Genomic DNA, 72089 nt, shown 5'->3' with positions numbered 1-72089 from the left:
GTTATTCAGATAATTTGCAAATGCTGAATCTACAGAAACAATTACTGTCTTCCCAATAAGGCAAGGCAGCAATGGGGCCACATTCAAAGTGTAAGGAGTGTCCTCATCAACATTTGTCACTGGCTACATTTTAGGCAACAGCTGGACACAGAGGATTTTTCAGGGCATTTATATTAGTGGAATATAGTGTTTTCGTTACTAACCAAGAACAATTCACAAGAGCAGGGCAGGTGTTGAAGAGAAAGCATTGTGCAGAAACTCAAAGTTACCCCAGATGTTGTTGACATGTCCTCCTTCTTTCAAACATATTTTCCTGTAGATTATATATCATTAGGAGTGACTTCCTTCTCATTGACATTGTCCAGAGAAGCAAGAAGTATCTGGGCACAAGAGCAGCCAGAAATTGTCTATTCACAGCAACGTTCACAATAGCTTCCATTTTCAACGGAAGCTACTCTGCAGTTAAGGAGACATTGGAGTAGCAACACCTGGGACTCGGCAAGAAGAAACTGGAACCTACACTGGCCCCAGAGAAGATACATCTGGAGAGATATTCACAAAGTGATCCCCAAACATTAAAGAGCCCCAGAATGTCTATTGGACTACTTCTGCTGTGTATGGGTGCTGTGGTCTCTCCCTTGACAAGAAGAAATAAGGAAATTCTTCAGTGAGGGAGCGCTCCCTCCAATTCTCCAGTCACTTCCCTATCACTGATACAGAACAAGAACAATCAGAGACTCAGAGAACATAATAAAAAGCTAGAGCAAGAAGCAGTGTGCCTAAAGAGGGTAGTAAGGTGGCTGTCTCTGCATCCCACCACAACTACTCCAATGTAGACCTGCCAAGTTATGCACTATACACCCAGAAGCATCACATCCAGGGCATTAAGCCTTGGAAGCTATGTTCTTCCACCCCCCCCCTAGCAAGCAGCACTGAGGCACAGTATGGGAACAGCAATGGAGAGAACTAAAATGACACAGCGCGTCAGTGCTGGGAGGTGTGTCCAGGGCAGGAGCCCTTTAAACTTTCAACAGCGCTCCAGCCGCCGCGGGAAGCGCGTCAGTGCTGGGAGGTGTGTCCAGGGCAGGAGCCCTTTAAACTTTTAACAGCGCTCCTGCCGCCGCGGGAAGCACTTTAGTGCTGGGAGGTGTGTCCAGGGCAGGAGCCCTTTAAACTTTCAACAGCGCTCCCGCTGCGCGAAGTCCGGGCCAAGGGTGGGCCCGTCCTTGCCCGTCATTGCCAGGAAGAAGCAGGGCAGGGCCACCCCCCTGACATCCATTTAAAGACGTTCGGATTAGGCAGCTCATATGTATATGGCTGCCTGAAGGTACTGTGCCGACAACTACTCCTAAAAAAGGTCTTTTTATAGAGGGCCTTAGGACTGAAGTCTCCCTTTATTGCTGTAGCGCTTTCATCATTATCTGTTAGATTTTGGAGTGGGGCTGGGCCGGGTCTCTCCCTCCTCATTTTCTGCAAGAGGTCTGCTTGTATTTAAGAGGGCAAAATTTATATTTAATGTTTGCCATACGAGAAGTTAATATTTATTATTTAGGTTTACCCCCACTAGACCTTCTTTTAATCTCTTTTATAAATACATATTGTGGACTGGTTCCATTAGAGCCGAAGCATTATATAGGTGGCTCAAGATATGGGAAAACGTAAGGCATCAGAACCCCCAAGGGGGAAGGAGAAATCTATAAAAAAACTTAGGAATGCGGGCGAGAACTGTACTATAGCTGAAATTGATGATCTTATCGAGGAGGTAGAGTCACTACTATGTAATAGGGCCACTATCCGGGAAGGTCCTGATAAAAAGATTACCTCCTATTACACGAAGAAAGTCGAATTAGAGGAAGATAAACTGATAGAGATTGTTAGCCAGCAAGAGGGGGAGGTACCGACCGATATTAGGACAGGCAGCCCTAAGGATGCTACAACTCGAACTATACACCCATGCACTATAGATAGTATTAGGAAGAAGGGTCATAGGCAGGAGTGTGAAGATGTGTGCTTCAATAAATACGCAGTCTTGGCAGAACTCGATAGTAATAAAGTACAGAATGTACAAGAGGGGGAATCTGTGGATGAGCTATACCCAACTATCCCAATTGTACAGTTAGCTAGAGAGAGGACATCTCCACCCAATCTAGAACCAGTGAATCATTTAAAACATAAAACAAGAACTCTAGCAGATCTTTATGACCTACTCTCTGGATTAATCCAGGAAGTTAGGGAATTGAAACTTGAAGTAAGAACCTTATCAGATATTGTGGAAAAGGAGGGGGGTAGGGGAACCCATAGAGCTCAGAGCGGAAAGGAGACCCCCCTTACATCATTTCATCCACAAGGTAGATCTACACGTCCTCAAAGTTTGAATATTGACCCCAATCCTATCCCAGCTATAGCTAAGATTTTACATCAACCACAGGGATGTATGAGAGGGGTAAATGAGGAAAATATTGGATTACGTAACTATCCTAGAAGTAATGCTAGTGTTCTACGCCAAGAAACAGGGAATCCTCGAAGAGAACCCTGCTTGGTAACAGGGCTACAAAAAGGAAATGTGGAACCTACTCTGAACCCTTATCCCCAAGCATTTAATGATCGTATCCGTTGCACCACATGGAATCGTCATTCTGAGGGGGATAGGTATCCTATTAGGACCAATGTTGTTTACCTGTTAAATGTTCCAAAACTGTCCCTAAATAGCAGAGAAGACGAGGATTCCTTAAAGAATAAGCTTATACACTGGATCAGGGCCAAAAGACACTGTCTATCCATAATTCGTTCAGATATTAGGGGGGCAGAAAGAATGCCAGGAGAGACGGGGCAACAGGACGTTATTGCACTAACACTTAAGGATGGAAGATTAATCAGAGGCCTGATTGACATGGAACAGAGAACCCCGCCCCCAAAATTAATGCTATGAGGTTTAGTCTGGATCCATTCATTATCAAACCCCTAGTCTAGAGGCCTAAGTATAATAATAATGGGGGACTGCAAAAGAGAAATGGAGATTCCAATCTTGAAAGAGTAGATTGACTAACCCAGCTAGATCAGGCACAAGTGGGACCAAATGGGGACCCAACAGTAGGTGAGCCCCATGAAGGGAATGATCTTCATGCTACAGGGGCAGGGAGTGCAGTGGAGTCTTCGCCCCGTAGGAAAGAATCAACAGCATACCTGAGCCCTACTTCTAATATCACGACCCTAAATGGAAGGGGATTAATCACTATGATCTCCTGGAACGTAGCAGGCTTAAAAAATAAGCTTATAGACCCTGAATGGCAGGACTATATTGATCAATATCATGTCTGTCTCTTTCAAGAGACTTGGCTTAAGGATCCGCCGTATAAATTAGGATATAAAACCTTTTTTATTAGTGCAACCTCAGCTGCCAGAGGGAGGCCGTCCGGGGGGTTGGTTGCATGGGTGAAAATTTCATTAAATGTCGAGATACGTATGCAAGTCACAAAGTCAGAGGATATTTTATGGTTGACATTGGGGAAAAAAAATAAGATAACATCCCACTTGTTCAATGTATACGTAAGGCCTAGAAGGACAAATTTGGAGTCTCCTGAAATAACTCTATTAGACGACCTGCTTAAAAAGATCCCAGTAGGAGAGTCAATTATGATAGGGGGTGACCTTAATTGTAATTATGAACCTATAATTGGATTAGAACATCTAGTAGAAGAAGAAGATCGAATGGGAGCAATTCCTTATCTAACAATAGAAAAAACTGTCCCGGGCACAGTGGCCGCCCTGCAACTTATGGGCCTTACATTAAAGCACGGACTGAGGGCGTGTAATGGCAGAGTGGGTGAAGGAGGCCTTAATTTGGATACCTTCCAGAGAGGCAACTCAACCTCGAAAATAGACTACATTTTGCATAGTGTAAGTACATGGGGAAGATTAGTGACTTTTAAAATAGATGAAAGAAGGGAAAGCGATCACTTCCCACTAATAATTGAACTCAGGGCCCACCTCCTGGATTTGGATTTGGAATATATAGAACATGATAAGGTTGAGTTACAACCCACCCTCAGCAACAATAGAAGGGTTGTAAAACGGCCAGCAATACTAGGCAATTTAGACACTATGACAAATATTTACAATACATTTTCTGATCTTTTGGAGCCTTATGCTAAAAATTAACCTATTGATATCCCTATTACGGCCATCCATCAGTCAATGAGTACTGCACTAAGACCCTTCCTGACCAAACAGTTACAGCATAAGCATAAAAAGGAGAAGGTGCAAACCACCCCAAGTAGTCCATGGTATACTATCAAATGCAGGGAGAGGAAAATAGTACTGATAGAGGCTTTAAAGCAAAAAAATCAACTAGTTGAACAACAGGCAAGGGCCAGTTACAAGAAAACACTGGCAACTGCCCAAAGCAACTGGGAGGATCACAAATGGCAAGATCTGCTGGAAGCAGCAAAAAGTAATGACGCTAGGATCTTCTGGAAAATAGTTACCCACGGCAGCAAAGTGGGGATATTTAATACAGATCATCATATAGACCCCAAAACATGGGTTAACTATTTTACATACCTTTACTCTGATCCCCCCAGCCTTGACTTCTATCCCTCCAAGCATAAAATGCTAGCTACTTGGGGCATCTTACCCAAGATACAATTTAGTCTGGAGGAGACGGTGAATGCCATTAAAGCAATCAAGCCAGGAAAAGCCCCCGGTTTGGATAAGATCCCGGGGGATATGTTTAAACATAGTATAGAAATTTGGGCACCTTATATAAATCTCATAAGTAACGCTATAGCAAGGGGAGGTCTAGTGCCTGAGACATGGAAAGGGGCAGAAATAATCCCAGTCTACAAAAAAGGATCCAGGGAAGACCCTGGGAACTATAGACCAATCAGCCTCATAGATGTCACGCAAAAAATTTATGCTAGACAGTTGCTGAATAGAATTAGTAGCTGGATAGAAGAAAACAGCATATTGACTATATATCAAGCAGGCTTTAGACAGCAGACGAGTACAGTCGATCAGGCCTTTAGGCTATTGACAATAATGTGGAAATATACTAGACTAAGGAAGGGTCACCTCTATATCGCGTTTGTGGATCTGCGTGCAGCCTTTGATTTGGTGCCAAGAGACTCCTTATGGGCAGCACTAGGGAAACAGGGCATGCCGGGGAACCTCCTGTGCCAGCTCGAGAGGTTACATGAAAATACATTTGCAAAGGATCGGTGGGGTCCAAAGGGAGAGTTGACAGACCCAATACCTATCAAGAGGGGGGTGAGACAGGGTTGTGTGCTTGCCCCAACCCTTTTCTCATTATATATTAATGACCTGGTTAAACATTTGAAACAAAGTAATCATGACTCGCCAAGATTGAACGGTGATCCAGTTCCTGCCCTCCTTTTTGCAGACGATACCATCTTATTATCTCAAACTCCCATGGGCTTGCAAACCCTATTAGATAAATTCAGTGAGTACTGCAGTTTGAAGGGACTAGAAATAAACACAATCAAGACCAAATACCTGACTGTTAATCCCCATAAAGCACTTAAGAGAAACATTCGGATTAGAGGGCAGGTATTGGAACGAGTAAAAAACTTCAACTATCTAGGGATACTGCTTGATGCCAAGTTGTCATGGGCACCGCACGTCAATAAAGCTGCTATCTCCTTAGTTCATAGTTCCATGGCGATTAGTAAAAATTACAAATGTTCAAGATCTAGCATTGTTTCACCAGTATTTGAGATTTATAGGTGCAAAGCACAGGCTGCTGCTTTATATGGTGCCGAACTCTGGGGATTTACAAATCTAACCCCACTGGTTACCCAGGAAAATAATTTTATGAGGGGGGTACTGGGTCTCCCTCCATCTACTCCACTGAATCCTCTAACCTATGATATTAATATGAAACAAATAGGTAAATTGGCAGCCCTGAGGCCCTTGCTTTACTGGTGTAGACTTTGGACAACCCCTGAATTGATTCAATATAGGCAAGCACTAATCGAGATCATGGACTTGGACAAGGCCATCTCCCTTCCGTGGCTCCACTACATAAGGCAATGCTTTCACAATCTAGGGCTGACATTTTATTTGGAAGAACCGCATACACTCACAACACAATCTAAGATTCGACTAAAACAAGTATTTTGGGACTTCACTCTAAACAGCCCTCTCTACAGCAAGGATCTAGGTAGACTAACCTTAAGTTTCCTGGATATCAAACCATTACCGAGAGCTGAGGAATGGATAGATACTATCCAACCTAGGCGAGCAAAAGTTTTATTTATGAAGTTCCAATATGGGACTCTTCAGGTTAGGGCTTTTACTTCTAAATGGGGCCCCTTGAGTGGGAGAAGACATGAGGCGACTTGTGGGCTGTGTAATATGGAGACTTCTGAAACGACGGATAATGTACTTTTAACCTGCAAAGCTTATGATAAACCAAGGAGGAAATGGATTCGACCTATTTGCAGGAACGTAGGAATCAGGAATTATAATGAAGCAGCTAGATTCTTGAGATCTAGTACTATACCATATGTTGTTTTTGGTTTAAGCCGTTTTTTACTAGCAATTTCATTTATCAGAGACAAGGCGGGCCTGAGGCTCTAGGCGCTTTAACTCAGACAAAACCCCCACAGTTAATTTACGGTGCCCAAAATGATAAATGGGAGCTGTCTTCTGTAATCCAATGGACTCTGGTTATACATTTAGCTAAGAATAGATTTAGCCCAGGGGATATTGATAATGCTTGGGAAGAACATGAATTATAAAATTATTTTGCCCCTTAGCACAAGGACCGTAGTTATCGGGAGGATTTTAAAGTTTTTTAGAATTGCCATTTGACACTTATGGAACTAGCTTTTAGATCCAGTTATTTATTTATTTTTTACTTAATTGATTAAATAGTCCTCCCCTAGTTAAGCAAATAAGTGCCTGATGGTACGGGAGGCAAATTTTAAGGGTTTTATAAAAATGTAATACTGTAATTGATTGTTATTTATTGCTTTTAGGACTAACATTGGCCATTATCTAGACAGTCTGATTTTAGTATTTAAGTGAATATTAATTGTTGCTGGAATAATGTGCTTTTTGTATTGCTTGATTGTATTTCCCTTTTATGGCTTTTAGCCGAATAAAGGCGTGTGTGGACTATAAAATGACACAGAGAAGAAAGAAGATGGCAGAACAATCAGTAGTAGTGCAATCATTGGTAGTGCAATGCATAGTGCGTAGGCCTGTTCCCTGTGTGTGAGGGTGCTGTGTATGCCAACGGTGGTGTGGGTGCAGTCATTGACCCAGTGTATCCTTTGTCTCTCTCCCCCCTTTCTTGTTTTGTCATCCTGTCCTTATGTGCATTAGCATCATCTGGCGGAGGAGCAGAGGCACCGCCAACAGAGGGAGCTGCATCCCACGGGACCCTGGAGGCAGAGTCCACCGACGCTAAAGGAACCTGTGGGATGGAGGGTTAGGTAAAGGCCACGGCGGAAACTGGAGGGGACAACACAGAATGTGATACCTCCTCTGATGGGAGCTCCCTAGTGGTGGTGGAAACTTCTGTGACCACCCCAGCTGCAGGTACAGCTGCCACCCCTGTACCAGCACCGCCCTCCCAGTAGCTCCTCAGCGAGTTGACCCTGCCCACTCACCCAGGAGGGTGGGCATCTCCTTTGCCCCAGGCACCTCAGGGGCTGCCCCTGAGTGAGGATGCTATTGACCTCCTGAGATTCATCTCTGTAGGACAATCAACCATTGTGAATGCCATCCAGGGGCTGGCAGGCCATATGCACCAATGCAATGCATTCCTGGAGGGCTTTCATGGTGGATTGGTGCCCCAATAGAGATAGATTCAGGATCTGGCCTCCTCTCTGATAGCAGCCACTGTCCCTGTTTCAACCGTCCCCCCTCCAACTTCCACTTCCCAGTCCCATTCTCCTCAATCCCAACCCATCCCAAGCACACAAACGGACAAGCATGCACACAAGACAAAACACAAGAGTGGCACAGGCAAACACAAGCACCACAATTCATCCCACAGGCACTCACACAAACACCATTCAGTTGCAGACACAACAACATCCACTGTATCCATTGTCTCCCCCTCCTCCTCCACCTCCCACCCAGTTACATCCACACTCACACCTGCATGCACTACATCAATATCTACTACCAGCATCATCACAACACCAAGCAGAACACACACCTCACTGGCAGACACCTCCACAACATCCGTGCACGTGACCCCTGTATCCTCTCCCACCGTGTCTGTCCGACCGCCTAAAGGACACAAATCCAAGCACTCAGACACCCAACAGCCATCCACCTCACAACAGCATCCAGCCCATGCACCTGCACCCAAATCCAGCAGACATATACCTCTGACGATCACTCCCTCATCCTCCACTCCCATTACTCTTCCCTCTTCCCGCCTGACAAACCTAAACAGCTTTTCCTTTCAACAATTGACCTCTTCCCTTCCCCTCCCCCCGTCCTGCACGTATGGGCAGGGTAGCAAGGACACATCCCAGCACTTCAGCCAAACAGTCCACAGGGACAGTGGTAGAATCACCTACACATGGTTGTAGGGTTACCAGACCAACAACACTGAAGGGGAAGGAGCCAGCACAACCTGGGATGAAAGGGAAGAGTCCTGCACCAGCTGTGAGGAAGTGAAAGGAGCCTGTACCAGCTGGGAAGAATGGGAAGGAGCCTGCATCAGCTGGGAAGAAGAGGAAAGAGCCTACACCAGCTGGGAAGAAGGAGAAGGAGCCTGCAACACCAGGCAGAGGGGGGAAGAGCCCATCCACCCCTGCCAGGAAGGGTAAAGGATCCCCAACCCATGACCAGGAGGAGAGGACACACTCTACGCCAGCAGAAGCTGTCAGCAAGCACTGCCACCACCAGCAGCTGTCACTCGGCCCCCACCACCAGCCGTGGATGTGCTGCCATCACAGAGAGCAGGGGCTGTCCAGGAGCCTCCCCCAATCACCACCAGCATGCAGCCATCACAGAGTGCAGAGGCTGTCCAGGAGCCTCCCCCAACCACCACCAACATGCAGCCTTGGCCGCCGGCGGACGCCATGTAGTCCACTCTCCAGGGGCTAGTGTGCGGGCTGCCCCCTCCAAAACCAGTGGGCAAGACACCCACTCCAGAGACTGGCTGAGCTGCCGCCTGAGGTGCCTGCCTATTTAACAACTGATGCCCCTGCATTGTTCAATTCAGATTTGGGCAGGATTCGAGTTGGGCCTTCGACTGTGCCCTGTGGCCATGTGGGCCCTTTGAGCAATGGACTGAGCAGTGTCCATTTTTTATACAAGTGTACATATCTGTTTCATGGCCAAATCGGATTATTAATTTTGTTGTTGAACTGATTACAATCACTTTCATCAATTCATGTTGTCCTTGCATTATTCTGCAGATTTTTTGGGTCAAATGTAATGAAGCTGGTTGTGTGAATGGTTTGTGTGTGTTGGGTGTGTGTTGTGCGTGTGTTTGTGTCACTCTCTTTTTCATCCCACCCTCCCTAGTGTGCTAGGCAGCTGTACTCACCATCGTCATCTTCGCTGGCGTTGGTGTTCCAGGTGGAGTATAATGTAGAAGATCATCGGGAACACTTGCAGTTCAGGTACCATGGCGGCGTGGTTCTTCCCTGTGTCATAATTTGGGGGTAATTACTGCCAGCCTGTTGGCGGTATTACCACCACTTTATCACCAACCGCCAGGGTCGTGATGAGGTCCTATGTCTCGATGTTTTAGGTTTAGTTTTAGAATTGTGTATCTTCTGTAACCCAAATAAAATAAGAACACTTGCTCACCTGCAGATCTGTATACAGTTTGGTATTCTTTGATTTATGTGTTGATACTTATTTCTATGCTAGTGTTGTCCTGCTCTCAGTACCACACCCACGTGTGAGAACTGTGGGTAAACCTGGTTGTGGGATACAATAAAAAAAAAAATATTTTCCTTTTCTACTTTGTTTTATGAATCAAAGAGAATTGATTTATGTTGACTGGAAATATTTACTGGTTGCTTGTTTTCTTTTATGGATTTATACCTGACAGATTGCGTATGGTCTAGATAAAAAAAATCCTTATTGATTCTGTGCAGAACTTTCTGCTTAACTGTATATATATTACAAACGAGTATCCACGTGAACAGGTGTTTTTCTACTGCAGTATGTATACCCATGCTCACGTGAACATTTGGATTGCTCTTGTTCTTGAGTAATTTAAATTCTGACACCCCAATTCTCATGCCAGGCATTAATGCATTAAGGCCCTGATTTATACTTTTATTTCGCCTCATTAGCGTCATTTTGTGACACAAAAGCGGCGCAAACTTACAAAATACAATTGTATTTTGTAAGTTTGCGCCGCTTTTGCGTCAAAAAATAATGCTAACGCAGAGCAAAAAAAGTATAAATCAGGGCCTAAATATGATTCATACCACATTGTCTTACTCCTTCAAAAACCTGGCAAAGGCTTCACAAATTACAGGCCTTCAATGTGCTAGTCAGAGGTGACAGGAGCACGCCTATTAAATATTTTGCATATCTGACCAGACTTAAATTAGTACACACCGTAGAACAAAAATGATTACTTCTCCATGCAGGTCTCCTCCTCATGACGTTGAGCATATTACTCCATCATTTCCTTTTCCATAACCTTTGACCTCACGTTTTAAAACAATGTCATTTAAATGTGTATTATACAATCAAAAGGCTAATTGAAAGAATGGGGAGTAAAATATGGAATAATATATTTTAACATCTGAAATAACATGTTTCGAGCCATTACGCTTAATTTCCGGAACATTTCTTTTCATAGGGTTTCATGATGACAGGACAGGAATTAGTAAATTAAATTGTGCCTTTAATTAATGCACTCTCTTTGTCTTTTCATCAAATGATGGAGCGGAAGCTGGAGTCAATTAAAGTGGACCTTTTTAGTGAGTTTCAGAAAGCTGCACATTTCTAATAGGGGTTTAGAACTTTTAAATAATTAGATAGATAGGACACTGCCACCAAATTTGTACTTTGATTTCAGTGGTAAAAATCGGAATCGAAGATCAGGAACGGTTGTGTTTCCAAGATATTTTAATTATTCATATATTGTGTTTCATAAATGCCAAGATGAAGAGCTCAGATTTCTGTCACTATTTGCGTGCTTTAGTTTTGTATTAAGTCTCGAAAAAAATAGGTATCAGGTATGGCAATTTATGTTTATATTGTGGATACTGAAAACAACATTTACAGTACTATTGCTAAACCTCGCTATTAGTAAAATTGTAATATTTGATAGAGTTTATTTTTGAGCATTAGAGTCAGTCAAGCAGAATTACATTGCCCTTATTAGGCAAAATGCACGGGTAAGAGTGTACTTTTTAATGACACTGATCAGTGTGGTGTCTACCTGCGATAGAGACCTCTTTTTTCAATCCCTTGGTCACATCACAGAAGATGGACTCACTTGGTTTGATAAAATGACTATAGGCTAACTTTATAAAGAATTCAAACTTGTTACAATGAAAGAGTTCACTTGCATGTTTTTGCATGTAATTTATGAATGAGGTTTTCACTCCTTTATCTATTGCCCTGAGAGAGTTAAACATCTTCCACACTGAGTGCAATACTCATTGACAAGTTCCAGTAGTGTGTCTAAGGATGAAAAGTCTTGTGAAGTCTCCGCAGTTAACTGTCCTCCGTGATAATGTAGATGCAGAGATCTGGCTCCACTGAGGGGGAGTGGAGCAACAGTGGCACAATTATGAAATATACAGACCACAAAATTCAAATAGCAGTTATTTAAATCAATCACATAGGAAATTGTAAAAAAGATGGGAGGATTAGTTCATAAATGGATTATTTTGAGTCAGAAGAACAACACATTCTGACCAGCAACATAGCGTAAAGTCTTCCAAGTGAACTGATTTATCGGTTTGAGCTTATTAGAATTTGGAGAGTGCACAATTATCATGCTGCTCTAAAGTATTGTAACTTACAAGAAAAACATAAAATGCATACAAGTGGACAATGGCCTGGTTGTATGAGGAAATTTGGGGCCATATTTATACTTTTTGACGGCGCAAACCACAGGTGCAAGTCATTTTTTTTCATGCACACCGCAGCATCACGTCGTAAAGGAAAACTATGTTAACGCTGCGGAAATGACTGTGAGCCGATTTACGACACTGCAAACTGAATATGCGGCTTTTTTTCACCACAATAGCGTCAAAATTCCCCGCAAACACAGCCATTTAAGCCGAGGAGAGCCAAAATGGATCCCAGATGCCTGAACAGACCCCAGGAAGATGACAACAGACCAGGAACCAGCCAGGAGGACCCACACAAGAACCAGGACAGGGAGAAGAAGAAAGTGTCGCTTCAGTGCAGAGGAGCAGGAAATTATGGTAAAAGAGGTGACGGAACACCAGCACCAACTGTTTGTTACCTCAAAGTTGCCAATCAGTAGGAGAGAGGCAATATGGCAACAAATTGTTGACAAGATCAACAGTGTGGCAGAAGTACGCAGAACAGTCATCGATTGCAAGAAATGCTGGCATGACTGCAAGCGCAGGACCAAGGAAAAGATGGCCAGGAACAGGAAGGCAGCACTGCAGACTGGAGGTGGGAGTCCAGCACACCAGGAGCCCCTGGACCACATGGAGGAGATGGTCGCAGCCGTCATCCCTGAGGAGATTGTCACAGGGATTCAAGGACAGGACAGCGCAGACTACCAGGAGACACACACATGCAGGGTAAGTCGCATGGGAAACTAAAATGCACGAATGTTAGCTGCAACCGGGGGGGGGGGATACCTACTACACAATGCATTTAAGTCATCATATACATGGAGTGGCATGGGTAAAGGGGTACGGCACGGGGGCATGGCCCGTACAGAGAAAAGCTGGGGCACACCATAACACAACACCAACAACCTTTCCATGGGGGTATGGTGCCATGCCAACGATGTTGCAAAGGTAAAGCCACGCCAGGAGGGAAGGGCACAATGTCAAAATGACATCCCATCACACATCAGCCACTATACCCCCTACATTAACTAAGGCCCAATCAACAACCTCTAGCCATACCAACAACTGAAATGTAACATTCACAACAGTTGCCACTACCACCTCCGCTGTGTGTGCTGGTCAAGTAGCCAATGACACAGCACTAATGTCATACCCATGCTGCATATGTCATGGTCCACCCTTTGCCTGGGTCACAGTGCAACATCCCAAATGTCATACTGCTCAGACAACAGCATTGAGGGGGAGGACACATGTAACCGGTCACTGAAATATACATGCACAGTCAGAGGAGGAAATAGGACACTTCTACGACAAGCAGGGCAATCCAATGTACCACACATTCCCCAACATCAGCTGTACACATTACCAATGCTGACATCCATATCGTGCCATAACAATGCTATGCATAGTATACGCTACATTTCAACTGCATATAAGTGGATGTGAAAGATCAGAGACTGGGGCAGGTCCAGATTGTTAAGTTTGCTGCTAGTGCCATCAGAGCACCCACAGCCAGTGAAAGGTCTCACCATGAGAATGGAAGTAGGGGGAGGTTTGAGTAGGACAAGAAGGTGGCAATTTACTATTTGGCCAAAACCAACACCTAGAGGATGGGATGCTGACAAGTCCACTAACTAACCACAATACATATGACATGCAGGTGGGGCATAGGCCTGGGAGAATGCCCATCTGAAAGACTGGATCAATGAACAGGAACCAAGATCACAATGTGAAATCATCACAAGGCAGGCATGTCACATCACAAATGCCACAACACAGACACACTAATTGTACCCTATTTCATTGCAGAGGACGATGGATCTCCTGCGGATATGCCTGTCCAGGACTACCCTGATGACATGGATGACGAGCTGACAAACATCAGTCAGAAGACCCTCCAAGAAGTCCTTGGAACCCTCCAGACCCCACCTTCAGTCACAAGGAGGAGCACAGAACAATCAGCCATCGCAGAGGATCCACCCACCACCCCAATTGTACAACCTGCCAGCTCCAATACAGCTGAGGACTCTGACGACACAGGCACCAGCTTTGAGAGAACTGTAGTGGGAGTAGAGCGGGAGCTGGCCAAGGAGGTGCGGGTGGGGATGCAAAATATGGCAGCCAGCCTTGAGGGGATGCGTTCGTGCATGATGTCATCTGCAGAACAGGCAGCAGCCATGCAAGCGCTAACATCCATCCTGCAAGGACTACAACAAACTGTCAAGAAATTCACCACTGCAGTAAGGGAGTTGCCACAACACCTCGCACCCCAAACCTTCCACTGCATGCATGAATGCAATCATGACCTCCTCAGGGCCGACCTGGCTGCATGCCATCGTGATGTGGCTGCTATTCTTAAGAACCAGCAGATCCTCCTTGCAGCAGTATTGCCCTTAAGACCCCCACAGGTAGCAGCTAGCGGGATGTCTGACTCCAGGTCTACACACACTGAGGTGTGTGTTGCCCCTTCACAACCACCACCACCAAGGGTAGAGGAGGCAACACACACATCCGAAGATGAAGACCAGGAACAGCTCACCTTCACACGTAAAAGTACCCGAAAGCACTAGTCCCTGCCACATGGCCACCTATTACCAAGGTCCTGCGCTTCGTAACATGCCAGTCTTGCAACAACTGTACTCAAGCACTGTTCTGCAAACCACTGTCTATCTTGTCAGCCTGCCCTGTGATTGTCTCTCACTAACTCATTGGCAAATCCTGTCTCTCTGCACTGTCTGACACTTCACCCCAGTATGTTCAATGAAATGTCCTTTTGCACTTGTGTAGGATCACAATGGAAGATGTCACTATAATGGACTCACAATCATGGACAATGTACATATAACACTACAGCACTTTTCAATAAATAGCACTTACACAACCACTTTGCCTCTGTGTAATGTGACACAGCAACCGTGCAGTAGATCACTGAATTTTGCCTCCTGTCAAATATCACAGCTTGTCAATACAACTGTCCTGAAATAATGTAGGCTGATACCTATGCACAGTGGCCTGGATTCTACCGTACTCTGCCCTTCCTGAGGGTAATAGCTGAGGAAAAGAGAAACTATACACCATAATGCTGTGTTGGACAGAATAATGCTTCCTCAAGGGATATCTAAACCATAAAATAGTGCCTTCAAAATGTTGCTTCAATGCAAAACTAACACATGTAACATTGCCCACAAATATAAGTGAACAGTCACCAAACTGATGAATGGAGGTGTATGAGTTTACATCCAAATAAGTAATCATGCTGAACAGCGTAACAAATGATCTATGTGAGTTATGTACACTATACTTCAAGAGAGCTTACTACCACTCACCTTATAAGGATTTCCTTGGACATGAGACTGCAGTCAGACATAACACAGTGTCCCCAATCATAAATCTCGAAGCACTGTATGACATTGAAAACATACATTATGAAAAAAACACGTTGGGATCCATAGTAACTGTGATTGGTGGTTGCAATGAATGGTCTAATCTTTGCAAGGTAGCTCTGGGGTAGCTGCCAATGCTACAGCTCAGGTGGGATTTGTTAGCAGCATTGGACACAAAATGTAATACAAAAGAAACACTGTACACTCATGCCAAGGCCCTGATCTACAAGTATGTCACACATACTGTATAGGGTTAACTACATATTTATTAAACAGTCAAAACAGAAGTGAAAACTCAGGGAAAAGCCTTACCTACCCTAATCTACTCTAACTACTCATTACCCACAACTGTCCCTAACCTAAGCTAAACTTACTTATCACAGTTAATGAAACGTTCTAAACATCAACACCCCACCCCCCTTATGAGACAGGACACATGGAGGACAACAGATACTAACCTAAACACATACTATCCTATACTAAACAAATATATATATATATATATATATATATATATATATATATATATATATATATATATATTTTTTTTAAACACACAAGAAACCCAACATTGCCCCCCCACCCACACACTTAAAAATAAACAGTAGAAATATTCAGGACCCCCCACCCACTAACACTAACAAAACTAACATCCTATACTAACCTAACCCTAAGCCCCCGAAACCCACAAAGTATGAGAACCAGGAAAGAGGAGGGAGGGGAGGGAATCATGTCCGTCTAATCTGCTACAGGTTGGCCCTCTGAAGGGTCCTCTCGATTGACCGGACCCGCCGGTTGACATGTCGCACCACCTGCTGCAGTCGACTCATCTTCCGCAGGACACGGTCCAATTTACGCTGCATATGTCCAAAAGCAGCAGGGTCAATGGCTGCAGCTTGGGTGGTCTGGGTGCCAGCAGAGGAAGTGTGGGGCCGTGTAGTGTCCATGGCTGTGGGCTGCCCTGCAGGTGGTGTGTGCTTGGACCTGGAGCACTTGCTGAGGATGTTGCCGCAATGGTCCCAGCTGCTGGTGGTGCCACCTGGATGGTAGTGGTGGTGGTGCTGGTGGCGGCTGTGGTGAGCAAAGAAGGGCCGCCTTGTGGAAATGTCCTCCAGGCTCCGGAGGCCCATTCATGCCGGTATCTGCGGGCCATTTTTCGGTACCCAGACTCAACTTGAAGTATGGGCTGATACCTCATTGCCTGCCGTTGAAACTCCCTGACCTGGATGGGTGTCGTATTTGCAGCTGTGAAGACAAATAGAAAATCTAACATTAGGTACTGCATTGTGTGGAATGGCACAAGAAGTAAATCAGACAACACATCAATTGTACTTGTAACAGCTCATATCATCATACAGATCATTGATTGTCCCTGAGGAAGTACATGGCAAGCCAGCCTACAAAGGTTCTATCACACATAGCACATCCAAACCCTACAAGATGGGTAACAACTGGAATGATTTTGGCATCTATGTTCTGCCAGTTGTCAGATAACAATCATGCTGCACATCCCCCGCCATTGCCAGAGCTACAAATGTCATTGTACGGGATGGAAATCTAGGGCACATGATCTGCAAGTAGTAAATGGACTTGTTAGGATAGTACTCATGTGCGCAACATATGTGTGTATACTAGGTTCAGACTAAAGATACACTGATTTACATGTCTGTGTACCAAACTTGTATCATCAGTCCTAGGTACACTATTCACAAACCCATGCCCAAACCCACACCAACTAACAATTTCAAACAACAAGGACACCCAGGTAGCTTAGGAAAGCTGGACATGTGTTTGGCTCAACACACACACCACAGGTAAGGAGTATCTCCAAATAGGAGACAGCAAACCCTTGACCAATCCCAGCACCACTCATGTTTGGAAATGCAGACCTTTGTCCACATCATATACTACCAGTAAGCCATGACTTACAACAAACACAGAGATGCAAGAACACCCCTGGCCATGAGATGCATGCACACCTAGGCCATTGCACTCAAGTGCCACATACACGTAGTACCACATGTGGAGCTACATGCTGCTGGGAATTCAACCTACAGTTTAATAAGTACATTAGTGAATTGGGAAGCATAAGTCTGTGGGTAAGCATTTGGCAGCCCCATTCTGGGAGAATATGGGTCTGACTGGCTGACTAAATCACAAATTAGGTCCAGTGTGACTCTTTCTGATTTAAGTGTTATCCACATGACTCATCCCTGTTCACATTGCGGGGCCTACACGACTGACCTAGAATCCCTAAATAAGACAATAGGATAAGGATTGGCCAACTCAGAGATGGTGATAAAATGATATTCCACTCATGGAACAAAACAAAAGATTGGCCAGCGCATCACACCTTGCTATGTGTCAAACACACAGGAGTCCATCACACATCACCAGCAAACACAACACATAACAAACATATCAACACTTACTGGAGTTGTCTGGGTCCTCGAATCGAGCCACCTCGCCAACAGTGTAGGGTGCCGGTCCACCTGTAAGGCATGGAAGGGAGAAATGTTCTCAATGTCTGTGCACTGTACAACAATTCCAAAGACAAATACTATGTGTAAGATTATATAAGTAAGTAAAGCCACTCAGACATGATGATACTGCATCCGATATAGCACGGCTAACATGTACATACCATGGGTCTCCAGTGAGTGTTACACACATATTTGCACACATGCAGTGGTCCTAACTATCATGTGGTGGCAAACATGCTCCTTCATTAGTGAGCAGACATAATAATGGAGTGTATTCGTCTCATCATGTGTATCCAAGAGAGACATCCAAAGATACTTTCCGTGAGGACGGCATTACCAGTCAACCAGCCATTGTGACCATGACAAATTTATGACACACAGGTACAGAGGGCCAGGGACAGTTGTTAGCCCTCATGTTGTTACAGTTTCTTCATTTGATGTGGCCCAGCTATGATGAGTTGCACAAACCATAGAGATATGAACCCATGTGCATACCTTTGGCCAGCCATCCCTAAACTAATTGCAGCACTATAATCTCCAAATACCAGTCTACGATGTTAGCTGGGCGCAGCTAGAACTTGTTCCCTATGTTTCCAAATCCAGATCTGCCATGTATCAGAAATGAAGGAGGGGCACAATAATCCCTAAGATTTCTGGAATTTCTGTGATCAGTTCCCTCACACACTCACCAAACACACATGAGACATATGTTTGGGCCACATTGCTATCATCAATTGACGTGAAGCCTGCACTCATTTTCAGCTTCATGTAGTGTTTCAAAAGTCAGTCTAGCTGTTGCGTCAACAAATGTTGGTAATTATTTGGAAATTTCCATACCTCACAGGCAACTGTGACATATATTTATACATAATTGGCTCCTGATTTGTGTTGCTGTTTGACACAAAGGCGGCACTAACTTACATAATGCAAAAGTATTCAGTAAGTTTGCGGAGCTCTTGCTTCCTAACAGCTAGCAATTGTGGTCCTTAACAAAGTAGATGTATGACCCTGTATGATAAAAGTAGCATTCCACACACTCAACAACATTACCGGCAGATATTGTAAAAATCATCTGATGTCACTACAGAGCATTTAATCGTGCACATTTACATGATTTATACTCACCAACAGGGCCACCAATAACAGTCCCCAGGTGGTCCAGCAGATCTTGCTCCCTAGAGATAAGGTCAGCCCAGCGGTGCTTCAGCTGGTGGTTGTTCCTTGGTGTCTGATAAATCTGTTGCAGGTAATGCAAGACCTTTGCCCACCGGAGCCTCCGTGCCTCAGTGTGATAGCCCTGTATCACCCACCCACCTGCCTCAACCATTAGGGGTAGGAAATGGCACACCAGCCATATAAAACCATCCAGCTCCTCCTCACCCATCTTGTCAAGACGAGGCCTACCCAACATCTTTGCAACAACAGATAAATAGGAGATAAAGGGGAACAAAGGAGAATAGGGGGAAAGTAGAATAGGAAATACTTAAACTAAACAACTAACACACCCCAACTATACCCAAACTAACACTACCCACAACAGACTCCCAACAAAACAAAGACAATACTTTACATCACAAATGTACACAAAAAAACACTCAGACAGGATACAACAACAAGTTTTTATTCATAAAAAGACAATAAATAGACCACACAGGAGACAAAAGCACAATTTGACCAGACAAAACTCTGAACACAGCCACACAGTCAGGAAGTATCACAGACTGCGAAGTGAAAGTGAAAGTACACCCACTGTACATAATCTGTAAACAGGATATCCTATTACATTACTTCCTGACTAAAATGGCGGGCTTTTTTATCGTTATGCATCAAAAAAAATTGACGCATACAGTTTGCGCGTCATTTTTTTCGACGCACAGGAGTAGAAATGAGCCCGCACCCATATGTTTCGAAATAGTTTTACACTTAACCAATTTTCTGAGGTACAGTGTGGAAGATACTGCTCAGGGGCAATGGTTTTTTCAGGCCATTATGCGTTGTTTATCAGGCATAAGCGTCATTTTTTTACGCTTGTGCGTAATTTTTTGATGCGTATGCATCAAATTTTCAGGCATTAACAGGGTTTGTGTCATTTTACCATTTCAATGTTATATAACATTTGTGACAAAACTGAGATAGGCCGACTGCACCCACTTTGGTCATGACGGTGTATGGGCACATGTGAGACATCATACTACAGCGGACCATGATCCGCTACTTCATTTATAGGATTTTCACTCTTGACTGACACACTAGATGACCAAACGTGTGGCCTACATATCTGTATTACACAAATTGGGCATGTTTGGCGTCAGGAGAGGATAGCAATGTGACACACTTAAGTACAATACCTCAATGCCTATGGCTCAATGTGTGTGCATTGGCTACTAATGTAGTTGTTGACCCACTGTGTGTGCATCACAAGATGCATCATTGCAAATATGCTTGTATGAATGTGAAGTCAATGTGTCCAACCCTCAGATGCAAGTCAGTGTGGAAATGAGAGAGGACATGTGTTAGTCATACATGTAGCAACATCTGTTGTGTGCATTTCCTAGTTTTTGGGTAACGTAAACACCACAAATGACAAAGCATGCTGATAGATGGCAGACGCAATGGTCCAAACCTTGCCCATCACATGTCCTGAAAATTTGGATACTGCTTCCTAGGCACTTGTTGGTGAACCCACCGTGAGTCAGGCACATGTACAGACTAAGTGGGTACCATGTTATTGACACGGAAAGCCAAAAGTGAACCACAAATGTAATATCACGTCACAGTTGTGGTCATATGACTGAGCCACAACTCTCCTGTGGCAGTAGTGGACCAGCAGGCGAAGCAGCATGTGGCCACATATTTCCAGTGATCAATTGCACAGAGGTGTCTGGTTCATGTGTGTGGTCCAATGTTGATACTGTATATTTTTAGGGGTCTATGTTATCACAGTTACATCCAGGTCTCATCATGAGTCAGTGGTGGCTATTCCTGTATCTACTGAGTATCCTTCGGAGATCAATGGAAGTAAAGCCAATGAGGACATAAGAACCTACATGGGGATGGTCCCACCCTGTCACTGCAGACGTGTTATGCAACTGTCAACAGGGCAACCTTGGTGTGCTGGGTGAGATCATATATCAGGAGTCTTGTTCCGGCAGGTGTCATTACAACATTTGTACACAGGTTGGCCTGTAATGTTCCCACTGCATCTGGGAACATCATAGCCTCTGTGTTGATTAATCTTGCAGCTATTCAGCACGCACAGCCCATCAATATGTTGTGAGCAATGTGATTCAGTGTGTGAACTGTCAGGGTCCTAACATGTGTGGACTTTTCATGAACATTATCTGACGTTTCTGGTTCTGCTGGAGGCACCATACCCAATCCCTGCATACGGCCATGGTACACTGACACACTTTGTCGCTCATGCATACATGAGACCCAGACAAGGGATAGGCCATGATTTGGGTATTTGGAGACAAGTTCCCAATTATGGTACGATAAATAAGCAGATATACAATGTATTTGAGTATGCATTGAAGAACCACCTGACAAAATACCCCAGGAGGAATGTGAGGGTTGGGAAAGCAAGTATGATACATATGTAGCCACAAGGAACCTTTAGGGTAACGCACAGACAGGTGCGAGTTAGGTTGACATGATGCAGGGTCAATCAGGATCCAGCAATTTCACAAGGCACATACTCAGTGGTCTGACTAAGACAGGTCGGAGGAAGAACAAGACAGTTGACATGGAAAACTGTGTTTGTCCTGTGTTTTGGAAGGTGACACATAAACCCAAGGGCTGTGTCACACAGCTTAATTTTTCTAGCAATGCATAACAGTGTAATCGACAAAATGGCAGCTTCTATGCTGTTCCAACCATCTGAAGGGCAGTGCATGTTCAAATGGCTGGTCTGTATGGAGGTGCTCACAGGTGTGTGCTGCATCAGTTTCTCACAAGTCCTGTAGGTGAGATTTGAGTTCCAATGGCCAACAGTACCTTTCACATGGGAAAAAAATACAGGTGATAACAGGGCTTAGAGACTACAAGCCAGTACATAATTTAACCTGACGTCCATGCAGACAGATGTACAATGACTATGGCATACAATACTAAAGGGTGAAGCACACTGGATTACTATTGTTAGTCTGTCTGTGTGTAGAGGAGGGAATATCTGGGTACACATATTACCATTCCAGGGACCTCTTAAGACAGGTGGGGTGAGACCAGGAGCATGGGGGTGTCAGGACTTAGGACATGGGCTGACATGTACATGGAATGTCATGTGTGCAATGCTTGTCATAGGTGTGGCACTTGTGCTTCTATGTTCTGCTTATATGGAATTCTAGTCACAGATAGTCCTTGCAAAGATAGGTGCTGTACGACTTACTGCTGTCAAGGGTCTGGTCATACATTCCTGTTACCAATGCAATAGCACATCCACTGCCTCATGTATGAGGCTTTTTTTTCTTCCCTTATTGAATGATGGTGTCTTACTTGTGTGCCATATGCTGTGATGAATCATGTTGCCAACATGTATGTGTGAAATATGTGTTCCTCTGCTATTGGCCTTCAAAGGTGAAATGTACAGGATATATGTCATTTACAGTGTGTGTGAATGTGACTGTTGTAAAATACGCATCACAATTGCTTTGGAAATTTCTGTGTCCTGATCGGTATGTCAGCAATGCTCCATGAGGCTACACTCTTATTCTGATAGTTAGAGATAAAGCAAAAATGATTACCCAGACCATGACATGGTGATTATTATAGGTGTTTATTTACATATGTTGATACAGTGGTGATGATGAGTTGTTTCAAAAGAAATTGTTGACAATATGTTGGTCCTATGCAATCCAGCAGCTGTGTTTTGTTGGCCCCCCTCATGTTGCAGGCCAGCAGCCTCCTCTTCCTCCTCTTCAGGCATATGTGGCTCTGGTTCTAATAGGGGAATGCTCCTTTGTACACAAATGTTGTGCAGGATGGCACATGTTATCTTGCAGACCATTTCTGGTGAGTATAGGAGGCTGCCACCAGTGATGTCAAGGCACCTGAATCTCGACTTGAGGATGCCAAAGGTCCTCTCAACTATGGTGCGTGTCCTCCTATGTGCCTCATTGTAGGCACGCTCTGCTGCAGGGCTTGGGTTGCCAAATGGTGTCATAATCCATGGCTGGATCCCATACCCCTGATCAGCTGAAAGAGAAAATGATTGGGATCATGTTGATGTAGCTTGCCCCATTAATATCACCTTGCATGGCAGTAGTTGTCTTGTGTTGTCTGTGACTCTTTTGTGCTATTGTGTTGATTCCTAGGCTTCTAGGATGTACCATCTGCATTGGGTTGTTTCCTTGGCTGAACGAGTGTTTGCCTGCTGACCAGTTGTCCGCAGTATGTTTTGGGATTTGCAGTACAGTGTGTACTCCCTAGCATTGTGACTTGTGATACAGGTGTTCCTGTGTCTTCACTGGGGGTGAGATGATAGTTCCATACTGTAAGGAAATGGCTCCCTGTTGCAGTTGCCCCCCACTTTTTGCCTGATACTGATGCTGACTTGGCTGAGAAGTGTGCTGAGACCCTGCTAACCAGGCCCCAGCACCAGTGTTCTTTCACCTACAATTTACACAATTGGCACACCCCGGCACACAGATAAGTCCCTTGTAAAAGGTACCAGTGGTACCAAGGGCCCTGTGACCAGGGAAGGTCTCTAAAGGCTGCAGCATATGTTGTGCCACCGTAAGGGACCCCCCTCAGGATGGCATGCACACAAAATGCTGCCTATGGCATAGGTAAGTCACCCCTCTAGCAGGCCTTACAGCCCTAAGGCAGGATGCACTATACCACAGGTGAGGGCATAGCTGCATGAGCAATATGCCCCTACAGTGTCTAAGTCTATTCTTAGACATTGTAAGTACAGTTGTGGTCATATTAAGTATATGGTCTGGGAGTTTGTCAAAAACGAACTCCACAGCTCCATAATGGCTACACTGAATACTGAGAAGTTTGGTATCAAACTTCTCAGAATAATAAACCCAAACTGATGCCAGTGTTGGATTTATTAACAAATGCACACAGAGGGCATCTTGGAGATGCCCCCTGTATTTTACCCAATTGTTCAGTGCAGGACTGACTGGTCTGTGCCAGCCTGCTGTTGAGAGACGAGTTTCTGACCCCCTGGGGTGAGAGCCTTTGTGCTCTCTGAGGCCAGAAACAAAGCCTGCACTGGGTGGAGATGCTTAACACCTCCCCCTGCAGGAACTGTAACACCTAGCAGTGAGCCTCAAAGGCTCAAGCTTCATGTTACGATGCTCCAGGGCACTCCAGCTAGTGGAGATCCCCGCATCCTGGACACAGCCCCCACTTTTGGCGGCAAGTCCATGGGAGATAATGAGAAAAACAAGGAGGAGTCACCCACCAGTCCGGACAGCCCCTAAGGTGTCCTGAGCTGAGGTGACCCCTGCCTTTAGAAATCCTCCATATTGGTTTTGGAGGATTAGGGATGTGCCCCACATCTCACAAGGAGGAGGCACAAAGAGGGTGTAGCCACCCTCAAGGACAGTAGCCATTGGCTACTGCCCTCCCAGACCTAAAACACCCCTATATTCAGTATTTAGGGGCACCCCAGAACCTAGGAAACCAGATTCCTGCAACCTAAAGAAGAAGAAGGACTGCTGGCCTGAAGCCCTGCAGTGAAGACAGAGACGACAACTGACTTGGCCCCAGTCCCAGCCTCACCGGCCTGTCTCCCTACTTCGAAGAAAACTGCAACAGCGAGGCATCCAACAGGCTCCAGCGACCTTTGAAGCCTCAGAGGACTAACCTGTATCTGAAGGACCAAGAAGCTCCCGAGAACAGCGGCCCTTTTCAAGAAACTGCAACTTTCTGCAACAAAGAATGCAATTTTTAAAGACCACACGTTTCCCGCCGGAAGCGTGAGACTTTCCACTCTGCACCCGACACCCCCGGCTCGACCTGCGGAAAACTAACACTACAGGGAGGACTCCCTAGTGACTGCGAGCCCGTGAGTAGCCAGAGTTGACCACCCTGAACCCCCACAGGGACGCCTGCAGAGGAAATCCAGAGGCTCCCCCTGACCACGACTGCCTGCTACAAGGAACCCGACGCCTAGAACCAGCACTGCACCTGCAGCCCCCAGGACCTGAAGGAACCGAACTCCAGGGCAGGAGCGACCCCCAGGCGACCCTCTGCCTAGCCCAGGTGGTGGCTACCCCGAGGAGCCTCCCGTGCCTGCCTGCATCGTTGAAGAGACCCCCGGGTTTCCCCATTGATTCCCATCAGAAACCCGATGCCTGTTTGCACTCTGCACCCGGCCGCCCCTCTGCCGCTGAGAGTGTACTTTCTGTGCCTGCTTGTGACCCCCCCAGTGCCCTACAAAACCCCCCTGGTCTGCCCTCCGAGGACACGGGTACTTAGCTACTGGCAGACTGGAACCGGGGCACCCCTATTTCCATTGTAGCCTACGTGTTTTGAGCACCACTTTGACCTATGCACCTGACCGGCCCTGAGCTGCTGGTGTGGTAACTTTGGGGTTTTCTTGAACCCCCAACGGTGGGCTACCTTGGACCAAACTTGTAACCCTGTAAGTGTTTTACTTACCTGTGAACTTAACATTTACTTACCTCCCCCAGGAACTGTTGATTTTTGCCCTGTGTCCACTTTTAAAATAGCTTATTGCCTTTTTGTCAAAAATGTACATGCTATTGTGATTATTCAAAGTTCCAAGAATACCTGAGTGAAATACATTTCATTTAAAGTATTGTTTGTAAATCTTGAACCTGTGGTTCTTAAAATAAACTAAGAAAATATATGTTTCAATATAAAAACCTAATGGCCTGGAATTTGTCTTTGAGTATGTGTTCCTCATTTATTGCCTGTGTGTGTACAACAAATGCTTAATACTACCCTCTAATAAGCCTGCTGCTCGACCACACCACCAAAAAATAGAGCATTAGAATTATCTCTTTTTGCCACTATCTTACCGCTAAGGGGAACCCTTGGACTCTGTGCACACTATTCCTTACTTTGAAATAGTATATACAGAGCCAACTTCCTACACATACACAAATTCAATTTGACAGTGGTGGTAACACGTTAGCATCTATGTACCCTGGACATCTCATACTTTTAGACATATGCAATGGATTAATTTAAACATGAGTGAGACGCTTACATTTTGCAAGGTGACAATTAGCCAAACCTCTCCATATGTTGTGAACATTGATGTCTTAACATTTGACTGTACACTAATTTCAGATGTGTGACAGGTTCACTGCAGACCTATCAAACATGCCTAGCAGTGTCACGACTTCAGCGTGTTCCTGTTCACATGTTGCTGTCGTGGTGTATGTATTGTTTGTCCTAGAGGGTTGCGGTGCAGTGTGTATATAAGTAGGTTTCTGTACTTACCAACAAGTAGTCCATTGCCATATTGTCCATCCTGGAAGTGTTGATTGATGGTACAGTGACGGAAGATGAATGAGTCATGGACACTCCCAGGATACTTTGCCACGATGTTCAATCCTTGGTGATCCACAATGGCCTGCACATTGATGGAGTGTGTGTGCTTCCTGTTGCGGTATAGGTGTTCAGTTGCAGCAGGTGGCACAAGGCGTACATGTGTGCAGTCAATGGCACCAAGGACGTGTGGGGATCCATTAATGAGGTAAAACCCCTGTTTTGTCTCCTGCTGCTTCTGCTGTGTGTTTGGGAAGCAGATGTGGTGAGGTGTGAGTCTGATGATGGCATCCAGTACCTTGGGCAGGAAGGCGGAGAATGATGGCGGTGAATGATGGGTGTCAGCAAGCTGGGTGCCAACAGTGGCTCAATGTTGCGCAGCAGCTGCTGAATGGCTTGCCAGTTCAACCTGTACCTCTGGATGATGTCATGTTCCCTGAGGCCATGAAGGGTTGTCCTGGTGCGGAACATCCTCTCCTGCCTTCTGCATTGCCTTTGGGGTCCTTGCTGGTGTTGTGGTAGCTGCTCTTGTTGTTGCTGTTCTCTGCGTCTGCGTGCACGCTGAATGAGAAGCCCCTCCATGTCTTCCTTTTGCTGCTCTGCTGTTGCTTCTGTGTGTTCTGATTAAATACAGGTATGTTTGACGCATTTTAATGCCTGCCCTGACCCACGCGTTAATTTTTGACGTAAATCGGCCTGTGCGTCATTTTCCTACTCCACCTCCCGGCCGTGCAGTAGCATAAATACGACACACAGGCTTTTAAGTAAGTTTTTGGACGGGTACGCCTACCTTGCATATGATTAATGCAAGGCGGTTTCCCGCATCCAGAAAATGACGCACACAGCGGAATTTGACGTCCGTGGGCTTGGCGTCAAAGTTTAAATATGGGGCAAGGTTTGCGCCGAATGTGCGTCAAAATTTTTGACGCACATTCGGCGCAGACAGAGTATAAAAATGCCCCTTGGTCTCTTAGGGCATTCCTGAAATGTATTACTGGGACTGCATGATTTGTACTCACCAAATATATGGATATGTCCATTGTCTTTTATGTATCATACTGCTGCAACTCACGTGTCCTATAGGCAGTGTAAGAAAGCATGTTGTTCCATGTACTAATGGATGATAAGGTTGCAGGTGGTTTACTCTGTACTTAAACAATTGGTTAATGTGTGAGAGGACCAGAGAAGTACTCCAAATATGTTGCATAATGCTTGACATAGGTTTAAACATAGCAAGGGGAAAGAGATACCAACCATGGAAAGTCAGGCACAGTGGAGAAAATCATAATTCATAGGAGGGGACTGTGGAGGTTGGTGTACATGGAGATGCTTTGTCAGAGGGCCGTAGATGGTCTTTGATTTTTGCACATAGGTGGAAAATTGTATTATAATATATGACAATACTGAAATCAGATGGCAGTTTTAATGATCCTAGTGACTTGCAGAGAGTTGATATTATGTAAAAATTGTAATGAGGCCATGACTGACAAGAATCAGAGGAAGGGAGTACATGAGTGCTTAGGAGACGATGGTGAGCGGGATTGAAGAAGGTGATGTAACATTATGGTGGTACTGCTTTATCTTTTTTTAAACTTACAAAGCTGGTTAGATGGTCCAGGAAGTGAGGAATGCAGAATTGGGTACAAGAGTGAAAGAAGCACGGATCGGGTGCACAACTGGTAGGAGTCATGTCTTATCTAAATCCCTTCACTGATACATTTTGAAACTGAGGTTGGCTGTAGAGGAGACAAACATATATAACTAACACTGCATGAGATCTTGCTGTGACAAACAAAAGTATTCATCAGTGGCACATAGTTCTGAGTGGGAGTATGTGAATAAATGTCTCATTTGATACTAAAACAGACATCATAATGGCCATGAGATATTAAGAGGATTCAGAAGGCTGAATGTTTGTCACAGTGACATGACCCAGGTAGCCTATCTTCAACTTGGCTAAAGGGGCAAAGGAGTAAAAACTTGCATTTTCGGCAGGTACAGCAGTGAACCAGCCTACAAACCCTGAAACAACATATTAAATATTGGGAGGTGCATTGAAGCAGAGTTCTAGTGGCACAAACAGGAGGAAGCAGCCTAATGAGAATTGCTGCAATTGCTCTTGAACAAGGGGAAAGACAGATAGAGAGAATGGGAAAGGGTTAAAGGGGTATTTATGAACAGGCAGGGCTGCTACAGATCCTATCTTGAGAATGGTGCAAGAAGATAGGTAGAATGTCCCATTGTGAAAGTGGAATCTCTGAACAAGTAGTTTCATTTCAGGCCAAAGATGTGGCAAGTAAAATAAAACAATGGCCCCTGGGAAGTGGAAGCTGTGCACAAACAGGAACACCAGAGGAAGTGAACAGGAAAAAATAGGGACAGCAGTACAAGGAGGTAGTAAAGCCTTTGAATTAGTAGGCCTTCATGGGCTTTGGATGGGAAAAACAAAGGTGGGGAAAGGGAAATGTTTGCCTGATATAAGGATAGGAAAAAATATGACCACAGTGCTTTGGAACAATTATGGCTATTTAGAGGACAAACTATTGATAAGGTATATTACAGGTATTGGAAAGGGCGCCAGAAAGAATCAGAGAAAAGAGCCAAGTGGAAGTGAGTAGAAGAAAGGTGAAGGTTTTAATACATAGGACCTCTATGGGCCTTGGAAAAATGACAGAAGAACAAAACAAGGAGGAAGTGGAACCTTTGCACAAGCAAGCCAAGCCTCGAGCTTAAACACAGCATGAAAAAGAGAGGTAATGTCCAAGAAGAAAAGGTAACCTCTGAGGAAATTAGCAGGTCCTCAAAGGCACACCAAAACAAATGGAAGATGAAAGTTCACCTGCTGCACAAGACAAGGAAACTGAGCCTGAGTGGTCAGAGAGAGGAGTGCTATTCAGGTGATAACTATCTGTCAGGTCCCTTTACCCACGTATCATCCTCAGGTGGTGTAGGAAGCTTGCTATTTATATGATATAGCAAAATGGGATATTTGTGCGAAGAGTCCAGGGGTTCCCTTGCTAGTGGACAGGGACTTGCTCCACCAATCCCAAGGTGCTCTTTTTAGGGGGTAGTGTGGTAAAGCATCCTTAGGCTTATCAGAGAGGTGTGTTAGACAGCTGCAAATACACACACATAGTCAATGAATGAAACACATGGCTCGAGAAAGAGATCCACACCAATTTACAAAAATAACGAGTATCATTATATATGTTTTTGGCACCAGAATCAATACGGTAAATACATTTTTAAGAGAAATCTTTACAGTTTTGAAAAGTCAACACAGTGTAATTTTTGGAAGCTGCTATGTTATCCTATGGAGGAAAAACATATATGGCACAATGACTTACGGGACCAATCTCCTGGTTTTAAGGTGCGTAATGGGAAAGAGTCAGGACCACACAAATAGGTTCACACCGAGCGGCACTCAGGCGGCAGGGTGCAGAGGCATAGTACGGCCCCAATGTTACTGTATAGAGATTGGTCCGGACGCAAAGATGCTGCAGGTGAAGAATGAGGATCAAGTTGGGAGGAACCAACATGTGGGTTCCAATCTTGAGATGTCCGGGGACGAGGAGACACCTTCGGTACTCTTCTCCATGGGCCAAGGGCGACAGTTGCAGAGGTGTCCGGAGGTGTCAGGTTTTTCTCCACTGGACACTTGGGATTGATGGGGCCTGTGTGCAGAGGCTGCAGGCGGCATCACTGAGCCCACCATGGGCAAGTACAAGGTGGGCTTTGTCTCTGGAGGGCTGGAGTACCACGTTGGTACCTTTGGCCCACTTCAACTTGGACTAGGTGGCACAAGTGAAGTGGTGCTTTCTGGTGCCTGGTTTTCTGTGGTCCAGAGTCCTCATGGATGTCTTGGCGTGCCTGCAAGATGCAGGGGAGTAGCTCCGCTGCTCCATGGGACTTCCTGGGTCTTTGTTGAAGGCAGGCCTCCCAGGCTTTTCGAGGCACAGCAGCTTTCAGGGTGAGTCGCCTTTGGTGCAAATCGGTGGGAACAGCAGGCAGGCCAGCAGGGCTGGGGCAAAGTCAGGTGCTTCTTCCTCGGGCTTTGCTTTTGTGGCACTTGGGTGTCATTCTTCTTCGTAGGTCAGCAGGAATCTTATTTCCTTGTGCCAGGTGCTCCTATAAATACTGCAGGGCATTTAAGGGCATTTCATGGAGTGTAGGGTAGCAACCAATGGGCTACTTACCACTGGGGTTGCTACACCCCATACATGACCACTTCCTGTTGGAAGTGGGTATAGCCCAGTTCCAGAGATCCTAAATCTGCCAACACAAAGATGGTAGATTTCTAAACATAGTGTCCGGCAGTACACCTTAGGAGTGGGACTGACCTGAGGGATGGACACACTTCTCCTGGTGCCAAATCGGCCCTTAGACAGGGGGGTTGGCATCTCTCCTGTAAGTGAAGCCAGATCACCATACCAAGGTCTTCTTTGAAGCCCCTGGCCTTGGAAAGCAGAGTCACATGTCATCCTGATGGGAGTGGTGTGAAAGCTCTTCTCCGAGTGGAGGCTTGGCTTATGACCACCAGAGAGTAAAGGTTTTCTCCCTTGGGGTTAGACCCATGTCTGGTGCTGGCAGGCTGGCTGGCTGAAACTGGTAAATCCGCACAAAGGTAGATGGTATGTTTTCAGGGGACACCTCTAAGGTACCCTTTGGGTTCATGTATTAATAAATATATCACTGTCAACAGTGGTGATTTATTAACATGCGATGTTGATACCAAACATCCCTATTTTCAGCTAAGCCATCATGTAGTTGGGGAACTCATAGTTACCAATGTCCAGCATATGGACTTAAAGTGGTTTCCCTGTTCACTCACTATGTCTAAGAACCGACAGAGACATAGCAGGGGCATATCTGCTCTTACAGATCTGTCCTCACATGTAATATAATAAACCCTGCCTTAGGGCTGTAAGGCCTGCGGTAGGGGTGACATATATGTTGCATGCAGTGCTAGGGAACAAGGTACTCAGGCTGTGTGTCATGTTTTCACTTTTAGCCGCACCAAGACACAAGCCTGCAAAGGCAGTCTGCATGTGCTAGGTGAAGGCTCCCTGAGAGTGGCAGAATACACGATGCAGCCCTCGGGGTCCCTCCTTGGTACCCCCACCCTAGGTACCAAGGGTACCATTTACTAGGGACTTACATGGGTAGGAAAGGTTTTGCCAATTGGGGGACCATTGCACAGTTTTAGGGAATTAGAGATTTGTCATTTCTATTTCTATGGTAAGCATTCAGTGAAGAGGGAAATGGAGCATTTATCAAACAGCAAAACACATCTGAACCGAATGCTTCATGCTGCTACGTTTACCACAGCCTTTACCAGGTGGCACCTTTACCACACATACACACTCAGCAGCAGTTTTGCATAGTCAAGGAAAACGATGTAATACACTGTGTTGTAAAAGTCAAAGTAAAGTTTTACATGCATTGTAAAGTACCATGTGGTAAAGGCAGCGTGGCAATGACTGTTAACCGGATGTCACCATTGAACTTTAACTACTAAACTACCATTGTGATGCTAATTTGCATCATGATGTCACTTAGCATCACACACGTAGAGTGTAAAGTTTTGGTTTTGTTTTCTTCATTTACATGTACAAATTATGAACTCTGAGTTCTAGTTCTGAAAATTGCACTGAATGCTAAAAAAAAATGCAACATTTCAAATGATTAAAATGCAATATTTTGCGAAATTGCAGTAGGATGTACAGGAACTCCACATGGATATTTCGTGTGAACTAGCTATTGGAACTTTTAGCAAATACTAGATTTGCTTTGACTCTTTCAGTTATGAAATGAGCGTATATTTTAGAATAGATATTCTATACATGTAGGTGCCATGCCGTGTTGCTTATTCATCTATTATATGGCTCTGTAAAGCGCTCCCTAAAAACTAATAACATTAACAAATTGCTTCTTTTATGATGTAATCGTTTCTATTAAAATGATCTCACGATCATCCTGATTGCGCGAATACTTACTAAGCATTGCCTTATGGGAAGTGGTGGAAAATGTGTTTTTTCATTTTGCATGTTACAGTAAATGCATTTCAAACAATCTAATTGTCGTATGATGACAACCCTATATCGATTCACAATACTTTTTCATTTTTAACAAATTACTTCTGAAATAATAACATATAAAGGACTGAAAAGAGGCATTTAAAACAACATGGAATGTATTGTTTAATTATCTGAATATTTTCTATGAACATGTTTTATCTGAGAAACGTTTGGGACATGATTTAATAAAATAATTGACGTGTACAGCCTGATGCCAAACTGTTTGTCACGCCATGCTCTTTCAAATAATGCAGTGTACTACAATGTATAATTATATGATTTTTTAAATTGTGATCTTTTATCAATTTGTTTGCCTCAGTAAATCCTTAGGTTCATTGTGTTCATCACGTTATTAGTAAGACGATTAATTCACGAATAATCATAAGTGGTTGAGGGTGCTGGGAATGGTTTATGTATGAAATGATTTCTTACTGTAATACAGTTTGATTTAATGAAACTGTACAAGAGCCCTTATATTCCTGCTATGAATAAAAAACAGTATTCTCCGGTTGTCGACCAAAGAGTTCATGCTTTACTAAGAGTTGTTTTTATTTCGCTGTTGTTTCGGCTACTGTTCTTGCCTGGAGATCAATTTCACTTGATCCTACTGAGTACAAGTGCCCATGCAACACCTCATTTCACAAAACGATGTAGAGAACAACGAAGGTTTGATTAAGAACGGGAAATCAAACGCTCAATAGATGTGCTCCCCTCGAAAGCGAAAATAAAGGAAATACACATTGATGAAAGAGTGGGCTCACAATTTCCTGAGCTAGTCTGTGGTGATCGGAATGTTGGATAGCTACAATGGGATTAGAATGTGGGGATGAAATATTCGGGCATGGAGAATGTTGTGGGCTGCAGTTGCTGCGGGACGGTTGATGAAGAATGTTGAGTTGGCTTTGCTCCCTTACGACGAACCTTGTTTTATTAAATTGAATTGGAAACAAATTCGTCTTGGTGGTGATGTAGAGAACAATGAAGGTTTGATTTGGAAATGGAAATCAAACGCTCAATAGACGTTCTCCCCTGGAAAGCTATAATAAAGGAAATACACATTGATGAAAGAGTGGGTTCACAATTTTGAGCTAGTCTTTGATTCTATGATGAGTGTAGCGAGGGGAGCCCCCCAAAATAGAAAAAGTACTTAGAATAGTTTCAGTGCTTCATCAATATTTTTGCTGTGAGTCCGCGGGACAAGAACAAATTGAAAAAAACCATCCACATCTCCAGTCAAAGCTTGGACCTTGGAAGTGAGTAGCAGAAAGTTTTGGTGTATGAATCCTATCAGAATTCTTGCCAGTGTGGTCAGCATTAAATCACAGTTCACGCTGTACTTATTCCAAGGCTGGATAATGTTGTATTTCATATATACTATTCAATGAGCAGGAAATTCAGAGGATAAGACTGTTTGTGTAAATTACTGAAAGAAGCGCTCTGCTGTATCTCATCTTTTAACATATTTTAGCAAATTTGTAATAGGTGCTGCAATGGATGCTTGTCAGTTCATTTCTGTCTTCTGCTTTGTCAATATTAGGCCTAAGCCTTAAATTTTAATTGCCCACAGTAATCTCAGTAATTTTGTGTTATTCTTGTAATGCAAAATTACTTACAATTACAGATTGCATCTGCTTGTGCCTAACGCAAGAGCACAGGAACAGAGCACGAGTGGCTGCTGACTGCTACTGTTCACGTTCTATCGCTTATAGCACTATATTCTTTGAGTAAAAATTATCTTCTGGTTTAGATGCAAAGGTGCAGTTTGAGCTAAGAACATAGCACTAGATGCAATTCTGAGCAATCTCAGATAATTTTGCAGTAATTATGCTACAGTAAACTATGCATGTTACGCCCACTTCTAGTTATTAACAGGACCAGACATCTACATGTACCATTCAGTGAGGAAAAGGGATGGAAATTTAGCCTATCACAAAGTTGTATTCAACTGAACGTTGTAAAGTGAATTCTCAAAGAGCTTCATTATTAATGATATATGAATGAAACAAACAGATGCAATATACATTTATAGATTCCTCAGAGACCTTCCTTGTTGCAGTGCAAGTGGTTTTTGTTTTAATATTTGTGGGCTCCTCAGTCAGTAGTGATGAGGCCAATGCAAAACATGTATTTTACCCATTTGGCAATTTTACACCCAGACTTTCCCAAGGCTGATATACTGCTTTCATGTCTGTTAGGACTAACCCTCGCTGCTTGGCCCCCCTCAAACCTTTTGCCTTCACCCCTCCTGCTTTGCTGAATTGTTTTTTTGCCAACTTCAGGACCCTGCGCACATTACCTCTGCTAACAGTCCTAATGTGCTTGTGGTGCAATTATAAACTGCCACTTAGAGTTGGCATAATAAACCTTTTAGCAGCCCTAAACATTCCTTCTTAATACATATAAGTCACGCCTGTGGTAGGCCCTAAGGCACAGAGGGCAGGGTACATTGTAATGGAAAAGTAGGACATGTGGGTTTATGTTTTACATGCCCTGGTAGTTAAAACTCATAAGTTTGTTTTTCACTTCTGTAATACTTATCTCTCCCATAGCCTAACACTAGGTTATATCATTAAATGTAATAAGTATTAATACTGGATTGGGAGCAGGTAGAGTTATAGTTGAATTGTAATTTAAAATCCTCTTTAATGGTAAAGTCAGATTTTATGTCACAATTCTGAAAATGTCACTTTTAGAATGTTGGCATTACCTTGTCCTCACCATTCTCACCTTCTGTGTTGTCCCAGGTCACATAATTGTGAATGTCTTTGCGGTTGGGCTTTGTGTATTACTCCTAGACAGTGAGACAAAGAGGATTAGGTGTGAGCAGGATGGGCAATCCTGCCAGGATTGCTGGGGGCAGAGCTGTTCCCCGATCCCCTTATACAACAAAGGGGTTTGTCTCCAGCACACACAAAGGAGTCTGACACCTGTCTTTTGTCACACCAGACTTGTTGGAGCCTTGACAGGGGAAGGGAAGAACTTTCCAGAACCAGATGTTGATGTATGACAAGTTATGCCCTACACAAATGCTGGCATCAGGTATAAATACTGGACCCTATACCAACTCTTCAGTGCATTCCTGGAGCTGTGGACATTACAGAAGAAGGGCTGCCCTACCACCAGACGACTGGCCTGCTGCTATCAGAGGTCTGCCCTGCTGCTTGAGGACTCCCATATGCCTGAGAAGTAAGACTGGATCTGCTTACTTTCATCCCAGGCTAAGCTGAGTGACTCCTAGGGTCAGTTGGGCGACCGCCTGTTTGAGCTACAAGGACAGAACAAGCTCCAGAGGCACCCCAGGAGCTGACCAACTGACCTACTGCAATTGGACCTGCCTGGACCTGCAGCTGGACCTGATTGAGCTCTGCTCCTGGCCTCTGCTTGGAGTGAGTTGTGATCCGCAAGAGGTGTCTCCCAGGCTCTGGACTCTTGGCTGTCTTCAAAGTTTACTCCTCCCTGCCTAACTGTGGGTTCCACCAGAACCAATGCAACACAATGCAGCTCGCCACAGGACCCCACATTGAAGCCCCTTGCAACTGCTGATTAGCGGCCTCATCGGAATCAATGTAGTGTGATGCAATGTGAAGCAGGGCCTTCTATCGCAGACCCTGCTGCTCTTCAGTGGAACCAGTGTAGCAGGAAGCAATATTTCACATCAAGAACATAATGTACAATTCTCAGCTGGACTAACATGATCCCCATCTGCGACCCACACTCCGTCGTGGTCGGCCTGAACTTGTGACCAAATGCCACACTTGGCACTTTGTGCTTCTAACAACAATTTTTTTACCTACAGATTTGAAATTACATATCTCCGGTTCTACTGAATCGTTTTTTTGTCATTCTGGTAGAGTTTATTTATTAAAATATAATTTATTTTGCTAAATTAGTTTGGGGTTATTCTTGTTTTGTGTTTTCAGTTTATTGCTGTTTATGTGCTGCATAAATACTTTACACATTGCTTTTAAAATCAGCCTGACTGCTTTTGTGGCAAATTACCAAAAGTGACTTTAGTGGTTCACCCTGACAAGGATTGTGGTCATTGCCTTAGTTGGACTTCCACCATCCTCAACCTATAACCTAATTTCTTACAAAATCTATTTATCACACAGTGCCAAGATCGATTTTATTAATTGATGGTAAAAACAAGAAAGAAAATAGATGTTGGTAGTGTTTTTCACATGTGGTTTGAGACACAGCAAATTAGTGACATAGGTGAAATAGAGACAGGTTAGATACATTTTATCTCACTGGTGATGAAAGATGAAAACTGCTGCAGTCAGCACATGGGATCCACAGACTGACTGGAGCCACCTCTCCTAGGTCCACTGACTTCCCTCTGCCACTTACAAATTCAGTTATTTGATAAATTCCCCCCACCAAAGATGCCATCAGTAACCTACTTCTTATTTGTGTATATACCACACCACTGTTGAGGTACAGCCATACTTTTACTTGAAATACTATACAGCTACTTTATTGCCAACATATATAAAATCTCCAGGATAACTACTGAGGAGAAAACATGTATTATTGTATGGTTTAGCTGTGCGACCTTACCGTGTAGTAAGGACTCATGGGCCTCATTTACGAGGCCCTGGCAGAACACTGTGCCACCAGAACATAATGTTTTTGACACTCTGGTGGTGCAGTGTGCCAGTCCATATTTACAAGGCCATGCAAAGCAAACTTGTGTGGCTTTTCACGGCCTTGTAAATATAGACCACTTTCAAATATAGCATTGCGTGAAAGGGGCATTCCATGGATGTTGCTTGGGGTGTTCCCATGCAACAACCATGGAACTGGAGGGAATCTGATGCATTCCCAGATTTGCAAGTCTAGGAACGCGTCAGATTCCTATGCCACCTCAAGGGTGGCATAAGAATGGCACAACAGAGAGAGTTATCTGTATTTCTTCCATTTGTTTCCTCTTTCTATGTGTGTTGCATTCTGCAGCACACATTGAAAGACAAAAACGTCTCGTGTGATTGTTTTTGTGCAGGAAGGTGTCTCTTCCTGCACAAAACAATTTGTGCACCTGCGTAGGGTATAGGACAGAAATTCACTGTATATTGTTGATTTGGCACATTTCTGCTGTTTTTCAGTGGCACGGCGTGGCGCAGCAAGGCACTTGCTGCACCCCCTGTGCCACAGGCCTCATAAATGAGGCCCTGAATCTCTTATCAGGTACATACAAGTTCTTTAAACCTTAGCTTAGTCCTAAGTAGCTATGGCACGTAACAGTAAGGCATTAGCATAGGAAGAAGTGTAAAGCATTAAGAAATACCAAAACAGTAAATAAGAAGAGAACAAAACTTAAAAGAAATCTGACATAATTATTTTAAAATATGTTATATTTAAAGAGACACTTTAATGATAAAAATCTTTATGGGGGTTCGGAAGATATGATTTATACAAGAAACAATAAATCACTGCTTTTTCACACAATGCATTAAATCATTGTAATTGGTCACAATACCGGTTTTGGGTTTGTTGTGAAACAATAAATCACTGCTTTTTCACACAATGCATTAAATCATTGTGTTTGACCACAAAAGCGGATTTCGGGTTAGGCACCAGCACTCTTGACCATGCCGGCTTCAATAAGGCACCTATCACAGGGAACAATCAGGTCCAGGGAGATAGTCACCTGTCTCCTTCAGCAGTCTCACGTCCAATTCTGAGTCTTTAGGCCAAACCAATATGGAAAACAATGGACTGATTCAGATGCAGGCGATACGGGATGCTGAAGAATACTGAAAAAGTGGGGGATGGTGAGGTGGTGTGGTGGGTCTTCCTGTGGCTACCCCTTGGTCCTCAAGATTGGGGGGTGTCTTTAACCTCATAGGGTTTCCTTCCATGATGTCCAGATGAAGTCCAGCACAGGTCCAGTTTCCACTGGTCTACTGGTCTCTGGTTACCGCAAACTCAACATTTTCTTTTAAACAGCAATAATTTCCTTGAAGGGTGACCTGAGTACACTGTGATGTCTTTACAGGTCCAGTAAGCTCACGGACACCTCCTGTGGGTCAAGAGTCAGTATCCCAGGCTTCACCTTGGTGCCCAGCGGCAGTCAGTCTCTTCTTGCCACTGTGCTCAGTAGGATGCAGTCTTCTCCGCTTTTCTGGACCTGTGGTTGTAACAGGGAGTTAGCTAACTGGCTCTTGGAGTCCCAGTTATAGAAGAGCAGCCTCCTAGTACACCACAGAGCAGCAGCAATTTTGAAAATGTATAGATCCACTAAGTCTAAAGTAGTCTTCTTCCCCTTCAAGTGCATAAACCCAAGGCCCAAACTACAGTTTTATGTGGAGCGAAAATATGGGATACTACTGTAAAGGAGAATATCTTCCTTAAATCCTTACTAAGTCTTCCCCACAGATCACCAAATGTGTCCCTGATCCTTGACACCGGTCTTAAAGCATTGATCATCTAGCCACCTTAAAACCTCTCCTTTATTTGGTGAGGTTATGGTCCTGTTTTGAATTGGACTTGTGTAGAGTTGAATTACAAGAGGTATTGGGTTTGGAATCTAATGTAGATGTAAAGTGGTTATCATGTGTGAAAGTTTTTTTTTTTTTTATTGGTTTGCAACTGTTGCAGCTTGCCCCTTTATCTATTTAGAAAGGAACAAAAAGTATTTTAATTTTAATACCTACTGGAGTGTCGTTATGGAACACTGGTATTGATCCGTTAAAATAGGAAACCTCATTGATCAGTTTTTGCATCACAAGCCCGCTCCCAAGATTGGTGTACTATTAGACAGCATCTATCCGCCTCTTGAAATTATTCTTTATAAAAAATCTAGACTAGTCAAATTTAGACTAAGAATTTTACCTTTGAATGCTTTTACCTCTAAATGGATTACCACCTCTGGAAAAAACAGTTCACAAAAGCTTTCTGAACATGTTCAGTGAAAGTTAGTTGTGTTGTCAAAAATGTCCTCAAGATTGTAAGCAGAGAGGACTGGTGAGGGTGGCCTCTCCAAGTTCAGATGGATCCCAGTCAGGATCCCACAAAGAAGAGATAGCCATCAAAGAAGGCTTAGCACAAAGGGAAATAGTATCCATCCACATAGCAATAGATTGCACACAATTCAAGAATTGAGTTTGCAAAAAGAATGTATCCCCATGCAGTGCACAATAAGCTGAGTATCATTTGCATGCATAGGAAATTAAAAGTGAAACATGAATATTAGCAAAGCCAGAGGGGCAGTATGCACATTGAAAAAGAATAGGAATCAAGTCAGAGCCATGTGGTATTCCACAAATAATAGGCTTAAAAGAAGACTGGAACAGAGAAAGAACAGCTTGTGAACAGTCATGAAGGAAAGAGCTGAGTTATCTCAGTGCTTACCTCCTCACTCCCACCTCACTAAGCCTCTCAATGAGGGCATAGTAGGAGATGGTGCCAAATGCCACAGAGAGGTCTTAGAGGATGAGTGCAGTAATGGATGCCCTATCAAGTCGCTTCCGAAGGTTGTTGGACATCATTATCAATACTGGTTCAGTTCCATGGGAAGGATAAAAGCAACATTTATGTTGCACTGATATTGGAGGAGTTGGATTCTAAAGAGGCAAGCAGACTTTAGAAATTGCAGTATATGGGATTAGACATGGGCCTATAATTAGCCAAGAAACTGGGGTTGACTGATGTTATCGTAAAAACGGTATTCAAACTATGCACAATAATAAGGAAAAATGTGCTGTTCTATGTTAAATTAAATGAGATATTGTGCGCAAAGTTTTTTAACATTTTTATAGACAAGGACTTAACAATGAACCACACAATATAGTGGTTATCCTAACAAAATGTCTCATTCACTGTCCAGGGTAAAAGAAGATAGGGTAGGCATGAAGTAAAAGAACTTAGAATAGGATTTACCTAAAAAACAGGGAAAGACGAAATTGAACACAAAGTAAAATGTCAATAGTTTTGGATTGGAAGAAGTCAGATAAATGGGAACTAAGATGAGCAGAGGATATGGGTGAAGTATTATATTGCCCATGTGAGGAAAAGTTGTTAAAAATGTGCTGTGAACATTTGCGTGTCTGGTTTCGGGATTCCTATAAGAGTCACTAATATTAATGAGCGCAAGATGATTTGATCACCTTTTGGTAACAACTGAACATTTTTAAATTGGTGGCCTTTGCCCAGTATCACTAGAAATTTGGCAGATATGTTCCAGCTCCTTGCACACTCCCTTGGCCTCACACCCTTCTGAAGTGTACCAACAAGTGGTAGGTGTCAAGCAATGTGACAATAGTTTTCAAAAGAATTTTAAGATCAAAGACATTTATAATCCAAAGGAGAATTAAAGGAGCAACTCACAATATGGCTCAGAAGTAGAGTATCAGTGATAAGAGCAGGCTTTTAACTTGGGAAACAGAAAGCTGAGACAGGCCAGGTCAGTGCAAAATGGTTGAGAGAAAGCTATAGTGAGAAAAAGTGAGGCATAACAAGATAGAAAAGGACTGAAAGGACTGACGGGTGATCAGTGAAGAGGAAGACCAGAAAAGAAGGATTGATAAGATTATACAGTGAAAGGGCTAGGTCCAAAAAATAGAGTTAGGAGGAGGAGTCATAAAAATATTATTGGTGGAATCATTGATCGATGAATCGCCAAATATAAGAAGGCCATTTTGAATTTAATCAAAAAGGAGCAATCAGGTTTACTAGAGTGAACAAAATTACTAGGACTACCAGGAAGCCACTAACCAGAAGTCTTTGTATTACAAATTTCGATGAGATAATAAGTGCTCTTGTAGTTCAATGCATTTGGTTCACTAAATATTTTTTTTGTCATCAACTTCAGTGGGGTGCCTAAAGATGACCACATTCCATATTTATTTGAAGGGTGTAATGCAGTGCTCAGAGCAAGAAAAATGTTCATGTTCGAAAGGCAAGATCATTTGTGAATAATCAAATGCGTTCATTCAAATCTTCAGTGCACTAACCTTATTATACTTCTAGAGAGTGTATTTCAGGTTGTAGAACCTTGAATGAGGAAGTAGGGTCCAATGACACTTGTGCACCTACTGTCTTTTTTGCAGAGGTGTCTACTCTGAATCCAATTTTGTACTTAAAATGAACGTTCCTTTTGTTATTTCATAGCACACTGAAACATGAGGTGACAGTCACCCAAATGTGCCCCAATGCAATTTGTTAATAGATACTTTGAGTCCTGCTTGTTCAGGTTTGAAGTGAAGGCCAGTTATTATTGCTGGCTACATGTCCTGTGGAACACATCTCTATGGTTTACACTCAGAACCCATCCCTTCCAGCTCTGTGTAGAATAATGCAGTTTTTCCCTGTTTTGCCATTATGCTGTTCTGTTGAGAATAGTGGAACAAGAGACCAAGCCACAATATGTGAGCACTGGGCCCAATTTACACTTGATTGTACATTTTCAACTTTTTTTCGATTCACAAACTAATTTTATGAGCAGCATCTTTGCGGCTGCATTTTCTACGCGCTCCTGCCAAAGACTCTGCACATAAAAAGATAGGTCTGTTCTTTCTTTCATATTGATGTACTGCTGTATTGGCTCCATGAGCTCTCTAATATGTTCTGCTGTTGTGGCGTATGCTAAAAATCTATTGGATTTATTGGCTTTGACATAATGATGCCAGGAGGCCTGTTTTTATGATACTTTGGTAAGGAACCAGTTAGAATTTGTAAAGAAATGGGTTCTCATTTGTTTGACTCTCATAGATTTTTTGACTTTGGATCTTTGCCATTTGGACCTCCATTATGAGTTAATTTCACTTATTGAGTCTCGCAGTTGGTAAACGTCTAGTAAAATTCCAATGAATGATAACAGTCAATGTTCACCTTTACAAATAAGGGCCAATACAGTGCAACTCAGGTAAGATGTTCTCTTCTGCTTCCACATGAGCACATATCCACACACATGTGCACAAGTGTATGGGCTGAGTGAATTAGGCTACTTTCTAACTCAACCTGGTATCTCTGCAAAGGTAGCCTGTCAGAGATGGGACCTTAAATAAATTAGTTATGGGGTGTGGAGGCCTTCTAATGTAATTTACCTTATTAAAAGAAGCACCTCAATTTCTTTTGACAAGAGTCTGAGGCTCATATTTATTCTTTTTCATTGCCGCAGTTGTGTCGTTTTTATGCAAAATCGGCGCAAACTTACAAAATACAATTGTATTTTGTAAGTTTGCGATGCTTTTGCGTCACAAAATGACACAAATGCGGCGTTAAAAAAGTATAAATATGGGCCTAAGTCTGTAGTGCTTTCCTGTACGTCTGCAGTGCTTTACTGTATTCACACTGTAGTTGAAACCTGCTGCAACCATTACATTTGGATTGGTTAAAAACTGAGAGGTGTTTGATCTAATTTTCCCTATGTTTAAAAAGGTTCAGCATCCAAATAATATGTAAGCTCAGTCATATTTGTACCTGATCACATTGTTTGGTTTTTCCAATATTTGTCTGAGTCAGCCCTTAAGGATGTTTGGGTTATAACCTACTGTTCTGAGGCATGTTAATTGCTATGCTGGATTGAACGTCTTGCTCGACAAAAGGGCTATCTCGGAGGTATTAGCCTTCACTTGGTAGAGGAAGGAGGGAGGAATCTGCATAAAATAATTAGCTAACACTCACTGACACACCTAGGTATGCCCTTCTCACAGGAACAAAGAGGAACAGACAGACCTCTGGCAACAGTCACACACTGGGGTCCCATTTAAGTCTAAGAGGGGATGAAACCATTTTTGCAGTACAAGTTTGGTTATACCTAGGTCCTAGACAGAGTTCTTTCTGATTTCACCTTCTTGGGAAATCCAGGATGCAGTGCAGGGGGTCAACAGACATGAGGTCTGCCCCCAGAAGGTGTCAGTCAGGGGTACAGGTGGTGTGTGTAATTTTTGTATTGAGCAAAGAGACCAACCTTCTAGAACTCTTCATTGTTCGAACTATTGCACAAAGAAGTGACGTAAAGGCCAGAGCTACCAACTTTGAAGCTGGGGAACCAGGTTCGAGTCTTGGCATTGGCTCAACACCCTGCGATTCTGCGTAAATCACTTAATATCCTCATGCCTACAAAAATAGATATGTCCTAGAGTTTTGTAACCAATGGTCATGTAAAGCACTCCAATACCTTCTGGCTGAGTTCGCACTATGTAAAACTGCAAAAAAGGTAGAATTGTTGAAGAACAGAAAAAAGAAGGACTGCCATGTGCATGAATCCCTGTGTGAAGTGGCGGACACTCCAGGCATGTACATCTGGAACCTTTTCAGGATCAGAATCACTGTTTTTCTCTCATCCTCTGTGGACAGTAGAGGGTAGAATTTATTTGGATCCTGAAAGAGGGAGTTCCCAGGAACTCTTGTGGACCAGTTTTTTGCTGGAGGTGTGCTGTCATAGGTTGTCACAGATTTGTGCAGGACACAATCATGCCCTGCAAGTAGCCAGGATGATGTGGAATGGGGGAAGTGCAGGCAGGGTGGTGTTTCTGAGAGACCCTAGGCCAGACTACCAGAAGCTGGGGAGAGGAATGCCAGTCTGACCTCTCCTGCCATGGAGAAAGAGCAGTCTGAATTCAAAATGCTGAACACCAAAGGGAGGGAGCGAGGAAACCATCATAAATATACATATTAATCTCCTTAATTGAGTCTCTTATAGTTGGAGGACAGGACGTCTGTATTTTTAACAAACTCTCACCCACTGTTGGCGTGGAAAAGTCCCTTGCATGGTGGCTGACATGTACCCCTGCATGCCCTGAATGCTCCAGCTGCAATTGTGTCTGGATGTCTAGAGCTGATTTTTGTTGACATGAGCAAACAGAGATCATATATGTGCGCATGTGCTACCACGTAGGCCTGTCTCGCGGATTGTGGTCAAGTTGGACAAGGAGGTGTGCCAAAAGAGCTATCTACAATATGGTGAAATGCTACTGCCTTTGCCAGTAGCTAAGTAGCACAAGCTCAATGATGGCAGCATACTGTGTAGTGATCAGTAGAAGTGAATAGATCTTTTATACCTCTGTGACTGGAGGGAGGTCTACAGATTCTGTCATCAAAGTTCCACTGCTGTAGGCTTAAGTCACCCTTGGCTATCAAGTTATTATGTAGCCATGTAGTGCACGTACATTGTATGCATAGCTAAGTGAATGATTGCTTTCAAATAATACAATGCATGGACGGTTTCATTTTGGGAGACCTAGGGCTAACCAGAGGAGCATGAGGAAGTGGAGGAATCCCCTGGACACATTTGTGGATTGATGCATTTCAGGGAGCAGGGAGGGACACACACTGGAGGAGGAAATGCCGGGCTCTTCAGTGTACTTTAAATGATTCTCGTTAATTCAGTGAACGGTCACTGGAAAGGGGCTGTGGCTAATAAGGGAGGAGATGGGGCTAATAAGGGAGTCACGAAGAGTCGGGCTGAGGCCCTGGGTAACCTTTTGATGCACATATCACTGTGGCTGACATCCAGGTGTGAACCTCTAGTCACTCCTACTGTGACAGGCGGCTTTCTGGAAGAAAGGCAAGACATAGGAATGGGTACTTCAAAAGGAAACTGACCCCAACACAAAATCCCATTTGGTGTCTTCAAATGGACTCTAAGAAGGGAAGCTCAAGGCTATCAAAACTGTCAGCTGCAACACAGCCAGTCGGGCTATGCAAGGAGGAGAAGCTCTGCATGATTTTTGCCTGTGGCCAGGCCTGTGGCTAGGGCCTGCAAGTCTATCAACTGGGAAAGGAGATATCACCCAGGGATATCCAAGACCTGGAGCCTGAAGCACCAGTGGCTGCCCGCTTGCCAAGACCAATGTGTCCTGTGTTTAAGAGGATGACCAATGTGGCAACTAAAAAAGCTGAAACATGTTGACCTGGGGACCTGAAAATCATTAGGCTATCCATAGTCATCCCTTCTCTGTTTTGAAAAGTGCCAAGGGTGCTCTTTCTAATAAAACTAGAATATTCAGTCGATCATTCATAATTATTGTGAAATGTTTGTTTCCTGGTCCCTAGGCTAAAGTAGTGGTTAACAACTAAATATTCCCCGAAATGGGATTGAGCCCACTGAGTACCATCAAGGATATGGGACAAGGACTCGATGATGAAGCATGCCACACCAAAATATGTGGGTGAGAGTCTACTAAAAAAAATAGAAGTCCAGTCCTCTTAATATGAGGGACTCAATTAAGGAGATTGCCTCTCTTTTTTGACATTATGTGAATTCAAAATGCTCCAGATGAAACATCTGCTAAAGATCGAGAGGCCAGGAAGCCCACACAAACACTCCTGGTGGGTGAAGCATGCCACTAGAGAAAATACTAAAAGCCCTTGGACACAGGCATTCACACTTCATGTGTGGTGATTTGCAACAATCCCCATAGATGCATGTGACCTGGGTGCACCTGTGGTAAAAAGAAAATCTCAAACAAAATCTTCTTATGGCCACTGGGGAGGCAGTTATATAGTAGATCCCCATTGTGGACTAACCAGGGTCTATTGAAAGTGCTGTCACATAGTTGACCCAAAGAAGTGGCGGGGCTGGAGCCATAGAAGCTGCTAGAGTTACCCTTTGAGCAGGAAGGACTCCCCTAGCCAAATGGAATGCCCTTACACACTTTGTTCCTCCCCATGTGTTGTAGGAAGAGGGTAAGCCTTTCCACACTCACAGTGAGGTGGATGGGAAAAGGAGAGGCCAGCTGATACAATCTGTTTCTGCTCCGACAGCTGCAGATTGGTCAGTGTATCAGAAGAACCGGGCACCATCAGGAGAGCTTTGGTTACATTTAGGTTACTGCCAGGAGGGTATCATTCCCCCTCAAGCAAAGAGTCCAAAAACAACTCTCACCCCAAGTCTCCTTGGTGCTAGTACCAATTTCTCTATAAGAGTTTTTGTATTCCTGAAGCAGGGACTTTTGACCACAGGCTACCGGATGTTTTTTGTGCTCTTGAAGCGGGGACTTTGTCCAGAGGCTGATGGATGTTTAGGCCTTTGTTGTTAGGTCCTGTGGTAGTTTAGCAACATTGATAAATGTAAAAGTAAGACTCTAAACACTGACTCTGTGTTTAAAGCTGTGACATAAGTACTTTAAAAGATGAAATCACTGGATTTTTCATTTTTCATAGTATCATGAACGTTACAAACACTGCATGTGTTAACATGCCTGGAAATGTTGGATACTGTTGTGATGCTTTATGGTAAAAGAGCTTGTGCTTTACATTGAATAAGCATGATAACACTATGATAAAGCCAGTAGACCTCATTTGTTTAATACACCCTTATGTTGTGATAGGCAGTTTGGGAGGGCATTATGTTTGAGGATTTGCTGGGGCTCAGTCCATTGGAGGTGTACCAAGAGCAAGGGTTCCAGGGTGCATTTAGGGGGTTACTAGATCTGTATGAACTTTCATTAGTGTATGACCCCTCTAGGATGTCCATCACCTTTAGTGCATGCCACCGTAAGTATCTCTACCTGCCATTTTCTAAATAGTTGTCAATTTGTGCCTTATATTTAGTAATATGTGTATGAAGTGATTTGCCTTTTTAAAAGAAATGTCACTGACCGGGTAGCAATTTATTAAATGCTGTTTGGTGCATTACTTAGTTCTTAGGATCTGGTGAATAGCACTTCATCTAGGTAAATGGTTGACTGCAGTGCCTCATTACCCTAGGAGTCAAGTTCTTAAAAGGGATACTAGGTTCCCAGTTTGGGGCTCTGCAGTACTGGGGCCCCTGGGCACCATATGCTAAGGATTCCAGTTTTTGTAATTGTGGCACAGTCCTTTGTCAATACCTTGGGATCCCCTGGCCTAAATTTCTTGAAGAATGAATCTGGATTGGACATGTCCTTGTTTGTTGGAGGATATAAAGTTTGCTATTGAGGTGGCTGTGCATGGTTGATTACATGGCTTTTGGTTGTGATCTTGCTGCTGTGAAGGAGTTGTATCTAATGTTTACTGTTCGTGTAATGCAAATGTGAAGGAAGTAACCAGAGAGTTGCTGTGGCTGCAAAGGTTGTATAAGGGAGAGAGGTGAGACCTATATAGAGTGGACAGCAGACTCAAAAATACAAAGTCATTATATTTGGTTCATTTAAATAGCAGATGGTGGGAAAAGGAATGATGGAACCTGAATAATGTTTAAGCATTTGCAATTGTGACTTAATAGCATGGTAGGTATGAAAGTATTATTATTATTTTTTTGTCCTCATAAGAGCCCGTTCTTCCTAACAAGGGTCATCAACCTGTGCCCCCGGGGGGGGGGCACACATATCCTCATCCCTCCAGGTCTTTTCTACACCTATACGCTTATAAATCAACGTATGATGTTGTCCAGGCCAACCAAATACTTCACTAGACATACAAGGTTAGCCTACTAGAAGGAGGGCAAATAATCATTGGACCAAAGAAAGGAAAAATTCACACTGTTCAACGTTTTCCCAAAGTTCCCAACAACCATTGCTTTTTTCAGGGGGGCCAAGGGCATCCAAATGGCAATAATAATTGACTGATGCCAACCAGTCAGATACAGAAGGAGGGGAAGAGGAGATCCACAGAAAATAAATTTGTCTCCTAGCTAGTAAAATCAACAGAAACATCAGATCCCTCTGAGATTTAAGTAATTTAAGCCCCTCTGGAGCTACCCCGAAGATCACTAATGTAGGAGTTACCTCTATATCAGGATTTATCATATACTTAAGGATAGCGCCTATATTAGACCAAAAAACCTCCAAGTCTACTACAATTCCAGAACATATGAATGTCATTCGCTTTAGGCTCCCCACAACGTGGACACCTTTTAACTGACTTCCCCAGCCCTGATAGCCTCCGAGGAGACCAATATGCTCTGTATAAGGTAAACAGATGATTTTTCTTTAGTGGGGCTGGCCTAACAACCGACCAAAGCATGGAACAAGATGTTTCCCATATCTCAGCCAAATCCAAGGAAGGAAAGACCTCACCCCATCTCCTCTCCACTAAAAGAAGACTTAAGTCAGAGGCTTCCTTTAATGCCTGATACCAAACCGCAATTTCCTTGGGAACCAAGACCTGAATTAATTTCTCTGCCCAGGCATTCCCCATAACCCCCTGATCCTTACTATTTGCTGCCCAACTAGCCAGCTGCAGATACTTAAACTTCAAAGACCTATGTTCGGTTATTTCCTCAAACCTCTCCCAGACCACCATGTTTGAATCCTCCAGAAACTGTCCCCAGCAACCCACCCCCCTTAACTGAAGTGATATCTTATCCAACAAACATTCTGGGGTGCCAGGGGAATCCCACACCGGAGCCAAGGAACTATAGTACTTAATGCCTAATGCTTGTCTGACCCGCCACCACACCCTGGCAGCATCCCTGAGGATCTTCAACCGGATCTTTTAAAAATATTTAGGGTGGCCAAACTTGTATAAAAAGTACCTGCCAGCCTCTAACAGCTCCTGACTCATTCCAGACCAAAACACTGTATATTCCGATCTATCACGTAGCAAAATCCGGACATTCTTCAGATGGAAGGCTAAATAATACTTATAAAAGTCTGGGGCTGCAAAACCACCTTTCCCCTTTGTCCTACATAGTTTCTGCCAGGCAATTCTGACCCCCTTGGAAGCCCACACAAATTAAATTAGGGGCCTGATTACAACTTTGGAGGACAGTGTTAATCCGTCCCAAATGTGACGGATATACCACCTACCGTATTACGAGTCCATTATATCCTATGGAACTCGTAATACGGTAGGTGGTATATCCGTCACATTTGGGACGGATTAACACCGTCCTCCAAAGTTGTAATAAGGCCCTAAATCTCCCTGCAATTTTTTAAACCAACTTTTCATACTTTCCAAAGGAATTGCATTGAACACAAGGGTAAACTTTGGGAGGATAATAATTTTAAGAATATTTACCGTCCCAAGAAAAGATAATGGGAGGCCCGCCCATATTCTAAGCAATCTGCAAGTCTCTGTATACACCAAATCAAAATTTGTCTTAGCTGTTTCACAGAGGTTGGCAGTAACTTGTATCCCTAAATATCTGATTTGTTGTTTAACCAAGGGACTACTGAACATGGTATTCCAACACATCATTTCTGTTTTATCTGAGTTTACCAAATAACCTGACACTCTGCCAAAATCATTTAAACATTGTACAATTCTAGGATAAACCCATGTCAATTCACCTGTATAGATCATTAAATCGTTTGCATATAAAGCAACCTTTTTCATCCAACCTTGACATTGAAATGGGGGGATCTGACTATCAGCCCTAATTTTTGCAGCTAACAGTTCAATGTACAAATCAAAAAGAAGAGGGGACAGGTGGCAGCCCTGGCGTGTTCCTCTTTAAATTTTAAATTTTTGGGACACTCTATCATTAACCAGAATGCTGGCAACCAGGGCTCTGTAGATAGCCTGAACTGCACTGATAAATCTTGAGCCCAGTTTGCACTTTTCCATAACATTCAATAAAAAAAAAAAAAAATTACCCTATCAAATGCTTTAGCAGCGTCAAAGGTTAGAACCGCCAGAGGAACTCTGCTTAAACCGGCCAAATCTATTGCGCCTAACAAGTCATGAGTCAACTCGTGCAGTTGTCGCCCCTTGATAAAGCCTTTTTGATCTTCTTGAATCAACTTCCTAATTAACCCTTGGAGTCTCTTAGACAGAACATATGTTTTCAATTTATAATCTGAGTTCAAGAAAGAAATTGGTCTATATGAACTACACAATGCAGGATCTTTCCCGGGCTTTACAAAGAAGACTTATCACTGCATCATTCCAGGAGGTAGGCATGTCTACCCCTTCCTGTAAAAGAAGGTTAAACAACTCTACCAAAATAAGGGCGACCTCATCACAAAGTGCACAGTATAGCTCATTAGGGAGCCCATCAGGACCCGAGGCCTTCCCTTTTTTCAAGACTTGTATTGCTGCCCTGACCTCCCCAGTATATATACTCCTAGAGAACTGTAGCCGTTCAACATCCGTTAACTGAGGGAGATACACCCCCTCTAGGTAATCCTTAACCAGTGCTTCTGAGCAGGGCAGGTCTGCAGTGTAGGGTTCCTGAAAGAAAGCCACGAAAGCCTCTTCTATTCCAGCAGCATCTGTACATAATGTACCCGTTACTTCTGATTTAATAGACATAATATAGTTTTTAGAATGATCCGCCTTGGTTTTCCAGGCTAAAAGTTTACCACAGCCTTCCCCATATTCATAATGAGCAAACTGGCTGCTATCCCAGTTCTGTCTACTTTTCCCCTCCAGAAACAAAGCTAAATCTATGTTAGCAGAATCTAATTGGGCATCCAGTGAATCTGACTGATTTCTCTCGCCTGTATGATTAAAGAGAGCTTCCTGCAAGGATGCCACCCGAGATTCAAGTTGCTCTAACTGATTCTTTTCTTCTCTACATTTGAAAGTAGCTAGACCCACCAACCTCCCTCTGATAAATGCTTTATATGCATCCCACAAAATCTGCAAGGTAGTGGAACCATAATTAAATTCAAAAAATTATTTTGTATCTTTGCTCAATCCCTCAACGATCGTCTGGTCCAAAAAAAGGGTACGATTAACTGTCCATCTGTAGGTTAAGGGTTGAATTTGAAAAGAAATATGCATTCTTACTGCTGCATGATCCGACAAATGAAACGGGGCATGATCAACAAACGTCACCGAATCCCTTAAGTTGTTCTGCACAAGGAAAAAATCTATCCTAGATCGGTGGCCGTACTTTTTATTATTAAACATAAACCTAGGTCCCTTCCTGCCTTTCTGGTGCCAAATGTCAATCAAGCTCAGGTCCAACATATGAGTTTTAGGAAGGTTGACCGTCAACCTTGATGTTGACTTATGCAACTGGGGATTTAATAAGATATTGAAATCCACGCCCATAATGATCGGATATTATACCTCCAGCAAATGATTATACAATTCTTGAAAAGGGATAGGATCATCCACATTTGGCCCATAATATCCCACTACCGTGAACCACATACCTTTCAACTCTACCTCCATAATTAGCCACCTACCCTTAGAATCTCTTATAGTCTTTGCCGCTCTTGCCTTTAAAGATTTCTTTATAACAATTGCCACACCTTTCACTGTATAAGGTTGATTTGTGCTTGCACTCAAGCCAACCCAGCCCAAATGTTTAATACATTCCTTCCACTCACTTTGTGTTAGGTGTGTCTCTTGTAAAATAATCACTTCAGCATCCGCCCCCTTCAAGTATTTGAACATTTTTCTCCTCCTCCCTTTAACCCTTAAACCATTAACATTCCATGAAACAAACTTCAAACAAACACCCTCCTTATTAACCATTGTCCAGAAGAAAAAAACAACACCAGGATACAAATAAACTCAAACCCATAACTGCCCCTTCCGCAATATTCTTGAGGACCTTCACACATTTAATATTTACCAACTCCACCCCTACCCCCAAAATAGTGAAAAAAATCCACCAAACAAACACAAACACGCCCTCCACATAACCCCCCATGGGAACCCTCCCTACACCTTCAACCGGATGAATATTATCAAATCAAATAAAATAAAATAAAATAAAATAAAATAAAATAAAATCATAAACATTTATAAAGCACGCTACTCACCCGTGCGGGTCTCAAGGCGCTAGGGAGAAGGGGTTACTGCTGCTCAAAGACCCAGGTCTTGAGTCGTCTCCGGAATGCGGAGTGGTCCTGGGTGGTTCTGAGGTTGGTGGGGAGGGAGTTCCATGTCTTGGCCGCCAGGTAGGAGAAGGACCTCCCACCTGCCGTGGTGCGGCGGATGTGGGGGACGGCGGCGAGAGCGAGGTTGGCAGAGCGGAGATGACGGGTGGGTGTGTAGAAACTGAGGCCGAGGTTGAGGTATTCGGGTCCCTTGTTGTGGAGGGCTTTGTGTGCATGGGTGAGAAGACGGAAGGTGATCCTTTTGTTGACGGGAAGCCAGTGCAGGTGTCTCAGGTGGGCGGAGATGTGGCTGTTGCGGGGTATGTCGAGGATGAGGCGGACGGAGGCGTTTTGAATTTGTTGCAGACGTTTCTGGAGTTTAGCGGTGGTTCCTGCGTATAAGGTGTTACCGTAGTCAAGTCGGCTCGTGACGAGGACGTGGGTCACGGTCTTTCTGGTGTCGGCGGGGATCCAACGGAAGATCTTTCGGAGCATGCGGAGGGTGAGGAAGCAGGAGGATGATACGGCTTTGACTTGTTTGGTCATGGTGAGAAGTGGGTCCAGAATGAATCCGAGGTTGCGTGCGTGGTCTCAGGGGGTCGGTGCGGTGCCAAGGGCCGTGGGCCACCAGGAGTCGTCCCAGGCAGTCGGAGTGTTTCTGAGGATGAGGACTTCCGTTTTGTCTGAGTTCAGTTTCAGACGGCTGAGTTTCATCCAGTCTGCGACGTCTTTCATTCCATCTTGCAGGTTGGTCTTGGCGCTGGTGGGGTCCTTGGTGAGGGAAAGTATCAGCAGAGTGTCGTCGGCGTAGAAGGTGATGATGATGCTGTGTTTGCGTACGATGTCGGCGAGGGGGCTCATGTAGACATTGAAGAGAGTTGGGCTGAGCAAGGAGCCTTGTGGGACGCCGCAGATGATTTCGGTGGGGTCTGAGCGGAAAGGTGGGAGGTAGACTCTTTGTGAGCGGTTGGAGAGGAAGGAGGTGATCCAGTCCAGGGCCTGTCCTTGGATCCCGATGGAGCGGAGGCGGGTTATTAGGGTGCGGTGGCAGACAGTGTTGAAGGCAGCCGAGAGGTCGAGGAGGATGAGGGCGACTGTTTCTCCGTTGTCCATCAGGGTTCTGATGTCGTCTGTGACTGAGATGAGGGCGGTTTCTGTGCTGTGATTTGCTCGGAATCCGGACTGAGAGGGGTCGAGTAGGTTGTTGTCTTCAAGGAAGTTGGTAAGTAGCTTGTTGACGGTCTTCTCTATGACTTTGGTCAGGAAGGGGAGGAGCGAGATGAGGCAGAAGTTCTTCAGGTCGCTTGGGTCAGCCGTAGGTTTCTTCAGTAGGGCGTTGACTTCAGCGTGTTTCTAGCTCTTGGGGAAAGTAGCAGAAGAAAACGAGCTGTTGATGATGGTCTGGAGGTGCGGGGCAATGATGTCGTCGGCTTTGTTGAAGATGAAGTGTGGGCAGGAGTCCGAGGGGGCACTGGAGTGGATGGAGTTCATGGTTGCTTTGGTCTCTTCCGTGTTGATGTGAGTCCAGGCGTTGAGGGTGATGGCTGGGGTTGTAGGTTCTGTGGTGGTTGGCTGGGTCTGGTGTCCGAAGCTGTCGTGTAGGTCGGTGATCTTACGATGGAAGAAGGTGGCGAGGGAGTTGCAGAGGTCTTGTGAGGGCGTGATGGCGTTGGCGTTGGCGTTGGCGTTAGGGTTGGAGAGCTCTTTGACGATGTTGAAGAGTTCTCTGCTGTTGTGGCTGTTTTTGTCCAGTCTGTCTGTGAAGGAATTTCTTTTGGCAGCGGGGATCAGTTGGTGGTGTTTGCGGGTAGCGTTCTTGAGGGCAGTCATGTTATCTGCGTTGTGGTCCTTGCGCCAGGCTTTCTCGAGGGTGCAGCAGGTTTTCTTTGATTCCTTAAGGGTGTCCGTGAACCAGAGTTTTTTTTTGGTGTTGGTCTGTCTTGGGAGGCGTCTGAGGGGAGCGAGGTTGTCTGCGCAGTTGGTGATCCAATTCGTGAGGCTGAGGGCTGCGTCGTTGGGGTCGTCGGAGAAGGTGGGTTGGTTGTCACTGAGAGTGGAGAGAAGCTGTTCCTCTGGGATTTTGTTCCACTGTCGGCGTGGGATGGGTTGTGTGCGGAGGTGGCGAGTCTCACGTCGGAAGGTGAAGTGGACACATCTGTGGTCGGTCCAGTGTATAGCGGAGGAGTGGCTGAAGGATACGTGGTTGCTGGCGGAGAAGATGGGGTCGAGCGTGTGTCCGGTGATGTGGGTGGGGGTGTTCACCAGTTGCTTGAGACCGAGGTTGGCCAGGTTGTCGAGCAGGGCGGTGGTGTTGGGGTCGTTGTTCTGTTCCAGGTGGAAGTTGAGGTCACCAAGGAGGATGTAGTCCGGTGAGGCAAGGGCGTGCGGGGAGATGAAGTCAGTGATAGAGTCGCTGAAGAGGGCGCGTGGTGCAGGGGGTCGGTAGATGAGAGTTCCTCTGAGGGTGGTCCTGGGGTCTGTGTGGATCTGGAAGTGCAGGTGTTCGGCGGCGAGGGAGGTGTCTTCGGTGGAGGTGGTGATGTTGATGGAGTCCTTGAAGACGATGGCGATTCCTCCACCTACTTGGTTGGTGCGGTCTCTCCTGGAAATCTTGTAGCCGTCGGGGATGGTTATGGCGATGTCGGGGGCCGAGGAGGCGTTCATCCAGGTCTCAGTGATGAAGGTGACGTCCGGTGCGGTGGAGTCCAGGAGGTCCTATATTTCAGCAGCGTGCTTGTGGACGGAGCGTGTGTTGATCAGGATGCATTTGAGGTGGTTGTTTGCGCGTGGGCTGGCGGGCGTGGTAGTTTTGCGGTGGAAGGTGAGTTTGCAGGTGCAACATACGAAGGGTCCGTGGGTACGTTTCGGGTTGGCTTGAAAGCAGGTGCTGGAGCGCCCCGAGTTGAGGCCATGGGTTTATTACAACCCATACGAGCTCAGTATGGTTCCGGTTGGCTAATATCCAAAAAACAAAGTTACACAGTTATGGTGGTTTTTCATCTTCTCAATCAAAGACTGAACCTCAGTAGGATCCCTAATATTGTACACTGAATTATTCCACATAATTTTTAGAAATGCTGCAAATCTCATCTGCACTGTGACGTCCAGGGTTCTGAGTTCTTGCATACATTTTCCCAGCTCCCACTGCCTGTCTAGAGTCACTTTGAAGACATCTGACCATATCCAAAAGGATCATTCTCCCATGGTAAAGCTGCCTACCTTAGGAGACTCAGACATAATCTTCTCCTTAATGGAATATGTGCCAAGATTGATAAGAATCTTCCTAGGGACCTTCCTATCAGGCTTCCTTCTGAAAGGGTCTCGATGAACTCTCTGTATATCCTCCTCCAAATTTATATGCGCCATCGAAGGAAAAAACCTCCTAAGCAAGCTTATCACATAGCCCCTGATATCCTCGCCCTTCACACCTTCACACCTTCAAGAACATTCAATACTCTAATGTTGTTGCTCCGCAGATTGTTTTCCAATGATTCCAACTTTTCTGGAAACACTTTTTCCTTACGAACCAATTGCGCAATACCCTGAGAGTTTGCGGACACCCGTGTCTCCTGCTCCACAACCACAGTCTCAATCCTGCTAATTCTCTCAGATAACATGTTCAATTTAGTTTCCCGGGCTGCACAGGACTCCCTGATTTTCTCTTGATTATGCTCAGAAACCTCAAACTTTCCCCTAATCTCATTTGTTAATGATACCAAGAGGTTTTGAAGCGCACTGTATCCTGTGATTGTGGGTCTGGCTCTGTCTCTGGTACTACAGCTGACTGAGGGGTAGGTGCATCTGCAGATTTAACTGAAACGGGCACTACATTACTACTGTTTCTGTTTCTCCCCACCTCCCACAGGGGGGCGAGGGTAAGGGTTTGGGTTTGGGAGGGCAGCATGTCTGTACCTCCCAAAAGGTTCCTCAAAAAAGGTGCTAAAGGGGAGGTTGTCGTACCACCCTCTAACAACTTGGCTTGTGCCCGGGTAGCCTTACTTAGAATAGGGTTAAAGCCTGGTTTAATATTCTGCTTATTCCGGAGTTTAATCTCCGGCTGCCTTTTTAGTAAGTTGTCCCCTTTTTTTTCATTCGCCGTCTGCTTTCCGTGGCCTTTCCTACTGCTTCCCCCGACCCCCCCGTGGGGGGACCTGAGAACGATCCTGAAAAAGCCTCCTTGCCCCCCCTTATTATGTTGCTGCTGAAGTAATGCCAATGGAGGGCTTCTAAGAGTTGCTCAAGCCCTTCGCTTAACCGGCGTCATGCACACACAGCTCTTACCGTAGATAAGATGAAGTAGCTGGAATATAGCGGAATAAAGTCAGAGTAGAGCCATCAAGAAAAAAAAAAATGCCTTCTTCAAACGTCCTTTTGTTCTCTAAGCACCTCCCAGTTGCTCTAAAAGTTTTGCTTTCCTTTTTTTTCTCTTTTTTTTTCCTTACTCAAAACAAAGCTGAGGAAAAGAAATGCCCTCCGAAAACCAAAAAACGCACGTTCAGGCTGCTAAAACAAACTGGCAGCGTCTCCTTCAGCCTTTAGTTGCTTCCGTGTTGCTGAGTTGTCAGAACAGCACCCGGCGGTCCTAAGCTCCGACTGCTTCATCCACTCCCGCTTCCGTTTCACCTGGCATGGCCGCGAGGGGAAAGAGGGAGAGAAGGAATGAGCACAGCCCAGCACCTCCAGGCTGCCGCCACCCTTGCGCGCCGACCAGGAATTAGGTGAGCTCGAGGCCGCGGACTTCACGCGGCCGCCATGTTCCCTTCTCAGGTATCAAAGTATTATGCATACATGGGTGATAAGGGACCCAGATAGTTATACTGCGTTTCTTATCTTCGTTCCATATATTAATTATTTTGATAGTGATTGTTGAAGAGAGTTAGAGTTTGCTTGGTGGGGTACACGTTATGGTTGGCTACAACAACCAAAGCTGGCCAATTTCAGAGAATTTGACACATTGTTCAATAATCATGTCTTCATTTTAACTGTGTTTTTATAGGAATTTATAAGGTGTATTCTAAACATACTCCTTAAGCATAAAAAAGAAAAAAAGTGACCTACTTATCTACAAGTTAAACAATTTAGATAATTTTAAAACAACTCACATTTCCTCAAAAGAGAAGGAGCCAACCATTTTCCAGGCACAATTTGAAACTCTATATAGATAAAGGTATACTTAATACCAGTGGAGTACTTGTTCTGGAAGCACAATGTCCTGTAAATAAAGCTACCAGAGTGGGAAAACCGCCCAGTAACAAGAGTAAGATGTGGTTTAAATACCAACCTCTTGAAGAGCAACTGCACACTCTCTAAGAGAGGTTTTTGCAGTGGAAGGTCTTTACTCATCCACAAGGTAAAAAAAACAACTTTGAAGGCAAAACAATTGGCTGCACTTTGCACTCAAATACTCCATTGCAAACTCAGTGAGCTGTAATCATTAATACTAACAGGATGATCAAATAGGTCCATGACATGCATGCAAAGTGGTATTCAGAGGCAATGTTTGAGGGAAAGCGAGAACTGAAGAAAAAAATCCCACCAGCTAATGTCCTGCAAGCAGATGAAGAGGGGTGTATCTCCAGGTTGCAGTTATATTTGCAACCTGTGCACAAAGTGTAAACCAGTACAAACAGGATGCTATTGTCAGCCATTCAAGTAATGTCATTCAACATAAAAGTTTAAAAACAAGACAATCTTACAAATAGGTCAAAACATTAAAAAAGAGGACTCAATGGGGCCATGAAAGCTTTGCTAATAACTAGAAGGTTCAGTTAAACAGTTTTTATCAACAATGTTCAGTAAAAGATCCCACCAAAAAATGTTAAAGAGCCAAACACATAAAGATTCATGTAAAACCCTTGCACAATACATACAAATCCCCACAAACATACACCATACAGGCACAAATTAAAAAGAAAATACCACAAAACAAACACACATCCGCACAAATTAATTAAAAAACAATAACTAAAATTTGACTATACATAGTACACAATGTACAATACATACATGCACACATATAAATGAAATATATTGTGCAAACTGTGTGACACAAGCTCTACACATACTTGATTTCTAAACACAAGTGCAACATCCCACATATCTGCAACACACTCAAAATAACAGACATAAAATCTGAACACAATGCACTCTCCTCATATACACACAAAGACACAATTCAAAAGTACTTACACACAGACGTAGGCACAAACCACACCACTTATTTGCATATGAGTAAAAGACAATCGTGCCTCATTAATATCATGCACTAATACACAGTACAAACACTCCTGTTCCTATTGAAAAATAAATTTGCAAAGTGCATCTTAACCCCTTCACTGCCAGGCCTTTTCCTCTACTGTGCTGAGCCTTTTTTTGGCTGTTTGGGGCAGTTTGCGCTTAGGCTCTCAGAACGTTTTGTCCACATAAGCCACCCACGCCAAATTTGCATCCTTTTTTCCAACATCCTAGGGACTCTAGAGGTACCCTGAGTATGTGTGTTCCCCTGGAGGAGACCAAGAAATGAGCCAAAATACAGCTAAAATTTCATTTTTTTTTTAAATGGGAAAAAAGTGCTGCAGAAGAAAGCATGTGGTCTTTTTCCCTGAAAAATTGAATCAGCAAAGGGTTTGCGGTGACAAAATAACCATCTTCCCAGCTTTCAGGAACAGGTAGACAAGAGTCAGAAACTCACATTTTTCAACACAATTTTGGTATTTGACTGGGACATAACCCATTTTTTATATTTTTTGTGCTTTCAGCCTCCTTCCATTTACTGACAGAAATGGATGTGAAACCAGTGCTGGATCCCAGACAGCTAAATATTTCTGAAAAGCGACTGAATTCGTAATTTGACAAGGGGTCATTTGTGTATATCCTTCAAGGTTTTCCTACATAAAGTAAGAGCTAAAATAAAAATAAATTGGAATAGAGGCAACAAAAACAGCCATTTCTGTCCACGTTTTCTTCTATAACTTTTTCCATCTCTGGTAGATTTTTGAAAGCAATATACTGTTACATCTGCTTGACTCTTCTGGTTGCAGGGATATGTAGGGCTTGTAGGTTCATCAAGAACCCTAGGTACCCAGAGCCAATAAATGAGCTGCACCTTGCAATGGGTTTTTGTTCTGTACAGGCTGTACAACAATTCATTTGGTAAAATATAAAGAGTGAAAAATAGGTATCAAGGAAACCTTTGTATTTCCAAAATGGGCACAAGATAAGATATTGATAAGATATTGAGAAGCAGTGGTTAATTGCACATCTCTGAATTCTGGGGTCCCCATACTAGCATCTGAATTACAGGGTATTTCTCAAATAGACTTCTTTTTTACACACTGTTTTCCATTTGGAAGGAAAAAATGAAGAGAAAGACAATGGGCAATAACACTTGTTCTTCAATTCTGTGTTTCCCCAAGTCTCCTGATAAAAATGGTACCTAATTTGTGTGGGTAGGCCTATTTCGAGCGACAGGAAAAACAACATGGACACATTACATTTTTCCATTGAAATCTGATGTGTTTTTTGGAAAGTGCCTAGCTGTGGATTTTGGCCTCTAGCTCAGCCGGCACCCATGGAAACAATGCAAACCTGGGCAATTTTAAAAACTAGACCCCTAGGAAAATCCAGGATAGGGTATCCTGTGGGGCTCTCAACAGGTTATGTTACCCAGAATCTTTTGCATACCTCAAAATGTGGCAATAAAACTCTTCTTCTTCACATTTCGGTGATGGAAAGTTCTGAAATCTCAGAGGAGCCAAAAACGTCCTACCACCGAGCATTCCCCCAACTCTCCTGATAAAAATGGTACCTCACTTGTGTTGGTAGGCCTAGTGCCCGCAACATGAAACACCCCAAAAATCAACATAGACACCACATTTTTACACTGAAAACTGACGTGTTTTTTGGAAAGTGCCTAGCTGTGGATTTTGGTCTCTCTCTCAGCTGGCACCTAAAAAAACTACCAAACTTGTGATTTTTTTAAAACTAGAGACATAGGGAAACCTAGGATGGGGTAACTTGTGGTGCTTCCAGCAGGTTCTGTTACCCAGAATCCTTTACAAACCTCAAAATTTGGCCAAAAAACCACTTTTCCTCACATTGAAGTGATAGAAAGTTCTGGAATCTGAGAGGAGCCACAAATTTCATTCCACCCAGCATAACCCCAAGTCTCCCCCAAGTCTCACTTGTGTGTGTAGGCCTAGTGCCCGCAACAGAAAATGCCACAAAACACAATATAGGCATGTCAAAATTATCTATTACAAAACTATCTGTTTTTGCAAGGGGACATCTGCGTTTTTGGTCCTGGGCTCAGCAGTCATCCTGGGAAACCTACCAAACCCAGACATTTCTGAACACTAGACTTCTCTGGGAGCCCATGGAGGTGTGACTTGCGTGGATCCCCCAGTGTTTTCCTACCCAGAATCCTCAGCAAACCTCAAATTAAGCCAAATAATCACATTTTCCTCACATTTCTGTGTGGGATCACTGCACAAATTTCCAACCACCCAACGTTCTCCTCAGTCTCCAGATAAAAATGATACCTCACTTGTGTAGGTGGGCCAAGTGCCTGTGACAAGGAAGGGCCAAAACATGTTGAAATTGAGAGAGAACCAAAGCAGGTCAAAAAGGGAAGCTTAAAAAAAAACATTTTTAGGCTGACAAGAATTTTTATCGGTATAGATGCGACTATGCTGGGTGGTAGGAATTTTGTGTATTCCTGCAGGTTCCATCACAAAAATGTTGGGAAATTCATGATTTTAAGCAAAGTTGGAGGTTTGCAGGGCATTGTGGGTAAGAAAATGGCATGAGGTGCATGTGAAGCACACCACTCTGGACTCACTCAGATGTTTAGTTGTCAGATGTTTTGTATGTCTGGTAGATTTTTCTAGGTGGCAGCATCCCAAAGTCCAAAAAGTGCAGCTGCTTACCATTCCAAGTAGGACAATATTGAGAGTTAGCCATGCTCCATTGGCCTAAGTGTAAAGTCAAAACCAAAATAATCAAATGTTCTCTTGCTTGCCGTTGGGATAAGATCCTTTAGTTTGCAGGGGGGGTTGAAAGACTGTTACCCCATTCATAACCATGCCCATACTGGTTGGCAGCTCCCACCCCTCTATTGTTTTGTCAATTCCCTGGCATTGAGTAAGCTATCTGACCCCTGGGGAGTGAATCGGGGTTAATTGCCCCATCTGTCCACTGGTGGGCAGGACAACTTTGTCACCATTTATTTGGGGTGGGGGTATGGCCATAAGACTGGGGTTCTTTAATTTAACCTCTCTAACATATATCTGCCCTTTCTATCTTCTTCTCTATACTTTATTCCTGTTCTCTTCAATTATTTTCTTTCTTTTTGTATATTATAGATTCTCCTTTTAGTGGGTCTGCTGACGTAAGTCCTTTCTGTGTTGTTAAAGAGCATGTACTAAAAAAGAACAATGTTTTGTCTGTTTTTATTGTAGGTACTTTGTTTGGAGCAGTCCAGCAGTGGATCTCCAGTAAGTCCTTCCCATTGTAGATTTCACTGAGCCAGTTTTAGGGGCCTCCTAACACCAGAATGCCCCTCTTGCAAACATTATGCCTGGTTCAGGCATAATATGGTGCAAGGCAGTGCTAAGTGGCGCAATGCATGCACTTTGAAAATCCGGCGCAGCAAAAATGCTTTCCTAATGCCACATTAGCATAAAAATAATTCAGAGGTCAGAAACTTGCACCCTAAATTGAGCAAACAAGCCATCGATTCATTCCACTCTAATTTGGAAAAGAATGGTATGGCTCCTTTCACATTCCCAAATCCCAATTCATAAGTGATTGCAAATACTGAGTTTTGTAAAATATCATACCTAAACAATACAAATAAAGTCAGTACTTCTTTTTGGAAAAAAGGGAGAAAAACAGTAGCTTTACAACTCATCATAAAAAATAAAAAAAATGTCAAAGCCATTAGGGATGGCCTTGACAAGCTGTTACAGCAGTTATTTATTATTGCAATCATGCCACAAAAATGCAAAAAAACATATTTCTTACCCAATCATGGTGGTCATTTGCTTGGATATAAACATGAAATAAAAACAAAATAGTTGTGTATAGGCAGCTGTAGATAAATACATCTAAGTTTTAATCAGAAGAAGATATGTGGCCTTACATCACAGAAGAATATGGGGTCTTCTGTAAGCACACATTTTCCCACAGATAGAGAATGGGGAAAACCATTTGATAAGGCCTATTATTCTTATTGTCACAACAAATGTACTAGTATCCTACGCCTGGAAGAAGCCCAAGCCCATTTCTATTGACTTCTAGTTCATGCATCTTTGGCATGTGCTGGCAGTGGAGCAATTATCCTACAAGCTGTCGCACACAAATAAAAACTGGATGCGCATCTGGCAGCCGTTAATTAACTATTTCTCCTGAATTAGGCATACCTGCTTTACCCCGCCTAACATAAAGTGCTACAACTCTTTGAATGAGGGGCATACCCAGTAACTATCATACTGGGCATAAATCTCAGCTCTCAGATGAAATCATATGGTGTTGCCCTTTTCGGCGGTGCATTATAGCCTGGTGCCTGTTGTCTTTTTTGGTTTGTTCTGTGACATACACATCTACCACTTACCCACACCTGTAATGTGTTCAACCCTAGCTGTCTCGAATTTGATACACTTGCATACTTGTGCATCATGTACTGATTACGAATGTGGGGGGTAGGTCTAAGCATTGTGGATTTGACCCTGGAATCATGTCTTTTTTTTGCATGAAAAAACTTTAATAACAGATTTCTAGCAAAAATTAATTGTTCTATTGCCTCAGAATTACCGTAGCCCGAAAATATAGGATAATTAAAAAAATAAGGGATACTTGTAAGAAATGGGGTTATTAGTTAAGGGGAGTGGAAACCCCACTTAAATATTAAACACAATCCTTGTCAATGTGAAAAACAATATTACTAAATAAACCTGTGCTTAACCCTCTGACAACTTGGCACAAAGCAATCAGGCTTAACATGAAGGCAGTGTGTAAGGTATTTATGCAGCACTCGAACAGTAATAAAGTCAAACTACAACATGAGGAAAATATCAAACCAATTTAGAGAAATAGAACAGAATGTAATAAATAAAATGGCACAAAAACCACACAAATCCATGCAGTAGAACAGGAGACATGAGTTTTGAGTGAAAATAGTGCAAAAAGCTCCACTTGTAGTTACCTGGTCGCAGTGCACAGGGGGGAAGTCACAAGTTCAAGCCAACTATGATGGAGGATGGGTCGGATACTGGGAACAAGTTCACTCAACTGAAGCATTACCTTCTCAAGTCTGTGCTCAGACTTGCTGTTCATGTTGGCAGCAGCTGTGATATGGTTGTTGTTGATGCGAGGAGCAGGTCGGGCATTGTAAACAGTTGCTGTTGTAGCTGGAGCTTTGGAGAGAGTTGTTGGAAAGCATATTCTGGTACATACATATGTATGCATTTCTTTTTTATTATATGACCCTGGTGAAACATCCTTTTAGATCTCTAAACCAGGCCTAATAATGCAGTAACCTGTTGGCCAAACGTTGAAGTATTCCATTCCTGTTGGACATGGTAAAAAAGTGTTGGTCACTCCAGAGTAATAGGCAACCTGGTATGTCATGGTTGGTGTGAGAGCCACTGTAGATTTCTAGGACTGATATCTCACTATCAATTTTGCACAGAAGCAAAATGAATTGTGGTATCCTCAGGTACTGCTGTAACATGCTACCATTTCACTATGACAGGTGATCCCAAACCTAAGCAATCATTAGTAAAGCCAATATACATAGCACTTTATGAGTGACAATTTTTACTTCTATATGGATGGTGTTGTGTATTCATGTGCGAAAGAGACAATGGGTGAGTGGGAGGATGGATGGATGGGGATGAGTGGGAATGATTAAAATTAATGGGTGGATTTGAATATGTGGCTAAAGGTAAGCTGGTGAAGATGGAAGATGGGTGGGTTGGAGGTGAAAGAGTAGGCTGGGGATGAGTGTTTGAATGTGGAGAGTAGGTGAATGCAGGTAGAATAAAGACCAATGTTTTACAAAGGAAGGAACACAAGCAGATTGAGGTCTACTAGTTATTTTTGAGGTTGCTAGGCAACTAGAGAGAATAGCACAGGGATACCTAGGAATACTTAGAATTAGAAAGACATAGACAGGGACACTGATGGAAATATTTGGGGTCTTTCATTCTTATACATATCGTCCTTTTGCTTTTTCCCACAATTACTAAAGGCTTAAATGCCATTCTTCTTCTGCTTCTTCATTGAGCCCGACCCTGAAGCATAAGCTATTATTGCGCTCACCTCCTGCATCATGTGGTCATCAGTGCTGAGGAGCAGGCAGAGGATTGTTGGTGGAATGCCTGTAGCCTGTGGATGACTGCAGGCCAAGTGTCAGCTCCCCAGCTGGGCTCCTCCTAGAAAGGCTCCTTATGGCTTCTTACCAGACCAGAGCAGCTAGAGGCACATGGTAGACAGGTTGCTTTGGGCTATGGCTTTCCTTGCTGCTCTCTTGGGCTTTCTGTCAGCCTCACTCCCTGCCCAGTATTAGGTTAAGAGCTACTGTAACACAACCATTTTCATACTAACCTCTAGATGATGTTGTGGTGCTGTAACTTCTTAGAAGTATTTGATCTAAGATCCTCTTAGACCTAGTTGCTGGAGCTGTGCCAAAATGAAGCTTGTCCTACGAAAGAGACAAGGGAAAAAAATGAGCCTCTTGGGAATGTGAATATTGGTAAGGGAAGGAAGTGAAAATTTATGTCAAAGAGGAAAAGGAGAAAATGGAAGAGCCTTGGATTTCACTGAGCACCTCCTCTCCTTGTTCCTTTCAAAGTGGAGATAGTGTGGACCAGGATCAGACTGCAGTTACCAAGTTAACCTCCTATATAAAATAATTTGTTGGCAAATACTTTAAACCGAAAAGGAGAGTAAAGTCCAATTTGCATAGTCTTTTCCAGGTAGAACATCTTTGGAGGGGTTCTGTTGTGGCAGTTCAATGGTTCATATCTGGGGATGCATCCACGCTGGCCTCCTTTTGGACATACCTGCCCCACATCTTTTATCCTCTCCCAAGATGCACACAGGCAGGAGAAAGGTAGAGGACACAAGTAGTGAGTGGCCAAGGGACAGTGATGGCCAAGAGGTGCCAGTATAATGCAGGCTAGAGAATATCCTTGCCTGGGATCTGGAATTCCACCAGTTGCCATTTACCTCCATAGATATTCAATGTTTTATAATAGTACCAAGAATTTTTAATGGTACAGAGAATCTTACAAGGTATTTTGGAAGTGGTTGTTTTAAATAATAATTATCAGAAAATGTAATCAGATTTATTAAGAAATACTGCCCATTAATTGAGTAAAATTAACTTGAGAGTGACCTCTGTAATTCGATTTGGAGCCCGTGATAAAGCACAGGGAAAAGCTCACAGTGAGCCAGTTAGGAGCAAAGATAGGTTGGTGCCTTCAGTTTACATTTCAAAGGTCCCAATGTTAATAAAAAAGAAGAGGAAAGCATGCAATAATTGGCCAGGGAGGCTGTGGCAGTAGTCATCCAAAAAGGAAGGCTAGAATTAAGTACACTCATTCTCACTCGAGACAAAAGGTAGAAGCATCTCCAGTGGTGCATTTAATGTGCTGGAAGGGGATAAGCAGTTATCTTGGATCACCCCTGAGATGCTACAGAAACTGCAGAGCTGGGATACTTCTCATAAGGTTATTAAGAACGATTCTACAGAGTTGGGCATCCCCCAGTACAGGCAGAAGGAAGGAAGTCAAAGCATTCCTCTCGGGTGTGGCAAAACATCCAATTCTGTGTCAAAAATCCCTGATCGGTCTCTATGTTTTGAAGAATTCAGGAAAGGGAAAACACATTTTAAAATTTCGGCCCTTAATTAGATCTAAATTTTTACCTGTATTTCGCAGTTGTCCATCTTTGCATTCCGAATCCTCAGAGGACTTAAAACAAATAGCATTTAACAGCGTTCATAAATTAGAAGGATGGCAAAGAGGTAAATAAAGTGAGCATTTATTAATAGCGGGTACACAGGTTATTTGTGAACGCTGAAAAAGAGTTACTGGATCAGGGCGTGAGGTTAGTGCAGTAAGATGGATTATAGTCATGTGCACCAAAAGAGTTTCTTTAAAATCATGCTGCATTGAGTGATGGCCAAGAAATTTTTCACCAGCTGAAGGGGCCCAGTTGATGGAGGAACACAATGTAGAATTCAAAAGCGGTAACCTAAGGATATCCATCCCTCATTACAGAGTGGTCAAACAAAACACCACTTTAGGGTTCATATCCATATTAGTCCTCTTAGTAAATCACAGGATGAAGGGTGCTCTAATTTCAGTGATAAAGACCAGAAAGAGTATATCCCAAACAACCTTACAGTCCTCTCCTGGAATCTTCATGGCTCAAAACGATTATCACAGTTAGAGTGCTTCAAACAATGTTAGCTGACTTTGTCATAATTTGTGTTCAGGAGACCTGGTTGTTAGACGAGTAAAAATGCATGAAGAGTGGGTACTGGGAGACCCTCAAGGAGGGCTGTTGACTCTGGTCTCAACCAGAACTGTAAAAGGCATTGAACAGTTGAGAATGGAGTGTGATTTAGCTCAAGCATTTTTCAATAAAACTCACTTGAATGCATCTTTTTATGAAAGAATTGTGGTGGTGAATGTTTATGTGGAACTAGAAGGAAAGATATGCAATTTAGACCAAGTACAGCAGTAACACTCGAACCTACATAATTTAGCTGCAATATACAATCAGAGTACAATTTTAATAATAGGAGATCTTAATATGCGTTTTTCACCCTGCTCGGAAGATATGGTTTTAGGAGACATGTTAATTGCATATAATATACTACTAACTCTTTTCTAAAATTCAATAATTCAAACAATTTACAAGACATGTAAAAGAACTATTATAGAAGGGGGTTTTATTTGCCACTCTTGTCGTCTGTCCTCAGATAGGCCTACAAAAGGAACCTTCCAATATGCTAACCTAAAGGGGCTAATTGGTTAAATTTGTACACAATTCTGAAGTCTTGAGAAATGTAACAACTTTCAGGTATTAGACTGTGTTAGAAGAAATCATTGGCCCTTATCAGTGGAATTGCGTATGGTTATGATGATAAGACGATACCATTGGAAATTTGTGCCCTCAAAGAGCAATATGCATTAATAAAATTTAAATAGATCCGAGAGGAGTGACTAGGCAGCAACTTGTATCTTCAGACTGGTATTCCTTCATATTAAAAAGGGTGGCTGATTCCTTATTATTTTTTATGGAGAGCAACCAGTGGAAGAAATGGAGTTAATGCTAGTGTGTGGTTGAACTTAAAGTGTGAGGCCTTAAAGGGGCAACTAGGGAAGTTGAGGCAAACTTAATATATTGCGTGGAATGTAGAGTGGCCCACCAAGTTTATTAAAACTGAGGCATAATACACTGTCTTAGTTGAAAGGAATAAGAGCCCCCAGATTAACCCCTTCGCTGCCAGGCCTTTTCCCCTCATGTGCCAAGCCTTTTTTTGGCTATTTGGGGCAGGGCGCGCTTAGGCCCTCATAACTTTTTGTTAACATAAGCTACCCATGCCAAATTTACGTCCTTTTTTCCAACATCCAAGGGATTCTAGAGGTACCCAGACATTGTGGGTTCCCCTGAAGGAGGCCAAGAAATTAGCCAAAATACAGTGAAAATTTCATTTTTTGCAAAAAAATTGGAAAAAAGGGCTGCAGAAGAAGGCTTGTGTTTTTTTCTCCTGAAAATAACATAAACAAAGAGTTTGCGGTGCTAAAATCACCAGCTTCCTAGCTTTCAGGAAAAGGCAGACTTGAATCAGAAAACCCAATTTTTCAACACAATTTTGGCATTTTACTGGGACACACCCCATTTTTACTATTGTTTGTGCTTTCAGCCTCCAGTCAGTGACAGAAATGGGTGTGGAACCAATGCTGGATCCCAGAAACCTAAACATTTATGAAAAGTAGACTAAATTCTGAATTCAGCAAGGGGTAATTTGTGTAGATCCTACAAGGGTTTCCTACAGAAAAACCAGCTGAAATAAAAAAATATTGAAATTGAGGTGAACAAAACAGCAATTTTTCTCTACGATTTACTCTGAAACTTTTTCCTGCAATGTCAGATTTTTGAAAGAAATATAATGTTACGTCTGCTGGACTCTTCGGGTTTGGGGGATATATAGGGCTTGTAGGTTCATCAAGAACCCTAGGTACCCAGAGCCAATAAATGCACACTGCAGTGGGTTTTCATTCTTTACCGGGTATACAGCAATTCATTTGCTGAAATATAAAGAGTGAAAAATAGGTATCAAGAAAATCTTTGTATTTCCAAAATGGGCACAAGATAAGTTGTTGTGGAGCAGTGGTTATTTGCACATCTCTGAATTCTGGGGTACCCATACTAGCATGTGAATTACAGGGCATTTCTCAAATAGACATCTTTTTTACACACTCTCTTATATTTGGAAGGAAATATTTTAGAGAAAGACAAGGGGCAATAACACTTGTTTTGCTATTCTATGGTCCCCCAAGTCTCCCGATAAAAATGATACCTCACTTGTGTGGGTAGGCCTAGCGCCTGCAACAGGAAATGCCCCAAAACACAACGTGAACACATCACTTTTTTCCACAGAAAACAGAGGTGTTTTTTGCAAAGTGCCTACCTGTGGATTTTGGCCTCTAGTTCAGCCGGCCCCTAGGGAAACCTACCAAACCTGTGCATTTTTGAAAACTAGAGACCAAGGGGAATCCAAGATGGGGTGACTTGTGGGGCTCTCACAAGGTTCTGTTACCCAGAATCCTTTGCAAACCTCAAAATTTGGCTAAAAAACACTTTTTCCTCACATTTCGGTGACAGAAAGTTCTGGAATGTGAGAGGAGCCACAAATTTCCCCAAGTCTTCCGATAAATATGATACCTCACTTGTGTGGGTGGGCCAGGTGCCTGCAACAGAAAAAGGCCAAAAACTTGTAGAGATTGAGGGGATAGTACAGTGAGTTGATAAGCATATATTCTTCTTTTATACATCTTTAGGCTGACTCTGCTTTGGGGACCCACACAAGTGAGATGTCATTTTACTTGGGAGACTGAGGGGAACACTGGGGAGTAGGAATTTTGTGCTGGAGCGGTGATCGTACAAGAAAAGTCAGGAAAATATGCTTTTTTTAAGCAAATTTTGAGGTTTGCAGAGGAGTCTGGGTAAGAAAATGTTGGGAGATCCACGCAAGCCACACCTCCCTGGACTCCTTAGGGTGTCTAGTTTTAAAAAATGTCTGGGTTTGGTAGGTTTCCCTAGATGAAGGCCGGCCCCAGGACCAAAAACATAGGTGTCCCCGCCCCCCCAAACACAGGTAATTTTGTAATATATCATTTTGATGTGTCCACATACGTCTGTGATGTCCCAAACACTAAAATTGTGAAAATAAATGCACTTAGGTTATGTGATAAAGAACCCTCACCCACCAACCAAGTTGGTGGCATGCTTCATCATCGGGGTCCCACCTGAGACACCTAGCGTGTCACAAGTGTGCTGCGACACCTGATTACAGCGGAGCAGGTTTTGTCATTTTTACCACACATACTGGTTGGATTTGGCACGAGGCTGAGTGATGGTTCAGTACATCAAATTTTATTAACAAGAGATTTCACAAAAGTGAAATGCACTGTTAATAACTGAAAGGCCAAAAAACGGAACCAATGACTCACAGCTCGTGAGCTGTAAAGCCACCGCAAGGCACCAACTGCTTTACAGTCCATTCACACACCTTTCATACATGACATGTACAAGACCATTTACGCCGCCAGCCATGGGCCCAGCACATTACAACACTCGCTTCGACAGACAGCCACTCAAGAGCCCACCACTTTCATACGCCCACATGCCTAATACACCAATCACACCAGCTGATGAGTGTTTGGACTGGCGTTTTGCTGGCACCGCCAGCCAAGCGCCACCCCACGCACACTGCCAGCCAAGCGCCACCCCAAGCACACCGCCAGCCAAGCACCACCCCACTCACACCTCCAGACAAGCGCCACCCCACACACACTGCCAGCCAAGCGCCACCCCACACACACCATCCTCTTTTTTTTGTTTTAAAAAAACAAAGAAACCACTAATCATGAATAAGTACAAAACTACAAAAACAAAAGCTCTAACTGAATACATGACTAATGCCAACCATGAAACTGAACATTTAAAAATATAAAACAGCAGTTTACGCTCATGGAATTTCCCAATATTTCTTCTGTGTGTGGTAGCTCCTTAAACAGCCACCCAAACACAGCCCAGGCCTTGAAGGACAATCAGGGCAGTACATCCTAGTCTCCTTCCTGTTACCTCTTTGAGCACAGACTCTACATCTCTTAGCAGGAAAGTTTTTTTTGGCCGTGGGAGGAATGTGCTCAGCAAAGTGACGATCTTTCAATCTAGCCACATCCTCCACCACTGCTTCTCTAGGAACTCTTGCCTGTTCCAGCACAACAAGGCTAGCTATGATAGACTCCTGAAATTTCACAAATGTCATCCTTGACTCTGGACAACTATCCTTGAACACAACAAAAGCATTAAAAGTTGCCAAGTGGAACAAGTGAACCGCTAATTTCTTATACCAAACATAAGACTTACGAGCAGCAGTGTAAGGTTCCAACCTCTGATCTACTCTATCAACACCACCCATGTGCTTATTATTGCCTAAAATGCACACAGGTTTGCACACTTCGGCAACCTGATCACAAACAGCCACAGGTGAAGTACTCTCTTCATGGATGGTACTTAGCATGTATACATCCCTCTTGTCTACAAATTTCAGAGCTAGTAGCTCATCATTCCGCAAGGCACTACACTGTCCCTTCCCAAAGTTTTTACAGACAAGCTCTCTTGGATAGCCTTTCCGATTAGAGCGGATTGTGCCGCAAGCAACAGTGAACAACTCCTTCAACAACTGAACTCCAGTGTAGAAGTTATCTACATATAAATGGTGACATTTGTTATACAGTCGTCTACCAAGTTCCCACACAATTTTCTAACTAACTCCAAAAGCGGGTGGACAACCAGGGGGGTCAATATTGGAATCCCTACCAGTGTAGACCCGGAAATTATAAACATATCCTGTACTACTTTCAGACAGCATATACATCTTAAATCCATACCGTGTCCTCTTGCTAGGAATGTACTGCCTAAAAACCAAACGACCCTTGAACAGGACCAAAGATTTATCTACAGATATTTTTTGCCTGGAACATAGATCTCTGAAAACTGATCTACCAAATGATCAAGGACAGGTCTAATCTTAAAAAGACGGTCAGAATCAGGGTGTTCTTGTGGCAAGGCTAAAGCATTATCTAGAAAATGCAACATCTGAAGAAGAAGCTCATACCGGTTACGACTCATGATGGCAGGAAATATAGCAGTTGCCATCAAGGGACTAGTAGACCAATATGAAGACAGTGATGGCTTCCTTATCAGCCCCATCAAAAAAGTTAAACCCAAGAACTTTTTCAACTCTTCCAGATTTGTGGGAATCCACTGGCTAGCTCTAGAGTGTGGCCTAAGTCTGGCAGCGTTGTCCCTCAAAAACTGCTCCGAATACAAATTAGTCTGCTCAACAATCTCTTCCAAAAATATATTGTCCATAAACAATTCAAAAAAGTTGACGGGCAAAAAGTTTTCCGTATTAACTCGACACCCTGGGAAACCAGTAAACACAGGCAACTGTGGCTGCTCCATGTTTGGTGCAACCCACATGTCAGGTCTTCCAATGGGAAGCCTTTCAGCCGCTGGTTCCTGCACCATCAGCACATCAGTGTCCTCTTCTAAAACAGGCCCTTCATCAGCACTGAGAGTGGCTTCATCATCAGATGATTCCTCTCTGACAGAAAATTCACTTCCAGAATCTTGCACTTCCTCCTCTGCCTCAGATGCAGAGTCACTCTCATAATCATGGTCAGAAGACGACTCAAAAAGC

The sequence above is a fragment of the Pleurodeles waltl genome, chromosome 12 (assembly GCF_031143425.1).
Source record: "Pleurodeles waltl isolate 20211129_DDA chromosome 12, aPleWal1.hap1.20221129, whole genome shotgun sequence".
NCBI lineage: Eukaryota > Metazoa > Chordata > Amphibia > Caudata > Salamandridae > Pleurodeles > Pleurodeles waltl.
Note: the sequence above shows the minus strand (reverse complement) of the source record.